The following is a 72089-nucleotide window of genomic DNA, read 5'->3' as shown; positions in this document are numbered from 1 at the left end:
CGAAATGAAGCCGAGGGGAGGCGAGGGGGATACCTGGTAAAAATTATGTCCACGCGGCTGGAGACAGGACGGAACAATGGAGCTGCATCAGCTACCTGATGTCTCCGGGGGCAGGAAAAGCGATCGATGAAAAAAGAAACAAAAAAAAAATAAAAAAAAAAATCTCCAACTTCCGTTTGACTGGTACCTATATTCATTTATATGATCGGTGCCCGGACTCGTGTATATCACGTTGTTCGATGCAGGAAAATTTCAGAAGGATTAACGTTGCACGATTTGCAGCGTAACTGCATGGCTTGACGGTACAAAGTGCAGTACGCGTGGAATACTCATCCACTGCTGCGAATCATGGGGTGCCATGTTGTTGCAACGATCGCGCTGCAGGAACAGGGTGCGAAAAACGGTTTCTATTAAACTCGAGATCCGCCAGCGGCGGCAGCGTCACGGATTAGTCGAGACGTGTGAAGTTGAAAAAAAAAAAAAAAAGAAAAGATAAAATCTCCGTTGGATCGTAGTCGGATTAAAGTTTGAAAATGGAGGCAAAGCCGTGCGATGCCTCTCGACACTTTGCCCGCGTTTACCGATCTTATTGGAATTCCAATATCAGCTAGCTGCTAATTCGGGTTATAAGTTTGCCCTCGCGAAAATACGTTTCGTGCGTTGCACGGAAAGTTTTCTAAGACCCAGTTCTGCGGGGTATATTTACTACCGGTAAGGAGAGAGAGAGAGAGAGAGAGAGAGAGAGAAGAGAGGTCGAGGAGCGAGAAAATTCGTAGTAACGGACGGAGTACGCCGACCATGTACGGCGGCGTTTCTTTGTACGAAAAAAATTTAATTAAAAACTGTGATCGAGAGAAGAACGACGCTGCGGAAAAGGGGAAGAGAATAGAATAGGGAATAAAAAAGTATGTTGTAAGAGATAAATAAAAATCCAGGCTTCCTTCCACGACTCGATTAGAGAAATTACGGACCAGCCTTAGAGGCGTCGGCGATATTGGTTCCACCGAATAGCGTTGGATTCGAAGACGAACCGCGTCGAAGGCCCCGAATTCGATGAACTATAATCGATCCCGGTTCTCGAGAGCCGGGCTCGTTCGAGGCGAACTGTTCGAGAACTTTCAGGACACGCGATAATTTACGCACGCAAAATCGGAGAAATCTCAAGGAGGCGCGGTCCTTTCTGATCTATAAAGCTGGGCGAGGAGGAGTCGCTCGGAAAGGCACAAGGCGCCCGCACCTATCCCGAGCTGCTCCCACGGGAGGGACACATCCTGTGAAGGCAGGTAGCAAAGTCAAAGAGTTTATAAGGCGTTTCACAAATATATTATCCCGAGGTCGCACCTCGGGAGTTCCTAGCTGGCCGGATCACGTTATTCAGCAGCGAGTTGTGTTGGTACACGGACGGTTTATTTTTATTTCCGTGCAAGTCGGCGCGCCTCTCCTCTCCTCTCCTCTCCTCTCCTCTCCTCTCTTCTCCGTTTTTCTTTCTTCCGTTGCAGCGACAAGCGCGGAATAGCAGACTGCAAGCGGGCAGATGCACCCGCAGGATAACGGGTAAGGGACACGGATACGAAAAATAGAGGAGGAAAGAGAGGGACGAGGGAATCTTACACGTGGTCCAGAGTCGGAGGAGCTCTGACGGACGCCGAGAGCTGATACAGCGAAGTGGTCGTAAAACGGCTATCAGAGGCAGCGATAACGGGCGATGTACGTCGACGCGACGGCGATCCGTCGAGGATTCGTCGAAAGGAAAATTGAATTCGTAAAACGCCGAGCTCTCTCGGCCCGCTTCTACTTTCCGTTTCGCACGGAATAAACGCTCGCGGCAGCTGCAACTGGCCTTAAAATTATTCTAAAATAACTCGAGTGATCGCCCATGCAGCGTACGACTTATGCATGGTATAGAGAGCAAGCGCGGAGAACGGTCACGGAAGCTTCTGCTAGTCTGATAAAAAGCGATTTCAGGTATACACCTAAACCACTCATTGAATGTGTGAGAAATTATGCGCGCAGTAATGAGAAAACTTTTTCATTTTTAACGAACTGAATTTCCAGACAAACCAAACAATTTTTTCAAACAACACGGTATATTTCGTTGCGAATACATGTAAAAATCGATTAAATAATTAATCTCAGATTGCAAAACACAACATTTTTTACTTGCGATCGATTTGTAGCTACTTTACGGAACTAATTAGCACCTTGGGAATTCGAAAAATACAGGCAGGACGGCGCAGAATCAACCGCTGCGAAAATTGAACGAATTGTCAAAAAATTTGAGCTATAATCTTCGATTTCATACGCTACATTCTTGAAATCATTTCGAAATTTTTACAACATATATTTTACTGTCCATATCTAATCTCGCAATCGAAACAGAATCTTTGGTATTATGCTGGTATACCAAAATTCTTCCCAAAATATACTAGAAAAAAATTTTATACCCGGTGCAAAATGTTTGAGTAATTTTTTTCCAGTTGCGTCGATAGAACGTTCAGCGAGTTGTATAATATTGATGCTAAAACTTACTCAAGCGGTAACACAATCTTGGTTGTAAGGACCGAACATTCCTCCTAGTGCGGATAAAACGCCGGTTGAAAATTGCTCAATTGCTCAATTGCCGAACGATCGGAATAACAGTACAGATTTTGCCATAGCTTCGGGTGAAAATACCTAGGCTGCCGTTCGGTTCCGCCACGATTCTGTGTAATTTTTACGTCTTAAAAGTCCGGGCAAATTTACTCTATCTAGCTGTATTTACTCGGTGGCCGCCCCCTTAGTGTGTTTAAACGCTTACGCGCAGGTATAAGGGAGTATATGTATAAGGTGTTCGGTCTGGATTAATTAAAGGAATGGTTAAGTGAAAACGTTACCTGTTAAAGCACCACACTGCTAATGAACTAACGATTCAAATGAAGTTTTAAACTTTATTATGCCACGGTTCGCGTCCTGCTTATTACACGTACGAAATGCTTAACCTCGTTTGTAAAATTCTTCCACACGCATGACGTTGGCATGTTTGGTTATCCTTCAAGCGTCAATCATGCGGCACGAATACAGGCTGTATCTGGAGCGATTTCGAAAACGATCGCCGCCGATAAATAACCAGAGAGATAAATAACTGGGAGAGAGAAGAGATGAAAAAAAAAAAATCGGCACAGCATTTCGCGGCTCGGAATATTCGTAATTCATCTATAATCCGAGAGTGAATATTTCGACGAAGGAATACGGTGTGATCTACGATAACCGGTGTATTATGACAAAAGTCGTAACTTAACCATCCGATCGTAAATAGTGAATTATGAATTCTTACGACCGTGTATTAATGCCGGTATATGTCTGGCGCGGTATGCATAAAACAGTCAAACCAAGGGGATTGAGGGGATTAAAATAACAGGTTAGAATTACACCGATATACTAACCAACAACGTATAAACGAGATCCGCGGAGTCGTTTAAAGTTCGCAAGCTCGTTGCCTCTCGAGTGAAACGGCGAACAGTTTAATTGGGGGGAAAAAAGGGGGGCGCAAACCGCCCACCCTGCGGAATACTACACCTTAATTGCAATTTAACGAAGTATATTTTTAGTATGCAAGTCTCGCGAACTCGTTCCCGCCGTGGATCACAGCGGTCTGGATACCTGGACTTCTTTGTTCTCTATTTTTCCACTCCGGTACAAGATTTTCCAAAACAAAATTACACTCGATTCATCTATCGTCCGCTGCAGGATAACGCGCAGCTTTCCGCAAGGACTGAGAAGATCCTGAATTGATAGCACAGGACGTGGAATTATTAACGAAAAAATCTCACACGTCTTGCCGCAGCTCTTTTTGCTACGCGGAGCCTTGGCGAATCGAAGTGCAGAAGAAAACTTGCAGCAGGCATAGCGAATGGTATTTTTCCGTAACGCTCGTTATCTCTCTCGGGCGAACGGCTCTGAGTGTGCACTTACAGGCGCAAAATGAGAATTTTAAACAACGATCCTCCCAATTTGTAGAAAAAAGAAATTGCCTTTTCTTACCTACGTTTGTTGTAATTTTCTCAGCCTCGAGGGGTTTCGTAAATTTTCTTTCGCGGTTATTTCCTTTCCGCGGTATATACTTCGGTACCTCGGAACGTGTAGCTTAAAAGTGAAGGAAAAAGTTTGCGGATTGTTCAGACGGTAGCAGGGCGAGAAACGTGAGAAATATGTAAATTGGCTAAATTCGCGGGCCAATTTGCGGCCTGAAATGATCGGGGAGAACATATAAAAAAGGCTTTTCGCCGGGAAGTTACACAGGCACGATGCAGGTCTCTTAGCTGGTGCTCGTACACAGGTGCGATTGTATACAACGCACACACGCACACACGCACACACACTCGGGCAAACCCGGAGAACAGAAGTTACGATAATATACAAGACGCAGTTACGACGAGACTTGTTGTTTGTTGGCCTAATGACGATGATGCGATTCGATCGATTATACTCACGTTGTCACGTATCGACTACCGCATAATAAACGGATTAATCAACCCCCCCGTTTCGAGAGTTTCTCCGTCGTCATTCCCAAGCCAAGCCAAGTCTTTCCTGTTCCCTTGTCGCCCCATCGAATCACCATCGCCATACCAAATCTGTCTACCCAGAAACATAACCACACGATAATAACGCTAGAATCAGCGTCCGTATAGTGCGGGAACAAAACCAGTGACTACGCTTCAGCAGCCGAAGTTCAGGCCCTAAACTACAGGCCGTTGTTCATTCATCAGGCGCAATTTGTCGGAGATCGAAACATGGGATACCTATAGCAAAGAAAATACCCCAACGCCCTGTTCGAATTCCGGCCGTCTTTCTTGTCCTCGTTTTAATTAAAACCGGAGGTCGAATCGCCCCGATCAGGTGAGGTGAGGCAGCTGAACTTCGGTAGAGCTAATCAGCCCATTAAACGGACTCTCGGAAACGTGAGAGGCTTGTCATCCAGGGAGTTGATTCGAATTAAATGTCACGCCTCGAAATAGGCACGGAGTAATACCGGCCGTAGTTTTTCCAAACGACCCTAAGTGCTTCCAGCATCGGCGGCCTCGCCAGATCTTGGTTCTAAACACGGCGCGACCAGTTTGTTTCCAAATTTTCATTTCTCCCGGCTCTCCCTCAATCTGGATACGATCAAGATCGGAAGGTACCGTGAACGATTGCTACGATTGTCGAGGAGTTATTATTAGAGCAATGCGAGACTTTCCTTGAGCGTGAAAACGGGAAATCGTTTCAGAGTACCTTGAAGTACTTCGTGAGTGGGTTGCACGCACGGAGAATTAATAGGTTCACCATGTTTCAGCATAAAACTCAATGAACCCGCGACTATAAAATTGTTTTTCTTCTTTGTAAGCGAGATACCGTAAAGCCAGTCGGTCTAATAAACCAGATCTAACGGTTACCCGAGCAATTTGAACAAACGTCTATTGTACAACATCACCGTCGGAAATCACGAAAGTTTCAACCAGTTTACTGTCGGCTCCCAGCTCTTACTTCTGAAAAGTTCACGAGTTGCAGCGGCGCGTGAGAATAGCCGGAAAACATCCCGATCGAAACGATCGGGTCGATGCATCGACCGTTGAAAAAGAGGCGGCTCGATCCGCATAGATTGCGACAATCCCCGAGGAACGAGCGGAGAGTATAAATACCACCCAACTTTCTGGCGTGAGAATTAAATGGGTCGGGCGAAACGATGCGGACGGACAGTCGGTCGACGTTGTATCGCGGATCGTTTGACCCTCGCATCCCGTGAAACGTAGTGCAGTCCAGGGGGTGTAGTATACACCGTCCGGGGGAAAATATCCGCGCCGCCAACTCTGGGGGTCAAAGTAAGTGAGTGGAGGGCGAGGCGGTGGTTTCCAAGGAATCGGCGAGGTCTCTAAGTGGAAGAGCGTGTGAAGATGGTAGAGACGCGGCGCCCGCAGGGATGGGGCGTAAAGTCAGGGGTGGAAAACGGAGCGTCGAGGGGGGCGCAGGCCCGGAGATTGGTTCGGGGATTAAAGGAGGAGCGCGGGGTGGTTGGGGGGGGGGGGGGGGGGGAATAAAAATAAGGAGCTGCGGATAGGGCCGAGCTACCTGTATCGCGGTAGCCTATCTCCGACCCTACGTGATATCCCTACATGGTGTCTTAATAACCGTATATTGGTAGATAGACGCGGGCGTCGATGATTAGCTGCAGGCGAAATTAAAGGCTGCTTATTGCGTCGGGCGGTGGTCCATGGCTTTCCAATTAGCCATTGTACCGTTATTGTTGTATATTCCCGAGTAGGGACGTAATTTATACATACACACACACACACACACACACACTCACGTGGTACGTCAGTCGTAACCAGATAATTGATACCATTTAAAATTATTCCAGCTTCTCGTATTTACCGAATTGAAAAGAGGAAAGGAAATCGCGTGGGTCGTACAATGATCGCGAGTTTTTTACATCCGCCGAAGGGTGCAGCGAGAAGAAAAGGATATCTTAATGTCCCGCGTGTGCGATTCCGCGATGCGAAGTGAATAATTTGCGAATATCCTGTTACACCGTAATCCCTCTGATCCTCGGCCCACGCGCGTTTCATTTGCTCGATTGTAACGCGCGAAGGTAATTCGAGTCTCGAATCTGACGATAAATATTCGTAGGCGACGTCCGCGATTCATCGAGCTGTAAAATCATAGACACGTTGTGCGGTCGAATTTAACCCCTCGTCCTCGCCTCTCGGCTGTGCCTTTATGATATCCTTCTCGGAGCTAGGAGACTCCTAGACGCTATTTTACGCCGCATTTTCTCTAGACCTGCGTCCCGCGGCGCCGCTCCGCGTGTCCCAACTCTTATCTTCGACTATAAATATTATGTTGATCTCCCGATTACGCTGGTCTAATTAAGGCATTACGCGATTAAGCTGCCGAGAGAGGGAACGAGGAAGGGAGAAGGAGGACCGTTACGTACGCGAAGAGAGATAACGAGAGACACTCGTTTCACGTAGATTAATTCATTTTCCTCGTGTAAAAAAAGCTCGACCCTGTAACTAGGTGGCGAATTAACAAAGTTGAAATTTTTCTTTCCTTTAATCTCCTTCCTTCCACTATCGATGTCCGTGCTGTTCCTAGCTCAGTCAAGGCATACAGCTTCGTCAATTTTCTAGACTTCAAATAAATCGTTGCAGTGCGACTATCGGCATTACACGCACCAAGAATTAATAACCGTATATGTATACGCAACATGTACACGGACTCAGCGAGTGAAGAAGGGGGAATTTTTGACGTGTAGCGTAAACCTCGATCGCGACAAGCGCTCTTATTTTATTCAGATATATCGCATCACGCACGCGGTAGTACAAAATTCCGCAAAGATATGCAATCGAGATGGAATCGAGACTCGACTGCACGTCTGCGCCCCGAGTAACAAACAATCTATATTCATATCGTCCCTGTATCCATATTCGCTGGTGTATGTATAATACACGATGTAACCAAGACCATCGCGTCCCGACTGCAGGTAGATACGTACATAAAGTGCCTGCGGGACGCGAAAGGGTGAAGAGGGTAAAAATAAAAAGGAGAGCTGATGAAAAAAGAATGCAGCGTATGAAAAATTCGGAATATGCACGTGCGTAAAGCTGCAGCAATGTCGGCATGTGCAAGCGGGAGGCGATCATCTCTATGCTACGTGTGCCGAGAGGAGTTCGATAGCAAATTTTTGCCTATCTCCCCGTGAAATGAAACTGCGGCTGGCCGGTTATCCGCCGGGATATTTTCCCCCTTCGACGCTCTTCCAGGGTCTCTCTCTCTCTTTCTCAGTCTTCCCGTTTCCCCTTCGCCCTCGGCATCGCCCTTTCTCTCTCCTTTCCTCTCAGGCATCAACCCCTCCCCACCATCCCGCTTCCACCTCGGGCAGAATACATATTTTACAGGCATTCATGATGGCCGCCGTTCCCTGCCGCCTGGTCGACCGACCGCGTGGGCCATGGTGCTCTGCTGGTGCTGGTGCTGCTGCGCTGGGTGGCGGCCATGCCCATGATGGTTGGGCCGGGAGCGGGTGGGAGGGAGAAAAAGAACAGAGGGAAAGGACAGTGAGAACGAGAGAGAGAGAGAGAGAGAGAGAGAGAGGCGGACGCTTATCCCAGCGTATAATGCGACCGAAATTACTCGAGTAATTGCGTAATAAGCCCTCTTCTTCTTGCAGCGCGCTCGCAACCTATCGGCGAAAAAGCCCCCCCATCGGATGCTCGAATCTTGCGGTTTCCTCGTCGCGGATAGATATACGTAGGTATACGTACGTATGTATGTACTCGTACGTATAACGTATACCTAATGCTCGTATTGCAAGGAAGTTACGCGCAGAGTGTGATTTGCGTTATTGAGATGATATTCCGCAATTGCTGCGATTCGGTTTACTCCCTATCTCGTGCATTAAGAAACGCGTATGACAGTCTCGGCGCTGCCAAACCCATACGATCGTTTGATATCCGAGCTGCACCGTACGTATATCTCCGATCGGTTATTACACGCGGAATCCTCGAAACCTGTTATGCAAACTTATAACGCTGCGGCATGGACCACCTGAGATACCGCCTACTTTACGCGCTGCAGCATCCCGGATCTCGTGCAGCGTTTCGATCGCTCTGTGAAATCACTTTCTGCTGCATGTTGACTTCGAACCTATTTCCTCATCGTAGAAATCTGGTAAAACGATTGCCGAAGCACAGACTACAGTGTTTCCGTACGTTTCTCCTATTATTTGCATTTTCCTTTCCTTTTGTTATTGTTGTTTTTCTTTTTTGACCCACTCTCCAGGGATAGGTACAAAAATCCGGATGTATCTATCTGTGCGAATCGCCCTTACTCGACCATGATGAAATTGAAGATATACGTAATATTATATGCCTCGTATGCATAATGGGTCAGACTCTGATCTCGTATTGATAGAATTTTCCTCGAGTATATACAGTTATGCATGACTGTACACGTATATATATACTTATGCGTGTACATGCTGCTCCATCGATGATACTAACATCATCCCTCGTCGATGGGGCGAGGTTGACAATAATTCTCTAGGTAACGTCAAGGCTTAGCGGTGGGGGAAGGGGAATGATATCGATTAAGCCCGTGGTAAAGGCGGCGGATGGATTTAAGCAGACATGATACATCGACCCTCCGATATAATAATGCAAGGATGACTAATATACGGTATCGTGTACGGATTATCGCAGTGTATTAATACGAAGTATGTCCGACAACCTGAATCATAATACGACTGTCCGTTGTGAGTTAAGGTTATACCAGTTATCTATACGCTTAGACCCGATTATTGACCCTTTCATTTTACAAAATTATAAATTGACGGCACAAATGTTGCATTTCTGGATGACTAAAAACAATTTCTAGAGGGTTATATATTACAAATTTATTAAACGGATATAAACGAAAAAGTTCAATAATTGGGACAAGACCGATTACCTTACAAAAACGGTGTGAAATTGGACTCCGAAGACCGAGACTACTTAGTTGCAGCTGTAAAAAATAAGGTATAACATTTCTCAAACTTCCCCAAGACAGTTACGAAAATTCAACTATTCTTTCTCCTAAAAGATATTTATATACTGGAACGTTTTCATCTCTTTCACAATTTTCAACTATCACGTCTGTCTAGATACATCTTCATATTTTTTTCCTCAGGATACCCGCTCGGCATGCAATAAGAAACCTACAAACGGACGGAGAGAAGGGTTTTACGGCTCGGGAAATTATTTTACAGCATTCTGAATCCACGCGTACAGTGCAAACTGAGAGGAATCGTTCGGTGACATCGTGGATATGTATCTACGTTCGTTAACAACGTGTATTACGGTAAGCCCTTGATTTTTACCAGCTATAGGTGTCTATTTATACCTCACCCTGATTATCCACCTAAGGCCAAAAACTTTTATCCCTGCTGTAATACTTAACGACATAAAATTCTATTACCAAACAATACGAACAGGTATACAGAGGCATGGAGTTATAAATGCTCGGTTTGAAATCTTCTTTAAAAAGTGGCAACAAACCGTTAAACCCTCTACTTAGGAGGGTTATAAAATACCCATCGAAGTTCACTGTCGCATTGCGGGTTAAAAGTATACGAGCCAAAGGCAAAACCGAACGTTTTCGTCTCATCTTTTTTCGGTTTTTTTTTCTTCTTTTTCTCCTGAGATGTCTATTTTCTCGACAAGGTACATCTACTCCGAACGATTGGCAGTAGTATAAAAAATACGTCGGTCACGTTCAGTCGTAAAGAAACACCATTAGAAAATCGTTACCGAGTCAAGTTTAAGTGCATGCATACATATATATACACACATGTGTAGCAACGCGTGTGTCTATACTTTTCTTACAGACAACAAGATTTCAGTAGCAAAAAAAAAAAAAATCAAAACTCTGACAACAAACATACCACTGACTGTTTCGCGCGAATTGTATCGATATAAATAGTCCAGCATTGGACTGAACGCATATTTGTCGTTTGAAAATAGAGGAGATATTGTTAATACAAAAGTTTCAAAGAAGAAAAAATAAAAAACCACACACACACACAATGCGCAAAGAAACAAGCTTTGCGAGTAGGGTGTAATGAACGATGAAAAAAAAAAAAAAAAGAGATAAGTGATAAAACGGTAACGTTTGATCAATCGTTGAGATAAAAAGTTTGACTGCACCTTAATAGTAGCGGTCCGAGGGGTAACTATGTAATGTATTCGGTGAATGTATATCTCGACTGATTATTCAGCGATTGAAAAATTTCGGGAATTTCTGACCCGTAGAAGTACATCGGTAATAAAATAGCCGTTATAAGACTATTGGCGGCGCACTTCTTTCGTTTGAAAACGATAACGACGGGCCGACGGACCGACGCACGTACACGAACGAATTACAGTCGTCGTGATTTCAAGTTTTCATTGGCCATACGCGGAGCTGGAATGCGTCCACGTGCGTTACGCCCGTCGGCGACGGTAGCTGGAGGATAGGATATGTACGGAAATTTCTCCTTCGAAAATTACTCGGATAACGAGCGACAGGGGAGCGGCCAGTCGTTCGGGCAGACCGCAACACTTTAACACTATGTTTGTCCAGGGTGCCAGCCGACGCTCCTCGACTTCTCCAAGGTTCCGAGTTCCCTCGACAGATGGCAGCATAACACGAGACGAGCTTTTTCTACACGCCTTAAGACCGACACGGACGGGAAGGCGGTGGAGGGATTGGAAAAAAATATTTAGGTGAGCCTCGGTCAGAGTGTTGATCTTACGGTCGGAGAAGCGAACGAGCTTTTCAGAGCTTGCGGTAATTTATTGGGCCTCTTGATACAATATTGATTTTTTTTGTTTTTTAAATCTTTTAGTTAACCTCTCGTTTTTCCAAATTTAAAAAAAATAGAAAAAAAAATTGTACTTTTCATTCAGAGTCGATATCATCCTTAGTCGATTCATCTTTCTTACCCGTCTTCTACGTAACTTGCTTCAGAATTAGTTCTGGGCAATTTATGAAAGCTCTTATCCACGCGACCCGTTTTAACTTAATACTGCACGATTTATCAGCCAATGCCTAAAAGTGTAATATCACGAGCCCCTTCGTACCTATGCCGCTATACTTTCACAGAAATCTATTATTAACGTCCGGAATCTCACTACTTCCGAAGGGGAGGGGATTCAGAGCCTCTTCTCAAAATCTGACGCATATATTACCTTACGTGGGGTGTTAAATATTCATTCCAATCTTGACGCCTGAATTTTTATACATACCACACCCCCGAATAATGCTCGTGGGCGTCAAATCGTCGGAAATTGTGCAGATGTAGGTATCCGGAAAACTGATAAGATTGACGAGGTTAAATTATTGAGATTCCGTATCGGTCTGAGAGAAGAAAAAAAAAAAAACGGTCAAAAAAATTTCGCGACAATTTTCAAACGAGTATAATCACTCGCCCCGGATCGCGTATACACATACACACCTATACACCTGTATAAAATCGTGGAGCATAAAATTTTCCGTTTAATTTCCGCAGGTACCTGTAAAATTAACGTTACATCCGGGTTGGAAAAACGGAAATACGTAACGACGACGTAAGCTTCCTGCGACTCGGGTGTTAAAAACGCCCCGAAGTCCGTGTCTTCGTACCCGAAGCAGTTTCGCGGATCGTGCACCCGATGGCGCCACGGACCGCCGAGAGAGCCGAATATCCTCAACGGGGTTGAAATCCGTCCCTTGTGCATGGAGTTCGGCGCGCGCATCGCACGCGTCCGTGAATCAAACCCTCCGCGCACGAAACCCCCGGATTCAGACACACGCGCGCACAAGGATGCGAAAGGAGACGACGAGGGCGTCGAGAAGGGTGGAAGGGAAGCTGGACGGACCGCCGGCCGGAGAAGGCTCGCGGTAGGGGCTGCGCGACCCTGCGCGTTGTTATCAGCCTTCCCCACCCCCACCCCCCGAAACGAACCGAGCCGCATCCCCCCGACGGCGGCGCCGAGTTCCCCGCACAATCCCTGCGTCCGCGCGCGAGTAACCCTGGCAGCCACCGCGGCAGCGATCGGAGAACCAGAAGCGATGTAACCGCGGCGGAGATCCGAGGGGCCGCATGGCGTCGGCGTCGGCGTCGACGTCCTTAGTAATCTTATACACAAACTCGTACCGTATACAACGAGCGTCCGTAGAAGTTTCCACCCGATACTATCGTAACGTAGGGATACGCGTAACGACGAGTTCTCGGTTTGTTTTCTCTTGGAATAATTTTACTCTTTACTTTTTACGATTTGCTTTTCTTTGTTTCGCGTCGATTCTTTTCTTTATTTTTATTATTTTTTTACTTTTTTACACATTTATTCTCTGGATTATTTATTTATTTGTTTGTTTTGTTTTGTTTTTTTTTTTTTCCTTCTTCTTCCTCTTTACCGCACTTGTTATTCCTCTTCTTCTTTTATCTACGCGACGTGGTGCGTCGAAGCAGCGCCGCGGCGGCGGACGTCGCCAGTTGGACGCGGGCCGCGAACCTGGAACGTTGCTCACAACCGACACACGAACCCGCGCTCAGTCACCCTTATAACCTCGAGGAAATTTGTAACCCGGCTGTCACCCGCTACGCGACACGAAACTACTACACGCACCTGTCACCCGGCAAGGTGGGGATGTCAGGGATAAACGATACGGAGCTACGCGGAGAGAAGTCGTCGAGTCGACGCAGCGACCCTCGATCGTCGGGTGTTTTCTATTATTTTTATTTTATTTTATTTGTTTCATTTATTTATTTATTTATTCTTATTTTTTTCCAAAAAGTGTCGCTAACTCGCATCTACTCACATCTTTCATCGAGCATCTACCTAATGAAAACGTAATATTTTCAGAACGTGTCGCCGACTCCGGTGGATGACGTGATCGATATTACCGAGGTCCTAAAGCTCCGGCAGTGCACGAGGAAGTCGTAAAGGACCTCTACGTCCATTCGTCGAGGATCATCGTAAGGTCAGTAGTGGCAATATTAACTGGCAATGAAGAGGGGTAGAAGAAAAAAAAATAAGAAAATCCTACGGACAGCAAAAATCGGATAAAAAAATTTTGTACAATCTTCGTGTTACAGAGGTGTTTTTTTCTTCTTTTTTTTTTTTGTTTTTGGAATCACGGACCCGTTTACTCCGGGGGATAGGCAACTGGTCAAACCTGGGAGTACAGCGGATGCACAAGTCTCATGGGGCGCCAGGCGGAACTCCCGCAAGTGTGTTACAAGTCCCACGATGGCCGCACTTCGTAATCGGATTGTGTTTTTTTTTTTTTTTATTTTTTTATTACTCGCGACGCGAAAGTTCGGCGGCAGCCCTCGCAGATCGCGAGTATCGTCATCCCCCGTCCGAAATTGTTAATCTCAATTTTTCATCTACCGCCCGTTTCATCCCTCTCCCTCCCCCCTCCCTCCCCCTCCCCCCTTTTATCGAGCCCGCTTCTCCCCTCGACAAACGCATGTTCACGGACCACACGTATCGCATGCACGTACCGATATCCGTACATATACGCGCACCGCGAAGAGCGCGCATAAACCGAGAGCCGTTGGTAATTCTAGTTTGATTTATGTTCACAGGGTGCAGATGCGGTTCTCCAGTTAACCAGGAAAGGCCAGACTCGAGAGAGAGAGAGAGAGAGAGAGAGAATGGCGTGGGCTTGCATAAATGAATATACGGAGAGCAAGGAAAACAGGACTGGGAAAATTTTTCTACTCAACGAGTCTCTCTGGTCGCGGAGGATAAGGAGGATAAGGACGATAAGGAGGAGGCATCGACTCGTTCGAGGTACCGAGGAATATCGAACCGGGAGGCTACTTGAATTTGGATAAGAGAGAGCGGGTCGTCGGGAGCACGGTGATAGGCAGTCCTTGGAAATTTATGCGTAAAGGACTTCTGCACGCAGTGCCGGACGACCTTTTGGCTTCTGCTTCTACGCCAGCTGCGATTAGTAAATTCGAAAAATAATTTCCACCCTGTTTCAACGCTTCGATGGTCTCGTTGAGGAATGTGAAACCCCCTGTACGTATACTGAATGTATCCTGAGTGTATTCCTGTCCGGTATACCTTCAGTATACGTAACAGGAGGCCACACCGATCTACGATGAAATCTCGTCTTCTTCGGTGGATCTCGTCTTCTCCGTCACGGTTAGGACCTCAACGACTACGATGTATCATCATTTGTATCAGTAGCTCGACTGGTACTGGTATTACCTTTAGGATGACTATTTGTAACGATCGGATATTTAAGTAGTGTGTGTATGGAGTATTTATATTATTATATACATATAGCCTTGGGGATAAAGTCGGATCAAGACACTAGAGATAGTGCATTTATAGTAAAGAAACAAGACTGAATAATTGTAACCGTATCATTCGATGTGAAAAGAAAATAAGACTCACGTACTTTTCAATGAATTGAATAAACGAATATTTCTTGAATAATATTAATTTCGAATTCTGTTGCTTTGTCACACGTTGTACGTTCTATTCGAATGAGGCAACTGCAGCACACAAATCGTTTCAAGAGAGCCTCCGATCGTAAATCACGATCCTTTCAACGTTATAGAGTTAAAATTAGACAGTAGAAAATTATGCCGCTAGGTAAAGCTTATGAATCTCTGATGAGGAAAGGAGCTGGAGCTGTGCTGATGGGAAATTTTTAGTGTAAGAACCAGCGCGATCGTAAAGTCTCGCTGGAACACGGCCAGAAGGAATGTCCGTAAAACTTTCTTTTAGAGGGGGAGGGGGAGTTCTTGAAGGGAATGTTGACGTTCGTAAAAAAAAAAAAATGAAAAAAGGGTTAAAAAGAAAAAATCCGAGGTGAGGTGGAGGGCCAGGAAAGAGGGGGAGGCGGGGTGGCGATTGGTAAAAGGGTTTTCGAAAGTGCAGACGCGAACAATAAGAGTGTAATAAAAATTAGAAAGCGGTGAAAAGGGTTGCGTAAAGTCAACCCTTCGGCTCGTGGGGAAGGGGAAAGAAAAATTTCACTTTTTTCAAACCGTCCCGAGCGTAAATGGTTCAGTTTTTTTTCTACTCTCAAACGCGAACCAGCTCCAGCTCTCTTCGCCAAAGTTCGAATAGTGCTTCTCGAACACTCGTTACTCTCCGAGGTAAGAGATAAGTCGATTACTTTATAGCCGGTAGTAAAATATATTACGGTTAATCTCCGGGTTATCACAACGTTCCAACATTCCGGCTCGTAAATGAAAATTTATACACACCTTCTCGGGGCTTTCCTTGAGACTTGGCATCCGCGTACTGTCGGTACATATCCTTAGAATCGTCTCCTCGAGATCCTCGATCTATGATACTTTGCTCTATTTTTATCCAAGACCTAGCTGGGAGCGTCCAGGTGACAGCTGATGGCTAATTTGAAAATATCAGTGTCCGATTAATTAATTAAAACAATTTTATCGTCCCATTGGATCGCTGTTATATTTTAATCTTCTCATTCTGTGAAAATATACGATAATATATTTGTGGCTTGAATTTGAATGGTGTATTATGAATTGGACGTTGTACAACCAGTTTATCGGTAACAGTGAATATCCATCAGCAGCACGCACTCGGTTCCTAAATATGTAATTCTCGCGGTATAATCATCGTCAAATTGACCGTGAAAATGAATTAAAAAGTAATTTGCATTAACTGTCGAGCTTACTGATTTAAGTAATCAATTGACAAGTCGTGTATAACTGTCGGATAATGATATACGTTTATTGTGGCAGAATCTGTATCCGTTAAAAAATATTACAAATCGATAAAAACCGTAGGTGAAATTATACCGAGAGAAATCGTAAATTATGTACACCTTTTACGCAGAAATTACTTCAGGTCCGATCGAATCGAGGTCGCTAAAATAAGCTGCGGGCTAAATCGTTCAATTTCGCGATTGCACTCTCAGGGCCGTAGCTCGTGCCTTGAATTAGGTACCATGCAAATTTCCATACGTGAGTTTAAGAAGACGTACGTCGGTAAATATATTGCGAAAGGACGATCAAAGGGGATCGAGGAGCATCGTGAAGGGCCGATATCCAAATCAGCGCATAAAAAAATCCTTTCAAGAAAAAATCCCGCGAGTAATACCTGTTCGTTATCACGACGTTGGCCGGTCCCCTAGATGGCTCTGAGGCGGTGCGTCAATGACACGAGAGCGAGAGAGAGGCGGACAGAGAGCGAAGGAGAGGGAACGACGAGCTTGCGAGGTGAATCGAAAAAGGTCGTGGTGAAAAAGAAAGAGAAAAACGGAGAGCGAAAGAGATATGTATGTAGAGAGAGAGAGAGAAAGAGAAAGAGAGAGTGAGGGAGCAGACATCCGGCCAATGACTGGCGAGATGCCTTCGGGTGGCCCAACCCTCGTCAAAGATGGCCGCGAGGTGGCAAAGGGAGCTTAAATATAGGGGTTAGACCGGGTGAGGCTAGGCTTACTCCCTGAGGAACGATGCTCCGGGCGTCCGAGAGAGAGAGAGAGAAAGAGAGAGAGAGGGAAGGACCGACGGAGAGAGAAAGCCGCGCAGGCGGCGGCGGCGGCCATCATGGGATGCTGCGGGAAGTGCAATCCGAGGAGAGAGAGAATGGCGTCTCCGTCGCGAGCGAGATAAGACTGCGGTGCGTATACATGCCGAGATTATCGCACCTTGCGCCTCCGAATCGTTAATAAGTATATACACGTATGTATGTGTATATAATGTAAAGTAACATCTCCGTCGGGATATAACGCTTACGCAGATTTTTCCACAACCGCGCACGCGTGACCGTAGATCGTAAAATAAATACGTATAAGGCCGGATGATGTGGAACGGGAGAGTGAACAGAGGCGAATAGCGATCTTGAGCACAGGTAACTGGATATATATACATATATATATATATATACATATACATATATATCTTTCCAATTTTTTACCCCCATTCTAAATACCCCTCGATTTATAACCCCGTTAGATATTTCGAGAATTCACTCGTCTCGCACCCTCTAATTGCACGATTATTACCTACCGCTACGCTGGGAAATTCTTCGCGACTGTTTTATATCACCGAACAGCTTGTCAGACACTTGGAATTTTGAATCGCCGCATTCTCGCGTTTCCACGATGGTTTCTACGACGCATACCGACGGTATCTCGCCTCTGCGGGTTTTCCTGTTGTGAGAAACTATCGACGGGACTAGACGTGGACCTCAAGCATCGCTTCCACGTTGCACCGAAGAGGTAAAAATTTGGAGAGTTTAAACCTAATCGTGGCATTATTCAATTGGTGGAGAAATTCGTTCTTACTGCAGATCCGTGTCCAAAAGAATCTCGATTCTCTTCGGCTTTCTCTATCTCTCCGTATGACAAAGTGCACGGAAAGAGTTGCGTTTCCGACTTGGAAGACCGTGTACCGGTGTTACGTTATATCGCAGGTTTAATACAAACTTTTTGAGAGTCGTAAGAAACCAGCAGGTTTTAATTAAACAAAGCCCCGAGTAATTAATTTGAAATTTAACGCCCAGGTGCGGATGAAAATGTATAATTAAATTATAATCCTAGTGTTTCTTATAGAATATTCAAGACGCGTGTAGGAAAAAAAAAGGGAGCGAAGGATGTATATATGTATACGTAAATGTATATATATATATATATGTATAAACGCCTACGATATAGATTTACACCTGCAAGCGGATGCTGGTTATAAATTTTTCTTCGTTTACGCTCTTCGACAATTTTCAATAAATCGCTCGAGTAAATTTAACTTGCACCACGTCAGGCCGCGATAAGATTTAACGGTTGAATCGATCGTCGATTTCTCGTTACATAAGTAATTCGAAACAAACCCTCGAAGTTTTCCAATGATGTAGATGAACGCGGAAAAAGAAATATTACATATTTTCATTGCGAGAATTTTACTTTGTGAGTTTAGTTTGTGCGTGTCAAGCGAAAGTTAGGCCGCTGGTGTTTTATACCTACGTGGCTTCCTCGATCGTCGGAAGTGTTAATCAACTAGGTATTTTTACTCTCTTCGGTAAGCCCCGTCGTAAATTCTTCACAAAAATAAGCATTTCTTCCCCCAGCTAACGTCAACAATTTGTACTTCTTTCTCCCTAATGTATTGTACTTACCACCTGTTGCACGGTAAAAGAATTTCGCATACCAATACAACCGTGCTACCAGTTATTATAGGAGATATAATTTTTCGCTACTGTACGTAAATACGATCGTATAGATCGTACGCAATTATCCCAGAATATTCAAAGTCGGAATGAACGATTTTTTACGGATTTTGGATACGCGGGCGATGATCGGGTTGAAAAAACAAATCAAAGCATCTGAAAACCTCCACCATCGGAGTTAAAGCATCTCTATATGTATACATATTTTCGTGTCATAATTATTTTTATATCGACTCACCTCTGCAAGGGATTGCGAAATCGGCGACCCGCGCTTGTGCTATTAATCTGAAACAGAGTGAAAAAAAAAAAACATCAGAAATTAATACCGTGGTTTTTGACAGCGTTTATAAGAATTTCTACAGGTGAAAGTTTCTTTTTTGCGCAGGGTTTCCGAAAAAGAGAAAACGCAACGGTTGTACATCGCACAGCTAGCTGCAGCGAAACGCGATAAAAATGAAAGGGCTGAAGCGCCGGACAAACTCGGAGAAATACAAATATATATATATCAAAACACGGTAAAAAGGATGGAAAGAAAAACGTCCGAACGGCACGCTGTACACTCGACGGGGCGGTTGTAAAAAGGGTTGGGAGAAAGTCTCTTATTTATTGCTCGCCGTAAAAGAAACTAGAAGAGGTTCGCCGAGTCGAAGCTTTTATAAACTCTTTCGAGATACGGATATGCAGGGTATCTATATATATGTATATATATATATCTGAATCTGATCTCTTCGCCGAGGATTATTCGTCGTCAATTTCCTTCTTGGGGATTCTCATCCTCAGTTTGTACACTTATTTAAAGCTGCAAAAATATTCCCACCGTTACATCCGATGAGTAAAAATTCTCAGGTCGCGTGAACTTTGAACATAATTGACGGCTTTGAGCTCGCGCATCGAACGAGAAATAATCAGCAAGTTTTCGGCTGCCAATTTTACCCTCGGCATATACATATATGTAAGCATGAGTTAGAAGACAGTCGGTAGACCTCGGTAACTTCCTGGCACTTACTGTCAATCGTACGAAGAGATGCTTGTCGGAGGCGTGCGAGTCGCCTAGTTATACACACATGACTGTTAACGATCATAATGCGCGTAACGCGCGGCCTCGCGTGGGGACATAAAACAGCTAGACAGCGACTAGACCGTAGGCATGATAGAGAAAATGACAAAGGTTTATATATTTTGTGAGCCATTCGGAGAGCGATGATTATGTCATCAGTCCGCGACGCGGCGTAAATAAGTCGGGGAAAAAGTGAGAGAGGAGCGTCGGAGAATTGCGGGACGTGAAAAAGTTGGCGGTTGAAATTTTTTTTTACGTCTATTTTCCAATCTCGCGCGATCGTTTATTTTTTTCGTCTTTTTTACTAGACGAGGTCAAAGAAATTTGCATACTTATGCCGAGGCCAGCTGGCGGGAAAAAGAAAATTACCAGGCTCAAGGAGAGAAAAGAAACGCTCCGTCGCTTGTCGTAACTACGACGTGTAAGTGCGCGGACACGTGTCAAGCTAAATTACGTCACGTCTCGCATCATGGGGGACAAATTTTTTAAACTCGAAAAAAATATATATATATATATATATATACATATTATCAGTGATTGTCAGAGCGGAGGGTGAAACTCCGCGGGCGTGATGAGTAATTGCTCGAGTCGTTTCGCGAAACTTTGCGACCCCCGGTATTATATCTGTACATTAACATATACCTACATCGAGGAAGAATAGAGTAGGGAAGAAAGGAGAGCAGCAGACTGTCACGAAGGGTATTTAAGCTTCTTCCCGCAGCGTCGGTTAGAAAAACGTACCGGAAATTATTTCGAGTCAATTACCCGAACGAAATGAACTCTTCGAGTAGAGCAGAGCAGGCCGAAACGGTTGGTCGGAGTGATCGGTGTAGGCAGAGCTTCTTATTTGCAGCAATAACAATTTAGGGGTGATGAAATTTAAGAAAGGTTAAGAAAAAAACGAAGAAAAAAAGAAACAGAGAGGAGCGAGGATAAGAAGAAGCAAAGAAAGAAAATAACGGAGAAGCATGAAGAGTAAGACAACACAGCAGCGTCAGCAGCAAGAGCTCACCTCAATCCCATCGAAATACTCAGGCTAATTGCGTAGGATCGAATCTAGCTTCGTCGACCCTGCTGCAGCGCAGCACTAAAAGAAGATCGTTCGAGGAGCGGATTTCCCCATAATTTATTACGCTCGTTCGGAGAGCACTTCGTTCCAACGAAAAAGTAACCAGCCAGAAATAAAATAAGGTGAAACAGGGAAGCACAACGGCGGCGTTGTTGACTATTTCGAACACTTCGTTATCGAAGTAAATTATCGCGAGTCCGCCGCCGCGGCGATGCGAAGGATTAATAAAAAGTGCGTAACCTGGATAATGGGCCGGAGTCTGAAGCTCGCGATTACCAAAAGTGCGCGGAATAAAGCCGGTGGAAAAAACCTAAGCCGAATAAATTACACCGGGTGGAGCTTTCGGCGGCAATTAGCCATAGAACGGAGGCTGCGAGGCCGGCTATGCTCCAGATTCGAATTATATCGGGGTGGTAAAAGGGCCCTCTTGCATATATCCGGGCGTGCAGTCGCGGACTCGGAACGCGCCTCGATCCTCTCGTACAAGATTGCGTAGGCTGAAGTATAAGGTACTCGTGAAAATTTATGCGGCCAGATTATACGAGGCAGTTAAAATAAATTAAACTCGTTTTATCGCGGTTCGTATAATTCATTTGAGTCCCTCCCAACCGTGTGTGTACATAAACACATATGGGGCCTGCGGTCTGTCCTCCGTCCACCCCGCGTATACCTCGGTTCCGACACACTCGCGTGCACGGCGATGATCCACCTTAGACCCAGCTTCCTTGTCATCCTCAACAACAGGAGCTCAGACTTTGACAAATTCATGGGTAAAATTATACCCGCAGCGACGTTCAACGATACATGTGGCAGTTAATCCGTTTGTGGAGAAGAAGATTCTTCAGTCCGGTGACAAAGAATTACCCATTCGGTGTCGGTTCAGTAACCACCGGCAGTTACAAGCGTCAAAAGCACCATTACGTGCGTAAGTCAAATACGCATCGAACCATCCACGTGTAGTGATGCAGGTAAATTCCGTGTTCAGACAATGGTAAAGCATTCTCCTTTGAACCAAGTTTGATCGAATCATAACGATGGACTTGAAACCGCTGATCGTCTGTGAAAAACGTTAGGATAGCTCACTTTGGTGTGATCGAGTCTGGGTCCTTTCTTACATCAAGAGAAACTGGCGCATCAAGAGAAACTCTCGAAAACGAAATGGAAATCCAGTCTCACCCTAGGCTAACCCAATACTGGTTACCCAGACGTTGGTACCTACGTATGCCGCGTATGCGGTCGACGGTACAAGCGAAGCGAGTTGTGCGGGGGTAAGTGAAAGTAATGGGGCTTATCAGGGTGGGTTAGGTAACGTGGCGGTAAGCGGTGGTAAGCGGCCATTTCCTAGCCATTCGACCGCCTCGGGGTGCCGTACACGAACACGTGTATGCTTGGAACACCATGACGGAGGGCACCATACCATGGCGTATACGGGGTACGCATGGCTCGCCGTATCCTGCCTACCGCCTGGTACGTTCTCGAGACCCGATTTACGCGCCTACGGCATTGTTTACGTCTAGCCGAGAGTGACGGTAGGCGATGTACGAGGTCTATGTATCTGTGTATTATATGCCTCTGCTTACAACCCTCCTTATCCCTCGTAATACCTAGGTCATGACCCGCTTCTGCTCCAATCACTGGGATACGTGTAACGCAGAGATCTTCGAGCGAGCTTGCAGACTCCCTCAATCTATTTACCCTTGCGTCGCGTCGCAACGATTCGCGCATGTTCATCCAGCGTCCACGGACCATTTCACCTCGGCGATTATTCTACCCTAAAAACGATTCGGATGATAAAACTGTTCTTGTTTCGGTGAATCGAGTGAATTGGTACCGTGCACTTGCTTTAGTATAATCTGCAGGAAAGTGTTAATTCTAGACGCAAGGCTAAATTGTCGTTTCTTGCTTTCGATACTGAATATTTATTGCAAAAACCGTTTTTCAAACTCAAGTTCTATCTTTGCAAGCGGGGTAGTAGTGTACAAAAATTCTTGTAAATATAAGCTGGGACCGTAACACTAATCCCAAATTTCCGGAATACTCTACCTTAGTTCGCGATTAAGTAATTTCTCCGCGTAGGCTTTAAGATTTCAGTTTCTTACCAAGGTACCCATGCTGAAATTAATTCTGATACGAGTAATTTTTCTCCTCAGCGAGTTACCTTGGCAGTGGAGAAAGAATTAGCTGTCTCAAAATCAATTTCCGCATGTCTACGTGCAGGACAAGAAGAATCATAAGTCATCTTGGCTGTATAATATATTGCCTTTTTTTTCTATCCACTTCGCTTCTCTTGGGTTTTTAATATCGATACATATGCATGCGAGCATCACGGAAGCGAATAAATCTTCTCGGGATATCCTTAGGTTGGACAGAGAGAAAGTGAACCTCGGAAGGAAACGGAAATAAAAAAGAAGCACGATGCACCCCGCGTACCTCTCTGCACACAGATACGTCTTAATAAATTCTCGAACGGAACATGTCGTTTTCATCTCTTTGTTTCTGACCAAAGCTTTTTTCTTTTATTTATTTATTTTTTTTTTTCTCTCTTTTTTCCTTCCCCGAGTAATCTATGCACAGGGTTCGTAAGCAAGTCTTCTCGAAGGTTTTTCCATTCGCTACTCTTTCGGCATTCCTCGATCAGTGAATATAGGTAAAAAAAAAATCGCGTATAAAGTTCAGTATAAATGTCGGAGAAAAAGAATTAGGGGTTGCTTTATGCACCGCAACAGTCCATTCGTCCCCTCTGGCGTTATGTCAATAGCATCGACATTCACCCACTACGTTATGACGATTCTGACGAAGTACCCTAAAGGTCATCGCTAAATACCCGCGAGTGTCGAAGAACGAAAATAGCCGTGGGGACCAACCCTGCAGCAATTCAGAGGTGATCAGGGTAATGACGCAGGGCTACTCAGCCTCGACTTATAACGCGTCGTACAGGTGCGGAATGGCGGGTCGTACGCGCGGACCTGAAGAGACCCTGGCAATTTGGGGGACCATCTACGTGTTTACATAATCAGGACGGCGAGGGCGGCGGTCCCCGAAGAGGAGGACGAGAAGGGGGCCGGACGAGGAACGCGCGGAACGTAATATCGTGGGTTTAACCGAGGCCAAGGCGGCGGGCTGATCGGCCATGTTCCCTGCCCCCAACCCTCAGTCACCCCAGCCGCGCAACCCCCGGGACTCGGTATCCCTGGAATAATCCAGCGTATAAATTGGATTGTCGGAGGGACATGGCCGAGACCGAGGAGCCGAGGAGGGCGCAATAAAGGAGAATAAGAGAGAGGGGCGGGGGTGGGGGAAAAGGATCGTTCCCGTCGCACATGTTCCTCGTCTGGAGCAGGATGTGCATCGAAATGCATGCTCATTTCAGACGCGGACCGTGCGCAACAATTCATAGCTAGTCTGGATCATTTCGATGAAAATTTGCACGGATTTTACCACTGAATTTCTTCAAGAATCCTGCGATCTCGTATGCGTTTGCAGAGGTATTGTTACACCGCTTTATCTGACATCGCGCGTCGCGGGTGCTTTCAGCCCTTGATACGTAATCGGTGTGGGTTAATCAATCTCGATTCTTTCCACACTTCCACGATAATTCTCACAGCTCCGGGAACCGGTCCAACAATCGTAGACGTGTTTTTGAATACCATGTAAACGGCTGCTGAAGGACTAGAATGTCGAACGGACGTTGCGGCTCAATCTTGAAACCCGTTTCTTTCCAGAAAGAATTTTTTCGACACTACCGTTAGACGGTGGTTAGACACGGAAGGATTTCAAACCTTTGGTATCCAGTCCGTACTTTTGTAGGAATCGTCTGATTTTTGTAGACTGTGATTCTAAACTCTGATAAAGATTGATATTTTGAAGAAGAGAAAAAAAAAAATAGAATCGATTACACCGTAATTTTATTTGTAGGCAAAAGTTACTACATTACTGAAAAAGTTTCGTGTTTCCAAATCAACGGACGACCGAGCGTGTTTTCTCTCGATATAAATTAAGGAATAATGAAAATAGACACAGAGTCGGATACATCGAGCAAGAGGGTGCCTAGAGATCGTGTGGATTCTAGAGGCGAGAACGAGTTTGCGGGCGGAGTGTGGGGGAGATCTGCAGGGTCTAGGGTACACAGAAATGGAAGGAGGGAAAAAGAGCCGAGTCGCTCCTGCGGGATATAAGACGGGCAAGACCCGCTCACTCAAATCTCATTACTACGGAACAAACATGCAATATGTGACAATCGTCGCGTAAACATGCCGGTCTATTGGCCCGGTATTCTCGCCAGGGTGCGAGATGAAGGAAGGAAAGAGGAGGAGTTCCGTGAGGAAAAAAACACGGCGGGTAACTCGCCGAGAATTTCCTCCTACACGGACACGCACGTCCTGGTATATATAGGTATTATTTTCTTGCCGGTCCTGCGGGATTAGGGGGACGGGGATCGGATCGGCTTCGCCCACGCCTGTGCAACTTGCTCTCTCAATTTTTGCTTCGCACTCTCTTCCTTCTCTCTGTATCTCTCTCTCTCTCTCTCTCTCTCTTTCTCCCCCTTTCGGGTTACCAGTACCTTGTATCAAGACGGAGCCTCCTCGAAGCCACACCATCGACGAAGGTCCGCACACGGCTCACCTTTCGGGAATTCACCTTCTCCTCGTCGCGGCTCACGCATCCGCCTCAATTTCCCACTCGCGTTGTTTATTCACGAGCAAAATGTCAACTTCTTTTATTCATGCGTCAATTTCGACCCGGACCATCCGCGTGCCTCCTCCGCGATACCTGCTATTTTTTTTTTTTTTTTCTTCTCTCTTATAAAGTATGAGCAATTTCATACAGGGCTCAAGTTTCCGCCGGGTTACAAGGCGGCCATGGATGGTGGGTGTAGCCGTGTCACCATTACTGGGTGGAAAGCGGGGGTGAAATTGAACGATGGAGGATAAATCGCCAGCGTTTAAAATAATGCGGTAAATTTCACCGCGGTATAAATATTATACCCCTACCTCCCGATATACCTACAGGACCGAGGTGTGAGAATCGAGGAATTAAAGCACAAGGGTATAATATTCTTCCTGTAAAGAGAAACCCCGAGCCATACTTGTTCGATGAGATATTTTTAGTACAAGAAACCACGAACATCGATAATGTCGTTGTGAAACCCCGGTACTGCCTCTGCCGAATAAACGTAATATGCAAACGCAGAACGTCACGAGGAGAATGAGAGCCGCGATAAAAATGAAAGAAACTAATAAAAATATTTCTTTTATCTCCCCCCCCCCCCCACTTTCAGGCAGTTTCGCACTGATAAATTATTCCCGATTCGCTTCTCTCCCTTCGATACATCTTTGCTTATAGAGCAAAACAACGCTCGAGTTCAGCCGGATATATAGGTCGAAGTGCCTTCCCCAGTTCGCGGGGTCCACAAATAGACACTAAACCGAGCGAGCCGTTCGTTCGCCAAAATATCTTAGATTCCCGATAATATCGGAAAAGTTTACTGTTATCGTTATACCCGCAGACATCCGAATCGCCTAATTGCTACGCCGATCGATCTGTAGATCGATCGATCGAACCCAGCCCAAATAAGTTGCAAAGAAAGCAACACCGCAGCCAAAGATAAACCCGCTAAATAATACCCCTGCGCTTCCGGTTTCCGGCGAAATAAAATAAGCCTAACCTGCAGCAGCAGCAGCAGCATCGGGACGGGGAACGAGGCGAGGTAACAAGATTGCCTCGCCAGACGGTGAAATGGTAAAAGTTCCTCCGAAGGGGTATAAGCGAAAAGCCCGAGGTCGAAGGCACAGGTCGCTGCGATCACCCCCGCCGGTTGATGCAGCCACAGCTGTGCCTCGCGTGCCCTTTCCCTCTCCCATTGCGAGACGCCCTTCATCCCCCTGCATTCCCATTTCGCCAGTCGTGTACGCGTGTCTGTGGATCCACACCCGCATGGGAAAATAAACGTCCACGTTTACCCGTGCGTATGGTGTTCGCGTCGTGTGCCTACCTACCTACCTTATACGTATTGGGCTGGGTAGAGAAATAAGGGAAGAGGTCTCGACGGCACCGAAATGGCATCGAAACTTTTCAGGGCTGTGTTCGAGCGGTCTGTGAGGGCCAGCTTGGCCTGTGTTTGTGAAACCGTGCGCTGCCCGATTCGATGCTGAAATTCGCCGACCGCCTGGTTCGCTCCGTGGCATCCCCATGGATCGATACTGCTGCCTCCGAGCTCGCACTCTCTGTGGTCGAGACACTCCCTTCGTTCTATTCTGCCTGCACTCGCGCCATCGATGCTGCAACCCCCGACTCTACGTGTCTGCTCGCCGGTGTTTTTCATAATTTTTTTCTTTGTCTGAGGTTTTTTTTTTGTCTTCTACTTCTCGAAAAATCACGCAAACTATCGAGCAGCTCGATAGCATATATATCTTATACGCGATGCGTCTGTGTCTAGCAGTAGCGAAATTGGAACTAAGATTGAAGCAAACGAACTTATCTCGAGACTTTCTTCGTCTAACTAGAAATGAAGAAGTTAAAAAAAAAAAAATTGCGAACACAGCAAGGATTTCGGATAAGTTTCGTTGCACGGTCTTTGACTAAATGACTGAAACAAAAAAATTATAGCTCCATAAGAGAATTGTACGTTATTAAATCTCTCATTCAGTGGCAGAGAAATCAACGTACGATGTTATCTGCAGCAGAGCATGAAAAACTGTCAAGTCCGTTTTGTTTTTTTTCTTATTTTTCTGTCAGATGAAATAACCATTCGAGAAGAAGAAGAATGAAAATAGTCAGAACATCAAGACGATAAGAAGAAGGGAGCAGGAAAATTTTTGGGGTGAAACAATATCGTTGTTTTAATTAGTTCGACGTTCAATTCGTCGGCAATTTACGTCTAGCCGAAGGGACCGCGAAGCGAGCTTTCCCTGCGAACTGAGATAGGTGCGTAAGACATTCCGGAATATAGTGAGCCTGGTGTATAGGTGTATAGGTGTGGGCGGCGCGTGTTCTCAACTAATTAGACTTCCTGAGAGTACCACCACCACCACCATCCAGCCGCCACAGTTATAAGGTCTTGTTCCATCCCTTATACACGTTGCGCTGCTGCCGGTGAATGAACGAAGAAGAAGGGTTGCGAGAATACCGAAAGCCCGACGCTCTCTGATAGGCGCAGGGATTTTGCGAGGCACCGGCGATATCCGGCAGCCAATTTTCTCGGCTCTCTTATACGAGGACAAAGAGACAACCCCTAACCTTCTTCCGGGTTTCGGCGATAAAAATATGCCCCTCGTGCCGCCGCGAGTTTTTACTTCTTTTAGTCACGTTGCTTCTACGGGGGTTGTTAAAGTATACGGCATACAATTGCGCTAGACTTCATCTTTTTCTTACTTCAGTTATATTATATCAGTGAAAGATAGTATTATCATCTAACCTTGATTCGCAACGCATGGATCGTAATTAAATATTTCGATTTTGTTCTACGTTGCAGGTGAAATTCGGATGCTGTGCCAGTACAGGGTGACTCAGAGGAAGGGTTAAGAGGAAGAGGGAATGAAATAGAGCCGTACTAGGAGGACTCGAAGTGAGCGAGCGAGTGAGTGAGTGGGCGCGTGCGAGAGAAAGAACGAAAGAACTTCCAAATCGACTCGTTTGTTTACCTGAATATACGAGGGCTCGCTTTTCCCTCTCTGTGGGGGACATGCCAAGCAAACATCGCCTGTAACGCTCCACCGCCTATGGATACCAAGGCCCGAGTACGCGTATCCACGTGCGAACCACAGCTTATCTACCAGATGAAGGTTCCCGGAGTGTATTTCTTCCTCATGCAGTTTTGATCCTTTACTCACTCAGCCGACATTGCGTACCCCCGTCGTTTTGTCTCGGTGAAAATGTAACGAGTTACTGGATGCAAAGGAGAGAAAACGAGGACAGGATTTAAGCTACATGAAAACCGCCGTAAGAACCTATGAAAAATATTATCCCAGCCCTATTTATGTCTGCATTATAACCAAACTACGTTAACAATTAGACTTGGACGATGCTTAAGGGACTCGGTAATGCGACGACATTTTCCACCCAATAATCCTAAACGGTCATTCAACAATTACCTACATATGGACGGGTTAAAACCCACTGGGCAGGACTCGGTCAACCGTCCAAAGATCAGGCCAGAGATATGTCGTTAGGAAAAGCAGAGACCCCGCTATTTCCTGCGTCGGGTAACCCAGCGTGAGTAGCGTACCTCGTAGGTGGTAGGTACATGCGTAAATTATACACGTACGTTGTCGGGTGGAATTAAACGCGATGCGGAGTGGCTAATAAAGTCATCAAAACGAAGCGTCAACACCGCTTGCGACAAAATTGAATCCCCAAATGTCGATGGTCAGGAACCACGCGTTACGCCGAGGAACTTCTCGTCGTACGCATAAGCATTCGTATCGAGCATCGCCGTTTTGCGTTATTAAACGACCCCACATCGATGTCGGATTACTTGGAAGTGCAGCGGTTAATATTCGCGACGCAAGATCAGAACAGACGAAGTCATTGTGCATGCTGCTCAAACTTTGTTCAACTCGCGAATTATAAACGCTCCCGGGTGGCCCAGCGTCTCTCTGCGGGACTCGGCTTCACCTCCAACGATGCATTCACTCGCCCCTAGAATTCTCTCGCGGGATTATATATCTGGGTGTAGGTAGCGTGTACACCTACACCGCCATCCAACTACGCGGGGCTTTTGTAAATTAGCTCTTTTCTCAGACAGGGCGGGGAACTGGAGGTACGAGAAAATTCAGAGCGCGACCCAGAAAGCAAATTCGACGTTTTCCAACTGGATATATCAAATCCAAGCAATTCATTCTCTTCTTCGTATCAAAATTTCTATGGCGGATTGTCGAAAACTCGGTGGATAACAATTTCTTATTAAAGTTACTGTAATTCATTCGACGCAAGTTTGAACTCTTCTGCAGACACACATTTGAAATGCCAGAATGTAGAATTCATTCGGTCCAGCTTCTCACTCGGCTCAAATGAACGAACAGGTATATTGAGTTACTTGTAAGTTTCTGTTATGTGTAAAGTGTTTGCGGCGGGGGGGGATTGATTGGGTAACACTTCCAAGCTTTCGAGGCGTTCCCAAGATCGTTGTGCAATGGACGACGGCTGAACGTCAACGGTTTGTAAATGCGCTCCCGAGAGTACCGATCCGATATCGTTATCTGAACCACTGGAAGTAAGTGCTCGAGTTGGGCAACGCATTCCACCAATCACGAATAGAGAATTTTCATTGCACACTCACGCGTCTCATGCCCGGAAATCAATTAACCCGAATAGTAATCAACGCGGCAGTTCCAACGCCGGCTGCATTCACCGATTAGAATATACGAGTGAGAAAAAAATTTTAATCGTGTTTAACGTCTCTTTCTTTCTACTTCTTTCAATTGATCTCGATCAGCATCATAGGGCGGCTCCTTTCGTTGATATGTTTATTTATTTTTTTTTTGTTTTTTTATGCTCCTTCTTTTTTATCCTATTTAAAAGTTGTGTTTCCTAATTGATAGTAACGAAAACGCAGATTGCCCGGCGTAGTAAGTCCACTTGAGATGCGATCGGTTAAAAGGATCTATGAGTCGAGTGTTGTTGAGTGGCTTACGACTGGTTGAGCGCGGGCGTTTGATTTATGACGGTTTAATGCATCGGCTAGGTGTCTTTACAGCCTCGTAAATAGGATCAGTCGTTCGTTGTCCGACGGAATTTCGCGAGGATTCGCGATGCGTGCAATGCTGGGGGTCCGTAAGTAGGATCGTTAATCCGACTATACCTGCTTAATCGTGTATAACCGCAGATGTAGAACAGGAATACAGCGAGTCCCTGATCGAATGTCAATTTTTAACGACCCGATCCGATCACCGGATGATCGTTCGATTACGTCAAGCTTACACGAATGAACAAGCGGTAATTCCGAATGAGTAAATAATAATTAATTACAGAGAAACGAATTAAACATCATTCCGTGTTTTCGACAGGCGATTGAGCGACTCCCCGGAGGATCGACGACCTTAATATCCTTGGGTTGTCACTAACGAGGAGATAAACGGAGGAGCATCGTTGAACCGAGCGTTTTGGAGGGACGACAACTCGTTTGACAAATTTATTAGTCCCTACCCCGTAATACCGATGCAGTCAACCCGTCGTCTGGCCGTCAGAGTCGACCCGAAAGCCGCCGCCTCGTTTCGTCACTTTGGCAATCCCGTTGGAAAACGATGAAACGAACGTACAAGAGAGAATTTTCTCGCCCTCCTCCTCGTCGCGTCGATTTCCCTCGCCAATAAGAAGAGTAAAATAAACATCGACGATAATTTCCGCCAACTTATTCACCGCGGAGTTGAATATTTTTCGTGCGAAAAAAAAAAAAAACAAAAAAAAGGAAGAATAAGGGATTAATTGTGTAACTCGTTAATTAGACAATTGATGATATTGACGTTGAAAAATAATTACGCACGTAGCTGCACCCTGTCATTGGCAATAAGATAAAAATTCTATATGCACCTTACAACCAGCTTCGGGATCAAAGTGCGCTGCGGTGCTGCGTGTTGTCGGTCGACAGTTTTACAGTTAATTCATTAAAACGTTATATTACGCGCGAGGCTTGGAGAGTTTACCCTGCGTGGAAAAATATTTTTGTAATATGGTCAGTGCGTATATGCTCATGGCGAGAGGGAAAGAGATAAGGAGAGGATAAAATACGGGGTAAGGTGGCGTGTACGGTGTGCAAAAGGAACGGCCTGCTTGCGGGCAGTAAACATTCGTTTTTACGGTCAATTAAGTACCTACGTACATACTCTCTGAAACCCGGTGAAAAGAGACGAAGCAGAATTTCGGTTTTTATTTATTCATTTTATTTATTTATTTATTTGTTTATTTATTTATTTTTTTTTATGTTTTTTGACAATATAGCCAATGAGGATCAGAGCCATTCCAATTCGAGGCCGAAAATATCACGTTACGCGACCATCGAGATTCTCCATAATCGCACACAATTTTCAGCAAGAACGCGCGAACGCGATTTTTACTGGTAAAAAAATCACATTCAATTACCGTGAAAACTGAAACTATACCCGCATCGGGATATACTTGTAAAAGCCGTGTGGATTAATGCCGGTAATATTTTTAACTTTATCGCTACGCTGGCGCCGCGATTACGCCTAAAAATTACTCCAAGGTTTGCATAATTCAGACCCGATTAGGCGGCCACCTATTGTTCTCGACCTTGTCATCACGTATGATGTATAATCGCGTGGGTTTGGTATTCAGCTTGTTTCATTTATACCTACGTTATAGGTGAAACGGGCGCGCGTAATTCTCAACGCCAAACAAAACGAGAAATTACATCTTTAGCACTGTAATCATCAATTTAGAAGCAATAGCGTAACATATTACGACGCGGCAAAACGACAACGTGGCGTTCGTGTCTGGCATAAATATGTATACTGCAATTTGCCTGGAGAGTCTTGTGTCGCTCTAATCACAGCATAACGTTGCGATTACACAATACAGATGTATACTTTACGTCTGTATGAAAATGCAGGAAATACCGTTTCGAAATGTCGGTAATTCGATCACGAAACAAGGCAACAGAAATTGTAAATATGTATAGTATAAGTCTATAAATACTGTGAATTGTAAATTAATAAAGATAAGTATGTGTGTTTGTCTTTTCCTGTGGTACTGATCATTCATTGACATTCCTCCGGGTTATTGATAGTCGGATAAAAATCAAAATCAGTTTATCTCACATGTAAATTGGTGGTGTAATTCTACCCAACCAACGATGTAAATGCAGCATCGAAGCCAGTGAAACTTTGCCAACGCAAAGATCTGTGAGTAAGGTCAGTACTTGTAGATGATATATCAGCTGGTGCAGAAGCATAACCGTCACGTGCAGACCGAGTCAATCACCGTTGAACTGTATGTGTGTCAGAATAACTGTATGTCAGATTTATAAGTTATAATGTGAGTTTGAACCGAATCGCGGTTGATATAAAAATTTTATTGCATGTAATATATCACGTCGTAATATTTCTATTCGTACATTTATCATGCTCCAAAGGTTAAACGAAGTTTAACAACATCCGCCTCGCTCCAAGATAATGACTCAATGCACACACCAACGTCTAATATCATGCTCATGACGAACCGCTCGAGCTAAAACGTATATAACGTATATAGATTTTGTCTCAGGGTTTTAATAGATCAGTTTAATTCGAAACAAGTGTGAAAGAACAGAGAGAATCTGAATATTTCCTCGATTTATCGTACAAGCATATTTTTCCATGTTTCGTCTAGAACGATGAGAAATAGAAGCTTCAGTCTTGGAATAAAAGTTCTGATATCGAAATTCAGCTGTGCATATAATCTGTTCGACGAGTATTAAGCTCGAGTCTCTAAAAGTAGACGAGAAAAAAATGACATCATGTGTGGCAGGGTTTTCTTCGGGGATCGAGAATTCCGTGTAAACGACTTGGCCGTTGGCCTCCTCCAGGGACTTTCTGACCCGTCGGTCAAAGGGCAAAATGAGATGTGAATTAGAAGTGGAGAAAGGGGTGGGCATCGCGAATTCCTAGGCCCCGGAAGACCGCCTGTCGACATCAGCGTGATACTTGCGTTGCAAAATTTTCAGGTAGGTACTCTTACCGTACAAGTGTTTCATTCGTGGCGGTGGAAATAAAATCGAGGAACGCGTTTCGGCGTCGTAAAGCCACGGAAGTAATTACCGTTGGGAGCATTTTAAGCCGAGTCCAGACCACCCCTGGCATCACCGAGTATCCCAGGCCACGCGGTTAGTCTAGTCGTCGTGTTTTTAAGGGGGTTCGACCGCGTTTGGATCACCCGCAGCATCTAGCGGGCAGCCGGTGAGTCGCAGAGTTCGTCAATCCGCCACGAGATGGCGCCCCGAGTCACGACAAAGATGGCCGACCGTTCGGCCTTCCCGATTGGCCAGGAGAGAGGCGGCCATTATGGATTCCTAGAATAGTTTGCATAATGATCGCCACCATGGCTGGCGCTGCGACCAATTACGTCACTCCGAGGAGGAGTTCGACCCTACGGCCAACGGCCCCGAGATACGCCCCTTTCCAACCAGACTCCACATCGCCATGCTTCGCTCCGAAATGTAGTAATATGAGCTTTCAGTTGTATGCTGCTTGTACATCGAGCTTTTGTAATCCCGATACGAAAAAGAAATATTGAATAATTGATATTGTAAAATGAACCGATCGATCTACGCATGTATTTTTATTGCTGTTCATTTCCAATTTCTGTGCGATGACTTCTAAAAAAATGTTACGTGATACGTATTGCAGATTCGACAAAAGTAAAATAAATAAAAAATAAATAAAACTGTAATTCCGGTTTCGGATCCTGTTTCGCAATTATTCGCGTCGCTCGTCACACGCGATCGTCTCACGATACCTACTTCCATTTGTATGTATCTCGAATTGATCTGTGAAGGAATGTGTAGACGATGACGAATCGTGAAAAAAATCACTAACTATCCCTTACGTCCGGAAACGATACCTTTAACGGGTTGCAATATAATCGAATAACTTGATCGGTACGTGCGAAACAAGAAAAGGGTACATCGGAGTTGACTGACTGGAGGACAGTGAACGGTACCGGGGAATAATATCTCCTCGTAAAAGATTTTATGATGAAAGCGGTAATAAAATTGCGTCATTTAAGTGGACCGTAAGGTTGAGCGAGTCGACGTGTGAGGCAACGTGACGGCACGAGGCGGAAGTCTCGGTCACTCTCACTCTCCGTTGCTTCTCTTTTTTACCTCCAGACTGGACTAGGTATCACAACTGCCCCGCGAACGGGCCGAACTGATATATGTGTACAGGAGACCTTGAAAAGGTGGAAGAGGATGAACGATGAACGATGGTTTACGAGACTCTTGATGGTCCGTTTGGTCTTACAGGTAACGTGCGGTTGTAGTCTTCGGTGGCAGAACGGATGTGGATATAGGCGCAGAAAACAACCGGCCAACACCACCGCCCATCCACCCACGCTCGCATACCCACAACAAACCGCTTCACCGCCAAGACACCAGTCGCGGCATCGACTCTCCACGTGTAAAAAAGACACTCTAACCACCAGCTACGCGTACGCCGGTTAGGTATAGGTGCGGCAGTGCCGTTGCGCTCATAAAAATGTAACGAGCCTGTAAACGGTCGTTTATATTGCCTCGCTTTTACACCCGCTTTTGCTCGCATTGAGACAGGTCGTGGTCCCCTTGGATCCGTTCGCACGTCACGTCATCACCGGTAGCCAATTTCTTCGCGTTCCTTGTTCGACGTTTCCAACATTCGCACCTGAACGTCGTCCTGAAGAGTAACGTTGTGCACTGTACATGTAGCATCGATCGACAACTGAAATAACGACGTAATTTCTCAGTACGATCGAATCTTCACACGACGATCGTGGACCGCGGTCAACGGTCCAAATTATAAGACGCAATCTCTGGGTCCACTCGTCGTTGATGAAAAGGTCCGAATGGTGGACCTGAAGCTAATATGATCACCTACGCGGTGAAGCGTTCCCGATTCGTTGTCGAAGGGTAGACCCTAGCTGGCCTTGACACTGACCTACAATAACCTGTACGGTGGCTTGACCCACTGCCGTAATACGTATGTGCAGAGCGTGTACATAAACGTGAGAGGGACTATCCTACTCGTGTTTTATGTACATCGCGTAACCCGAACGACCAACCGCTACTATACCTACCTCGTTTCATTCACTCTAAAAAGTTTATTGGCGGTCATAAAAGGCGAGAGAGCGTTTAGCTTTACTTAAAGAGAGTCAGCCGGGTGTATACGCGTTGGTATTATATATCCTTGGTAGGTATATAACAACCCACAACAACTAGGTATCGTCGTCTTCGGTGTGCTCATTCATCCCTGTCTTCATCCCCCGCAGCATCCGGAATGAATTTAAAGTGGATCACGACGGTTGTGAATTCCCCATTTTTACATTCCGCCCACTTGATGATCCGTCAAGGTTGGAAAGGGACCGTGTCACGTTGTTGTTTTTTTTTTTATTTTTCTTTCAGAAATAGATCACAGAAAGGGAACTAGTCTGTACTATTTTCAATGGTCAGTCACTTTCGAATTGTTCCAACAGATTAATCGATCGCGATAAATCCCAAGCACCGAATGTTCAGACTTCTCGACACGATGTAAAAATTGGCGATCCCTCTGAAAAAGTGACAACAATATCACTGTTGTTCGGGGTGTAGGAGCGAAGCCGGAATGAAATTGCGAGGCAGCATGGCCAACGAATTCCGAGTAACCGATCAGCGGCGGTCCCGAGTCAAGATCGGTAAAGATAACGTGTAGACTGCAGCGCATGATCCGGGGCAAGTAATGTGAAACGGAAGATTGCCACTTACTCCGAGATCCCGATGAATATCGGAGCCGGTGGGGAAGAAGGCGAGCTAAAAAGGGAATCGAGTGAGACGAACAAATGGAAAAGTTAGGTAAGTACGTGGGGGACGCTTTTGTCGGTCGAGGAATATAAGGTGTTAAAATCGGCGCGGTCCCTCGACTCTCGGCATTGTGATTCCAAGACGCGTTTATTTTTCCCGATAAACTGGATTTAAAAAACCCGGAGCCAGCTACGGCTTTGATCAAGCCTTAAAATACCCGGGTTTAAAAAACAGATATCGCCTTTTTAGCCGTCTGAAAAGTTTCATCCGAAAGTCACGGTAACGAAGAAGAATCGGAGACGTATATTCGTTTCGACTGGAAAACGTGTCTCGCGATGCCAGCGTTTCAAACCGTCTGATTCCTTCCTCCTCCTCCTCCCCTTAAATTCCCGTCCGCAAGAGTCACGTTCGCGGTAAATCTCGCTCTTGCACGTATACACGCACAACGAAGGACTGGTTTAAATATTTACTCGCTTTACTCGTTTAAACAAACATCTCGAGCTTGGCCGAAGGGTAGGTGTGCCTGGTGAACAACGCCAAGGATCACGATTCGAGCCACTTGCAGCGCTCGCTCAAGCTTACTTCGTACTCGAGTATAAGTGTTTGATGGAGTCCAATATGGCCGCCAGTCGAGAAACCCGTTCCCGTGTCTAAAGTTTAATTACACAGGCACAGGCACGCGTGACTGTGCGGGTAGATATACGATCGCTGCTAGAGAGAGAGAGAGAGGGAGAGAGATAAAGAGAGATAGCGAGAAAGAGAATTTTTTTTTTGTTGTTTTTATTCATGTCTTTACCGCTCGATCGTAAATAATAGATTTATTATAATTCCTCACGCGTCTCTAGCGGTATATACATATGCTAAACGGAGGAACGATCGAACCGATTATTATACACCGAGCGGAAGCCGCGGTTATATAGCTTGCTGAAAATAATTACCGCGCAATTATAATCTAATAAAATATTCCTCCGACGTACAACTCTGACCGCGTGTTTGTTAAACTGTAGACGTTATACCAGTCAAAGATCAATAGCGTAAGAACCAATTTGCTGCAACTTTGTACTGTTACGTGTAAATATATCATTGAAGATTGATGAAAAAATGTATACGTACATCGTAATTACCGACCATGAAAAACATCGCAAGAAACTTCAAGGCAAGAGACGATAGGTACTAGGTTAGTTGTTATTTGCTTCGGTACTTCAGTGTGTAAGCGTTGCGTGAACAGGCCAAGAAGCGAACATACAAAACGAGCAAATTACAACTTCTGGCTGATTAGTCACCAGAGTTGTCTGGTTGCACCCAAAGCTCAAAACTCTTCAGGCGCTTCTATTATAACCGAACTGCGGCCAGACGCTGGAAGGCTCAGCACGGTCTGAGTCGTCTGTTCATAAATATTCCTCGAAGTTAAACCCATAAAGAATAGCCGCAGGCAGGACCGAAGGGTTAATTTTTTGTTCAAGACATGCATATATATATATATACATATATATATAAAAGGAGAAAAAGAAGAAATGGTAGAAGACAGAACAGAATAAAGCTGCATGCTCGACTCCGCGTCAGAGTCCGAAAAAAACATGAACCAAAAAGATAAAACACCGCAGTCACGTATAAATTCGAAGAGATAAGCTGATATGCAACTTCCACAGAGACTGGAAATCGATAACTTCCACGGTTAGATTTCACTCGACGCCAAATAGTTCAGGCTATAACATCACGTATCCAGTGTTTAGTATGATGTTGCGCCACCTTATGGAGTGTCCAGTTTTACGCGAATAGCTATAATGACACCGTGCACGGCGGTGAGACAGACCGCGATAGAAGGACGCGAAGCGCAAGATGGAAAGGGTTGAGCCGACCTGCAGCTCCCGTCGGTTTTACGAGCGTTTAAACGAGACTTTACGGTCGCTCAGGGGTTGTGCTCGCTTTTCTACTCACTGGGAGTTGCTTGTGTAAAAGGGCACGTGACTGCAAAACAGGACCACAGCGATTCTTCGTTGACCAACACATTCGAAACACTTTTCTCGTCCCTGTTGTACCGAACGACCAGAGTTGCCAACGAAATGCCGCGAAGTTCGTTCGTTCCAGTTGCTCACGTGCAAATGAACTTCTGCACTTAAAGCTTGCACCGTGTCTGAATCGCGGAGGGATGGATTCGGAGCAGGTATCAGTGATGGTGTACGAATGCAAGAGAGGTGGTGGGCGTCTTCTCTTCTTTTCAAAAATAAAAAAACACTTGACGCGCATCGCGTACAAGCCAAGCGAAGTGAGGAGTAAGCCCGAAGAAGGCAATCGATGCGAGGAATTCCGGAAGGACGTTTTGGTATGCGACACGGAGGCTACAGGACCTGATGGGTAAGACGCGGGTGTCCGTGAGGTAAATGACATTTTTCAGGAGTTTGCCTGCCGAAAGAAAGAAAAAATGTGAGCGTAGAAGAGGAGTTGAAATAAAATAAAAACAAGGGAAAAAATGGGAAACATGGGACTAAAGGGTTGAAAGGAATACGACCGCTGGTAGGCCAGGTACGCGGACCGACCAGTGACAAAAATTGAAGGGTTAGACTATCCACGTGTAAAAAATCTGCGACCTTCGAGGATACTTCCCGCAACAAAACTCATTTCGAAAATTAGTACGAAGGTTGAGGAAACGCGCGACGATTCTCATTCGAAAATTGTCACGCTCGGCGTTTTTCTTTTCATATTTCTCTCGGTTTCATAGCTACACTGAACCGCGGTAATATGGAGGAACCGTTTCGATTGATCGGAGACTTTTGATAAGCAATATCAACGCGGTGTATTTCGGATGCTATGAAATTGATTTAAACCGTTCGTCATACCGGAACTCCGTGCAGGTCACCGTGAGTCACGAGCTCCCGTAATATCTACGAGGAAACCAAAATAGGTATTTCGAACGTGGAAGTAACTTCGAATTGGGGCATTAGTCCAAAATTGATGATATGCGATTTTCCACCAGTTTGTTAAACAACTTTTACCTGTATTACAATTCACAAGGACATTTCGGAAATATCATTGTAATATCGGTCAAAGTACTTTGTGAAAACTTGGAAAGATCGGGTACCAATGTATGCCACGTTTTTTTCCCACTTTTAGAATCTACTTGGTAAAAAGAATAAAAAAAAATAAAATAAAAATAAAAAGAGCTTTATCGACTTTACGCAAACATCGATAAATCGCGAAGGCGATTAAACGCCGATTCCAACGATGAAGTAAATTATTCTTCTTCGATTCCGCCGCCCTCGCATCGAGAGAATCAATACGCCTCCTCGAATTCGATACAAGCCGTAACCGATAGGAAACGATGAGAGATTTTTCAATGCATGTATAACGTAACGAATTTCGGTCGATGTTGTAACGACTCCTCACAGCTCCGGAGGCCAACGTACTCGACGTCAAGAGTGCCGGCGATGGCGGTTGGCGTCGGGAACCGCCTAATTATACCGTCGGGATGCCGAGACGATGAGACGGGGAAGAGAGTAAGATCGAGATGCTGGCCGAAGCCGGAGGCGCGGCTCTTTGTTACTGTGCGGCCATTCCAAGCCGGGCTCGAGTTAAAAGTCGGAGTCCCGAGTCCCGACAGAAGGTGGCTTCGGCCACTTCCTTTCGTTCCACATAGTAGTCTTTGTCGCAAAATTCTGATACAACTCGCCGTTTCCGTGCCAATTTTGCACGTCGCGCCGATGTCAGCGACATAATTGGATATTTCTTCTTTTTTTTTCTTCTGCCCGCACGATCCGCGATTAGGAGGATCGAACAAACACGTGCTCTGTAAGGCTGCCGGCCATTTAGCATCACAAGTGTGACGATATTTATTTGCAAAATGTATCCAGATATAATACGTCTGTTTTGTTTCCTGCGTATTCACGAGCGCTTTTTTCCCCACCCTGTTTCAATTCGACGAGAATGATAATGATCGCGATGCTGCAGCGACAGCGTTTGCCAGCATGGGTATAACGTGTAATCCGGCTTTGCACTAAAGAGCAGGAATTATCATGACCAAGAGGTATTAAGATGGGTAATTGACTGACCGCGGTATTCAAGTTTTGCAGTGCGCTAACCGGCGGTTATTTCGTTATCGCTACCGAGGTGTATCGAACTTTTTGATCGGCAGCTCGTATACGTTCTCGGTAATCTAATTAATGACTTGATTCCTACCTGCAGCTGCCGCTCGTTTGTACCTTATTGCAGTGGCGGTATGATAATAACCTTAAATTAAGCATCCACGACTGTCCGTACGTCTAGATATATGCATATATATCTACATATATATATGTATATGTATGCAGCGAACATTTGTTGCGAGAAATTTTAAAAGCTTTTTTATCTTCGTATGTTTCTCCTTATTATCGACGCAGCAGTAATGCATTCTTATCTTATTGATATACCTTTCACCTTTTCAATAATACATAATTCGATTCTATGAATCGTTATACATACAAAACGTTTTAAATTCAACTACGGTTGGACAGATGTGTGGTATATACGTGTACGGAAACCGGGAGTAAAAAAAAAAATCTATTTTTTCCCCCAAGTGCTACCGAGCGAGAATCATGAGGCATGCGGACAAATATTTTGATACGATGAATAAACGTAGGTGTGAAATGTTTATTTATAAACGTTCATCATCGCCCCCCGTCATTATACGAACGCTTAAAGAATTTCCTTAATGCCTTCGAAACGACCTGAGCACTTGAGACTGGCTGTGATATCTCAATGATTAGATGATTCTACAATATAAATATTAACATTTCTCGGCCATTTTTATGTCGAGTTGTTTCACGCTGCCGTTTATCCGATCCTCGTGGATCGGTGACGGGAAGGTTATACCTATACCTACTCCTCCTTCAAATTATCCAACCACGATCAAAGGACATTTTTTATTTTCAATTCAGAAATCAAGATTAAACTCTCTGTCGTGTGAGAATGAAAAGAAAAAATTATAATAATTTCCATGGAAAATAGCTACAAATTTTATACCGGAAATATTTCAAACCCTCCGGTTTTTTCTTTGCCAGAAATACACACGTGTATAGATACATGTAAAAACAGGTCTTACACGTGTAAGAACACCCTCTGAAACAAAATTGCTTGAAAATTGGTCAAACGGCGCGACGGGACCGGAGCTTCCTGCGTGAACGCATGAATTCCTAGCGTTCTTTTCGTTTATTTTTTTTTTTTTTGTTTTTTTCAGTGGAGCTAGAAGCCCACGAGCATAAATATGCTCGTATTCAAGCTGGATAAATGGATAGGGTGAGAAAAAAAGTTTCGTATTAAATCCATTCACACCGTATTTCTACACCCTTCGTCTACTCGTCGTGGACGGATAAACTTCTCACCCACCTGCAGGGTTGGAAATATTCGAGGCTTGGGTGTATGTACGTACAGATGCGAATAGCATGACGCAAAGCCCCTAGGCAGGAGTTGAAAATTCAATTACCCTGAGTCGCATATCAAAGTCGACTCGAAAATGGCGATACCGGAAGATACGACATCGAAAATTTCCGTGTCTTGACATTGAGGTACAATCCCCGTGAATTAATTCCCTGTAATTAGACGGGCCACGATTAAAGTGATCCGGAGATTCCTCCGGTAAGCAAAATGATTCCTCACCTTTTTCATCCCCAGTTCATCTTTCTTCGACATACGATTCGCGAAATGCTTAATTATTCGACGGTTGTAGAAAATATCAGAATTGAAGGGCAACGCGGTGTTCGAAGAAGCGAGAGAAGTGGATAACCGCGAATCAAAGTGTGCTAATATAAGTAAGACAGACGCTTCTGTTCGCGACTCCCGTTTGGAAGTATAAAAGGGTGCTTGTAAAACGGGGCGTCTGTTCCCAGGATTCTAATTCGCTCCTGACGTGCTTTCACGGTTTGTAGGGGCGAGGAAATTTAATTAGAAAAAAATATATATAGCCCGACGATTACCAACCAATTTGCTAAGTTTTCCCCGCACTATTAGGGTTACGTTATATACCTACCAAGGCAACGGAGGTTGGTTAAACAGAGAGACAGAAACGAGCGCCAACTACGCCGTGGAAAAGAAGGAGGAGAACGAGAGCTGCTGGCTCAGATGCTGCTATTCCTGCGAGGTGGTTCGTTTCACCTTCGCACACACACACATTCCCACGCTGCGAGACTCCCCCTCTGAACCTGCAGGACCATTTTCAAACGGAGTTGGCCGCAGCCCGCAGGTATGCTTAAGTGCGGCAGTCGGGCTGGCAAATTTCAGCCTCGAGCCCCGCAGCTCGGCTAATTAGAGCTTGATTGGCCCTTCCTCTCTCGTTGCAGAGCTAGGGCCGTTTTCGCGAACGCGTTACGGTCCGCCGCCGTTACCACCGCAGCTTCCGTTCGCGCTGCGCTAACCTCACCTCGATGTAAAGGAGCAGGTATATAATTCTCAATCCTCCAAGCTCCACCGCGAATTCATTTTACACCGTTAATTCGTCCCATTTCATCTGACCTCTACGTGTCTCGGCAGGAAAATTCCTTCAACCGTTTCAACCACGCGAAATTATATGTAAGGCCGGTGGATTTTCTCCTCTCTCAAGTCCCGAAAATCCTGCGGCAAAGAACGATTGAATAAAACAGATACATGTACAGACAATTTTCATGAGAGTCGACGTCGCTGAAACACTTTGCAAATTGCAAGTATTCGTTACACGGTTAGAATTCTCCTGATTCTTATTCACGAGTGTCTGCTGCACAGACGTATTTTGCACAAGTTGAACGTTGTTTTCCCCGACTAGAATATACAGAACATACTGTATGAGACGATTTGCGAAATTTCGTCGCAGGCCGTTGTCACGTAATCGGTTAAAGCACGTTGACGAGGAATTAGGGCAATTATCGTTGTGGATAAACAGGGACAGAGTGCTCCTGTATTTCCATCTAAAGACGTCAAATGTGGTAAAATTGGGGGATGAACTCTCACCCCGGTGACGGAAGTATCCTCAGAGACGTCGGTGTACACAGCTTGTTATTACTGCGGGGTCGATGACGCCGAGTTGTAATATTTTGAGTAACGGACCGAGCCGTCGTCCAGGATCCCCGAGATCCCAAGTTTAACTACACGCTGCTGACATCCGACATATATGCGGCGGACACGACACCTTCGACAAGCGCACACGAGACAGTTCACTACGTATAATCATTATTGTCGTCCCGATTACCATCGTCGTTGTTATTGCCGTTACCGTTGGTGGCAACATTCCGCATGCAACCACGGGTATAACGAAATACCGTAACGAGTTACTGGAATCCCTGAGGTAAGCTCCCCACAGAAGCTAGTATGTGTACCTTGAATCATCTCGCGTCTAAATCGGTAGACAAAAAAAATCCTCGTAAATATCGACGATGCAACTGTGGTATAATTTTTCAATTCAATACTAATGCCCTTCGAGCCGATCGATCGTTGAATTAGGTGCACGAGTTTGAAAGTGCAATTGAAAATTTTGTCCAATCTGTAATCTAGCGAGTGCAGGATTGCTCGAGATTAATAACTGATCCGAAAATCGGATGCATCGTGTTCGTTATTGAATAACGTAAATAACCGTACATCAAATAATGCCACTTGACCGATTCTCGAGTTATACAGACACGATGTTCTCGAGTCACGGTGGATTTGGTGCAGCGGTGCGGGGGCGAGAATTATGGATGAATAAAGCATGTGCTCAAAACAGTATATACGAACGTTTACCGTGCTTCGCGGCGAAGCAGGACAAGATTTACGAGGCTACTCTCGAACACACGTGATATAAACAGCTAGGTTAAATATGTCGAGACGTGTATGTATAGGTTTACAGGCAGTATAAACGGCGAGCGAAGCAAACCCCTGTCTGCGGCTTCCGAGACGAGACGAATGTCTGGCCCGATGCACCCGGGAAGCTTTTGTCTACCCACTGACCCATCGCCGAGTTATCTTCGACCCAGGATATTTAGCGACGAACAAACGACCGCGACCGCGACGATTGCGCAAAGGTACGCACTCCTCGTAATTGGGTTCGTGAAACTTGACATGTTGTCAAGTGCTTCATGTATCCGGGATACGCGAGGGGCGGGTAAAGCTGTTTAACCGCGTCGTCTCAAACACTTTGCAAGATCCCTGCACGTGCAAGCACGTGATGATGTAAGTTTCGCAAGACGTCGAAAAGTGTTTTCAGGCAAATAGTACCCGAGCACGAATTTGATATCTTCATCGTGCGGAGAGACGTTTGGAAATTGTTTTTGTCCGGTGATCGTTGCGAATTAATTACGGGCAAGACACTTGAAATTACCCCTTCATGAACGATGAATTTAAATGAAGAATATAAAACTGAATTCAATGATCGTTGAAGACGAGTGAAAATCCCCTCGTGGTTTATGGTGAGATCGAATGTTGCGTAAGGCGTGCAGTGATATACTGCCCAAAATCATGTAAAGAGTATACCTGCGCATGGAAGAGTGAACGTATGGGAATACGGTATGGCGAAGGTGAATAAGGTATATTACGTACCTAGTAAAATCGTGCAATAGGTACGAGGAATCGCGACAGCGGCGACGACGGCGGCCCCTTTATCGCGATTGCATTAAAACTTTTCTCATCTCTCGCTAATCTTGAAAAATGGTCTCATCCGCGAAGGTATATGGAGAAGACGGAGGGCGTTGAGTGGGTATAGTCGGTAGATATATGTGCGCTAGTCACGGTCTGGCACGTGGAAAAAAGAAAAAAATTACAACAGAAAAAAAAAAAAAAATCAAACGACAGAGAGAAAAGAATATGATAAAAGGAAAGAAAAGAAAAACTCTCAGAGCCACGCGGCGCTGGGATAAATGGAAGGGGTAATTACCCTCCCGGGTGTTCCTCGGTGTTCCCTGGAGTTCTCTGGAAGAATCTCGATTCCTCCTTATCCCACACACGGAATGATTCTCCTCCCCATCGCGCCCTCTCCGGACTCGTATATTATACGTTACGTCGAAACGGAAAGTTGGCTCCAGAAATCAAGAAAACGTGAACAAATCATCGGGGTGACTAAAACTTTTTATCCCAGATCTGGAAAAGTTGGCGTAATTTTACCCGCACCTGGGATTTTTTTCTAATGAAAGCCTGCAGCGAGAGGCGAGAGGCGAGTACCGAGTGTAATCAGCCATTTGTAACTCGGAGCGTTCCCGACAAAGTGCATTCGCCCGACGAAGGGGGTCTCCCATGCACCCCCGTGGCCGGGTCGGCGAGGCCAAGAGGTCCCCACATAGGCTGGGTCGTATGGACCGGAGTCTGGAGCGAGTATTGAACAGATGCGCGCGCATCCCCGTCTCGCCATCCGTCGGAAGGATCGCCATGGATGCATTAAGTTTCCATGGTGACACGCAGGGAGGCTGCATTCGGATGCAATTTCTCCCCAAGGTCATCTTCGGTTTTTCTTTCTCGTCCCCCTGACCTCAGCCGGCGAATTTCACCCTCTTCAAAAAAAATTCCCAACCCGATCGCGGGCGGGAGATAACCGGAGACTGCGTTCACGATTGAAACACTTCACGCTCCCCCTTTTTTCCCATTGTCATTTTCCGACGATGTGTAGGCATGTATAAAAACAACGGAAACACCGACGTTTTTTTGTTTTTATACACAGAGATTTTATCGAGGGCAGTGGCGTGCCGGGTGACCAGCAGGTGGAACGGCTCACTTTTTCCCTCCCCGATTTTCACCTCCCTGCGGTGGTATAATATTTTTACCACCCGATAGATAATACCGGAATTGAATACCTGTACGAATTGAATTATTAATTATTTGCTTCGTTTTTTTAATTTTGTATATTCAAAGTCGGATAAATTATCGTTAAATTTTATCGTTCGATTGTGTAGAAAAGGTTTGATCCAAGTGTTTGAAAAAATCTTGTAAAGCGAACCCTGGACGATAATTTACGGCAAACATTTTACATATACGCGTGCGATTTATACATGAAACGTGTATGCGCGGATGAAAAATCTAACTTTTATCGCAATAGATGTTATAAACATAAGATCTAGTTGTAGAGAGGATACGTGTTTCTGCAACACTTGTTCGAGAGTCCTTCGATACATTGTTTGAAAAACGTTGGAGTATTTATCGCTGTTCTTGTGCGTTGCGGAATATATAAACAGAAGCACGAAGAGCATCGCGTGAAGACTGTTTTATTTTCTAATTCACCGATCCTTACGTGAAATCGACTGACCTGATCCGTATAAGCAAAAGGCAATCTTCCGCAGCGCAGAATGCAACCCCGTATAATTTTCGTTATACCGAGTCGTTACGATCAACTTGAATGAACGAACGTATACAGGACGAAACGTAGGTTTATGAAGATACGGGGCGTTTGCCGCGGTGGCCATCCGGCGAAGCCGGTAACTCTTGGGGCTAAGGATATGCAAATTGAAAAAGCGGAGGTTGTCCAGCGAGGCGAGTTGGATATTTGCATTTGCAGATTTCTTCCAGCAAGATCCCGCGAGTCTGCGATTCACTTGTTATTGGCTCGCGTGCGGAAGGGAAGGTTCGCAATATGCTCCGGTATTCCAGTCGAATTTCAGGGATTCAAACAACGGACGCAAAGTCACCGGAACAACAAATTGATATTCGTTGTTTACCCACCCGTCGAGGCCAGCCCCTCTGATTATTCCCGTTTAACCGGCACGAGGGAAGGGAGTTGCGTTGTTTACAAGAAAATGATTCGAAAGAACGGGGGAGGAAAAAAAAATTGAAAGTAAAAAAACATATAACGGTGAAACCCGAGTCACGTCTGAGCGCGCGAAAATGAGAGAACGTAAGAAATGATTGTATACGATATACGTGAATAAACTGGTAGGTGGTTTGTGTCAAAGTTATACTGAATTTCACCGCGTTTCGACTCCCCTGCAACAGACTGCGGACGAGCTTGACTGCAGGACGACTGTTTCCGCAGGGCGTAGGGTAAAAAAAAAAAAAGACAAGGAAGAGGAGACAAGAAAAAATGTGAAACGGTCAAGAAATCCGGGGTCCTCATAACCTCGCCATATATAACCCCCAAAGATCGTGAACCCTTTTTTTATAACCCTTTTCCGAAGTCGTAGCTCCGTCGGTAATTGTGTTTACCTGTCGTCTGAGTCCTGTAAAAGGACACATCTCGTCATGCACCTTGGTATAATAAAACATGCGAAAAAAGGCTTAAGGTCTTGCCGAGTCCCCGGCGGTGTCATAAACCGATTGAAACGCTCAAAAGGTGAAAGAATCAACGTCCAAGGTACCGTCCAGGGCGTTAAAAAGGGTTTACAGAGTCCGTGGAAAGGGGTAAGTAAAGAGTTGGAGACCGTTTTACCGTTATCGTCTCAGCAAATAGGAAATGTCCTCGAGGTAAACGAGAGGGAGAGAAAAGAAGATAGAGACTAAAGGGGAAAAAAAACCGCAGGAGAACCTGCAGCAGGTGAGAAGACCTCGGACTTAGTCGAGGTCAGCCGTCCTAGCTGAAAGCGATCCTCCGCGAGTGTCTAGAAAATTCAAGGTTGCAGGATGTGTTTTTCTCGTTCAACGACACGATCTTCCAAGGCCGCAAAATTCTCAGCCAAGCTGCGCGTTCCACGTGTGTCCTCATCTCATGTCAGACAAGGTAAGGTTAAAATTGCTTCCAACCCACGTACCGATCCTCTTCCGCTGTGCCGTGCTTTCGAACTATAGCCGCTCGTGCAGGTGGGTGGAATGAAACTCGATATGTATACACGCGAGACAGGGAGATGAAAACGATGTCATTGATACCCGCGTGCACACGCCGTCAACCCCCGTCTCCTCTCCCGTCCACTTTCGAACCGTCCTCTTGGCTCCACCGGATAGTATATTGAAATTGTACCGAACGGGTGGTAAGTGCGAACTCACGTAGAACCCGCTGGTACTACATGTCCACCCACGATCTGATCACGTCCAGACGGCGTCCGTACCTTGGGGAGAGTAACTTATGCTCGAGTTATACGTGGGTGTCACCGTCCTGCAAGCTAAGAACCCGCGTCTCGGCGTGACTGTCACACTTTAGTGTTTGCGCTCGATCGTAGTACTTGTATACTTGCAAAACAGTAATGAGACCGGAGGATTGATTCGTTGATGGGTTTATCAAGTCGTTCTTTTACCGATCATTGTACCTAATCACGTTGACCGGTCAACTTACGATCGGAGCTACAATTTGAAAATAGCACCGGTGGTATCGGAAGATACATGTTCGAATGTTTCTAACTTTCGGTTGGTTCCGACCCAGCATCTGTAGGTGGATTTAAACGCCGTTTTTGGGAGGGAGGATTTTAACGCGAGTGGTAGACTGAGCGCTCGGTATTTGGTGAATTTGCGAACCATACAAAGTTGGAAAGAATTTTGTGCGAGGGAGTTCGTACGTGCAGGGGCGTATATAACAGAGTTCTACACGGACCTTATAGCCGTACGTAATACACACAGCCAGGTGAGGGGGGGGGTTCCTATTATCCGCGACAGACAAAAATTGCGAAAACTCCGAAGCATGGGGCGTATCAGACAAGATATTTCCACGGCAGAGAGATGAAATAAAATAACAGAAGGTACTACGGAGAATATACGGCATGGAGACAGAGAGGGAGAGACAGAGAGGGAGAAAGAGAGAACGATAGGGAGGGGAGTGGAAGAGGCTGGAACAACAAAAGTTCAATTTCGAGGAATGACGAGGAAAATCTTTGCCCCATATGGGTAGGAGGAGGGTAGAATGATCCGTGCCCACACCTCCGAACCAGCTTAGTTTTTCGCCGGTTGGTTATTCGCGCGTAGTTGGGTGAGATGGGCACACCTTTATGTATATTAGTTTTTCGCTCATACGATGCTGCACAGGATCTACATCCGAGATTCACGAGGTTGCATGAATAGGCGTAGAATATTCCACGCAACATACGGAACAAGAAGCCGCATCTGCACCAGCTTATATTCAGAGGTCAAACCGGGGTCGAAAGAGGTTTCAGATCCAGCCAGTGTCTGCTCTACCTACTCGATCCATGGTGCATGTACATACGCTCGCTGATGCATGCATACACTTGTACATGCCGGCTCTGGGAATGAGAGAGAAGAGGCGATCCCCAGAGTCTCGGTATGTGGCGGTAGAGGTTAGAGTACGGATGCAAAGAGCATGGTACTACCACTGACGGGACGGTGCAACGGCAAAAATACCCTGGAGACTAATTCGGCGTCCTGGCATCCGAGCCAAGATAGGAGAAGCTCAGACGTCTTTTCATCCCGACGCAAACTACACGACACGACTGTAATACAAGGTATAAGGTACATCGTAGGTAGAATACCTGCATAGGTGTGTATAGAACCCGGACATGTATACTTCCTTTTCCAACGTAAAGATGGATGGATGTTGCCGGGAAGTCGAGCGTTCGTGATTTTAGCGCTAGTTGGAATAAGAAGGGTTGTAGGGGGGGAGGGTAGGGGGGAGGAGCGAGGTGGATGCCTCATCGCACGGTGAAACTTACCTCCTGATATATTCCCGGAAATCCCCTCAACGAACGCTATATGCGTTGGCTTGTCGGATATCCATGACTTGGGTGAAAATCGTCGACTTAAAATTTTTCCCCAAATTTTTTCTTCCTTTCTTTCTCCCTCCCTTCTTCCTCGATTTCAGCCTCTTAGTTCAAACGGAGAACAAAATTGTTAGCCTCGACACTTTCTGGCCCGGTATCGATAGCAATTTTTTCAACCACATTCATCCGCCTATATATATATATATATATATATATATACGTGTATATATATATATACACGTTTGACCAGAAACGCCAAAATGAAACAGGGTTACGAAATATCGGAGATCGCGGCCGCAGATGCGATCAAAGTATTCCCCGTCCCACCGAATGGCTGTATCGTGTATATGTTTGAGCGGCGAAAATTTTGTTGGAAAATCTTTTGGCTCGCCTAGCTGCTCGATGAAGTACCTATATCTGCGGAGTAATGTACACGAGTATACTCAACCAGCAGCTGGGGCAGAGCCAAGGAACATCAGTTATGCGCAACTCGTTTTCAGCCAAGAGGCTTTGGAGGTTCATGTTTCTTTTTCTTTGCATTTTTCATTTATTTTTAGTTCCTCGTGTTTTTTTTTTTCTTCCCCTCACTCCTTCCCCTCCCCCTGTCTCTCTCTTAGCTACTCTCTAGATTTCTTTCCTACTTTTTTACCAGAAATAGACGAGTTTCGCAAACTTTTTCGCAACCAAGGTTTCCTACCAGGTATTCCAGCAGCTTCAACCCATGATCCTCAGCCTGAATTCGTAACGCTATGGGTGAACTTTTTAATTCAAAACGAATGACTCCTTTTCCGGCGGCATTCCGCGTTACCTGCGGTATCATTTGCACGGTGTTTTTCAAAATTGATACGGTACGATTTTTATCGAGGGATCGACCCCGTCCATTGACTTTTGGATACGCGAAGCAGTCGGGTAAAAGAAACGATTATCAACGGTGTGCTGACAGCCGATTAGTTTATCGTTCTTACCCGTTGTCCTATAGTCGTAAATATGATGCTGCAGAGTTGAAGTGAGTCTAATTTATGCGCATCGTCCTCTTACACACCGTCGTATCGTATCTTTCCGTTTGAACCGAGACAGGCCACGATACACAGGTTCCTCCTCCTCCTCCTCCTCCTCCTCCTCCTCCGTCTTCTTCTTCTTCTTCTCTTTATTATCGCGTGAGTCGTTCCGATATCTTCGAGTATACCCACATCTTTTATCGACGTTCTGTACTGCGGCTTGGCGTGTGACAAGAAAACTTATTCCTAAAAAAGGAGGAAGAGAAAAAAGAGAGAGGACAACCATACTTGAGAGGCTGCCAGCCACTTCTTCCCAACACTCGTTTAACCTAATCAGCAGAAATTTTTTTCAACAATATTCATCATCATCATAATCTCTGAGAAAATTGTCAACCTCTTCCGAACCCAACGGTTATCCGCAGCACACGAGTTTCGATTCCGTGTGTTTTGAGCAGAGTATAAATTTGATGCTTGCCTCGTGGCGTCGCCGAGTGTGGAAGGACGTTGTTTTTGAGAGTACTCTTAGGTACCCAAGGTATAAATACATCTCCTTACTCTCTCTCTCTCCGCTTCTCCCCCACGTCCCCAGTTAAAATAAACGAGAAATACGTTTTTGGTGAGAGAGGAGAGTGGCCGGTGGATGGATGGCAGTGCCCGGGCATTGGTGTACACGCAAAGTCCGTGGCCATACTAGACGATGCGATGTTTGCCGACGGCAAGTGAGCGGCGAGAGTTGGCTGTACGGTTGATTCGATGAGAACAGAGCCATTCACGAGGCCGGTCTGTCGATGGCGCCATCTCTGGTACGTGGCCAAAGCTCTTGGATGTAAAGTCCATGCCACATGATGTTGGACGCGTTAAGTACGCCCACTCCACATCTCCGTCGTCGGACCCCGACACGGTCCTATCAACAATTATTATTACACCTCACGCAAGCTTTACGACGTCCTTGCTCCGCTTTTTGACCACGCATTTACTTAGTGCCGGCCAAGCCAATCGACCAACATTATACGCACCATCGTATTTTTGTTTTATTTCATTCTCTCGCCATTACCGCGTTAGCTTTTTATGCGAGAAATAGTTTCAAGGCAACATCGCGGTCTTCGCGGTTCACACTTGCTCACTTATGCAATCAAACTTCCGTCAACATTCAGCAACATTGGTTTTAAAACTCGGTTTCTTCGCTTTCGCTCAAGTCCTGATGACAGAATTAATTTTCCAGTGGCTTGTACGGTATGGATATAAATTTTGAACATCTCTCTGTCCGGTACAGGCAAAATTCAGTTTTTAAATATCACTAAGTCAAATAGTTTCATACAGCCGTCGTCATTTTTCGTCACCAGGTATTGCAGCCGAGATTCGACATCTCAAATTATTTAACAGAAAAGACGAATAGATACAAAACTCTAGAGAAAAACCAAAATGTCAAATTTTTCAACTTGTAAATACATCTGATACGACAGAAGTTCGTCTTTGGTAATCAAATTTATTCACCTATACTCACACACGTCACACAAGCACGAGACGTTAACCTTCCTCTCAGTCTTCATTATTCATCGTCAATTCAATCAGCATATCGATTCGCGTTGCAATTAATCCTGATCTTTGAACGTAGAATAAATTTATACTAACTGGTTAAAAAAGAAGAACCATACACGGTATCGCAGGTCGATTTATCTCAACGAAATACGACCGAGCACAAAAAAAAAAAAAAAACTAAAAATCGCAATACACGTACATGATATGTTATTTACAAAATTCTCGTCCGACAAAAATCGACGTGACTCGTAAAATCAACGCGTCACTGGAGCGGAGTAAAATATTTTCACGGTCAGGGTATCGAGCCGCAGAAATATTCCTTGGTCAGTTCGTACAGTCCAAGATAAAAAGGAACGTTCGGGTCCGTTTCGGCGGTCCGAACATTACGGAGTGTATCTACTTGCCCGAGTACATAGGATCTGTTGTGTACGAAACGAAGGAACGCCTATATATCCCACGATACGGATAAATGGCCAGGTAGTGGAGGAGTCGCCTAAAGCAGAGGCTAGAAGTCCGCTGCGGTCCCTCAGGTAGAACCTCGCCACCTGCATGGGCGAAGGTATCCGTGCCCTTTTGCCTCTGTGTCTGTGAACGAGAGAGCCCCGGCATCGTGTAACGTTTCCTTTGGGTCGATACGCCGAAACGACCCCCAATGGACAACCCCTACCTCTCGAGTCTCGGCTCGGCTCCGACGTTGGTGGGTGGAGGGGTTGGGCAAAGACGACTCGTCCTCTCCCTCACCCCCTGGACCACCCACGACTGCCCTCGATCCCGACCCCCGCCACCGCCCCCGCCCTCCGGCAACTCGGAGCGAGTAAATCGAGTTGAACCTTTACTCAGAGATGGCGCCACCGAATCCTCGCATCTTCAACCACGACCAATCAATAGAATTCCTCCGCTGCTTTTTATTTTTCATCTGCCGCACCGTATCTCCTCCATCTTTTACCCACCACGATTAGGCAACCTAAGCTTAGGTGCTTTTATTTATTATTTGTACAATCAGATTTTATGTGCCATAATATACACACACATGGGAATTAGACGTAATGTAAGGGGATAGCTACTGAAAGAAAAAAAAATACTCTCACTATCGTTGACGATTTATTTCTGCTGTTGAATCACCGGGCGGTGCATCGAATTGCTCGTGGAATCCGGTACATCGATGCCTGTTTTTAATTGTTCTGAAAATTTAAAGGACTTTCGAAATTCTTCGTATACCGAAAAGAATATTTTTCTTCTTCATATAATTTCTCGGCATATTTTCCTCGCGTGTATTATATCCTCTTATTCATCTTCGGTAGTGTGAGGTTTCGAATTGTATGTGGGAAAGAAGACCTCGGATACACGTAGGGTTAACGACCCGGGAATGATCGCTCCTGTATCGGAGCTTCTTCGTATCGTTACGAAGTGTATATTTCCATTAGACCGGAAGAGCCTTGCTCTTACCTTTGGTGATTCGTGAAGTATGGGGGAGGGGAGAGAAGTGCATGCGCCAGCACGGTAGCTCCCAAGTACGGAGAATTTTTAAACGTGTGTAATAAAATATGCGTGACATCACAGTAGTGACAATCGTTGAACGATCTCTTTTTTATGATCTAAATCGAGACGTAAAGAAACGATTGCACTCTTCGCTATTTCTCGTCAACTATAGTATCGAATTGATCAATTAATTATGTCGAGTAATTCTATCCCGTATAATAACGCGTAATGCAGACACGCATTTTCCATTACTCACAACGTGCAGCGTACAAGTAGCCACTCCGAGTAACTTGAGTGTATACATATAACGAGGAATATAAAGTTCGGTCTGTTTAATTCGAGTACCTCTTCACTGGCGCGCACTAAATCACATGAGATTAGGAATAAACCATAATTTCTTAAAACGCAACTTTCCTGTATCTACTTGAAAAATTCTTAAAATATCATCACCATAAAAGCTACGTGTGCACAAGTACCGATCTCGTTACTCTCGGGTGAAAGAAGCATCGAGTAATTAGCGTGAGAAAAATTGCATGTTAAAATCAAAGATTAACCACAATCGTCACAATACGTACGATATTATGTGAGCATATTTTAATCGCGGAAAAATCAATGAGGAATTTTTTTTCCACTCAGACTACGGCTAATGATAAACTACTCTATACACTATCGATATAGTTTCAGCTGAGTGCCCGAAGGAGAAAAAAAAGAACAAAAAACTCGACATTATCCGTATAACCGGTACCGAGTTACCAATAACCGTATAAAATACGCGGAAGATAGTGATCGATACTTATCACAAGTCTCGGCTAAAGAGAAGAAATAGTAAATTGGGGTGGCGGAGCCAGGCATGCATAACGACGAGATAAAATAAGCCGATTACAGAAGAAACAAAGAGCGCCGACGAGCAGTCTTCCTGATTAGCATACCTACGCCTTAGGTAATACTTAAAATACACGTAAACGTCGGTAATGCGAATAACCGTCGATGTGCACAGGTATATGTATACCTTTACACACCAACGCACACTGTACAACGTACATGTATTCGCGACGAAGCCACGACTCGAGGAAATTGCCAGAGCTTCGAGCTAGCCGAAGATGTTCAACCAGTTAATCGTGCCTCGCTATTATACCCGATCCGCCTGTTTCTCTTCCAGGCAAACGAACACTAGAACCTACGTATATATACGTAAAGAAAATAAATCGTTGGATGTACAGAGTCACGGAATTAAAGAGACCACGCTGAAGCAAGAAAAAGGAGAAGATCTGCGCGAAATTTGCTGAAAGACGCTGAGATACGCCCAATAAAAAACCGCAGGAAACTCGTCGACTAATTCCGCGTCGAGGAAAATTAACCAATATATATATATACGCGATACTGGTTACACGAGGGAAGGAAAGAAACCGTGACGTTTGAAAGGGTTCGTTCCAAGGTACGAGTGATTGGGGGATGATGTGCGCGTCTCTTCTCACCCCCGACAAAATCAGTGGCGCGCGACGATCCGTCGAAACAAGATTTTGTCTCGTTGTACGGATTTCGCGTAAGTTGCAAAGAGATACGATATTTTTCTTTGCATCCGTCTCTATCCGGTGCACCGTACGTATACCAACCTCTGTTTCGGCCGTCCGATCTTTCGGAGAGTCTGTGCAGGATACGGGGAAACGGGGCGAAGTAAGGGATGAAGAAAAAAAAAATGAGAACCCAGAATCGCGAGGGCCAATCGGAGCCCAGCTTTTCTCCGACGCGGTCGATCAATGCGGAGCTCTCTGTACCGACATGCACCGCATACGGAAGTTCCGACCCAACCCAACCCAACCCAACCATCGTGATCCACGAGTCGCACCCGACGGAAGAAGAACGCGCGCCTGTCTTTTACCGACTCCATCAAGTCTCACGCTTTTTAATTGAGCTTGGATCTTTTTAAAATTGTCCAAGTCTCATCTACACTGAGTAAAATTTCATTTGTTAGAGTAACTAGAAAAATTCAGTAAAACAGATATCGTTAAAAACACTGTTCGAACATTGTTGGAATTGCGAAAAACGAGGTACACCGCAATCATTTTCCGCTATTGTCGATCCTTTTTTGGTAATTGCAACGCAAAATCAGTTTGTGAGGTTTAATCTACATTTTTAGTTAAACAAGGCTTTAACGTCAATTTATCATTGCACGAGCATTAAATTTTCGCAAGAGTTACAAGAAAATATAGTAACCGTGATCGTAATGAGAAAGAACAGTAACGGATACTAGACTTTCTGGTAACAACTAGAAAACTAATTTTCATTCTCCACCTAGAACTATATTTTTCGGTTGTGGTAAAACTGAATATAGTTAAGGAACGAGCGGTAACCGAAACTAAAAATTTCTCTGAGTGTAGTTCCGTCGTTGAAACATTTTTGTGCATCTATACCCAAGTTGTAACTAAACAATCGACGCAAATTTCGATCCAATGAGACGACTGAAAATCACGAGAAAAATCTAAAAATTTTCTACAATCCTGCGATCCAATTGCAGCTAACGATTGATCATGGATAAAATGATATTTCTTTAATTTCAATTCTTCGTGCATGGATAATAAACTGATATCGATACTTTCGGGCAAAAAGCCCAAGTCGGATCGCACGTAGGCGAGTCGAGAGGTTCGAGAGTAATGGATTTTCATTAAGGTTAAATTAATCCTACAGGCAGGTAACCATCAAGGTCGAATTTCGGGCGGAGAGTGGCACGTTTTATAAAGGGCGGGTTATATAGAGGCCGAGAGGGCCTGAGGGGTTGGGAATTACCGGTAGGTATAAGATGTCTCTGGAGTTTCATTCTTCATTTTGTGAACTCCATCGAGAAGAGTGGCTCCTTCCATTCGGGCTTCCGAAGGGTTCTTCGCTTCCCTTTGATTGTCCCTTAGGTCGGGTGGGCCGAACCCCAAGACACGAACCGTGAGAGTCGGGGTTGGGTTTCAGCCGAGCTTTCGGTATGCCTTTACGGATACAGAGAACGATTCGTCGTCCGCACGTCGCGTCGAGCCGATCACGATAATCGGATTAATTAATCCGAAAGGAGAATATCGCCCGTAAGTCGCGTCTCCTCCTCGTCGGGCTCATCTCCATTTTCCTTTCGTCTGTACTCTTCCTTAATTCGCCCCTTCGTCTTCTTACCTTCGAGTACGGTATAAAAGCGTCCACGAACCAGAGTGCGAAGAAGCGATGTTCAAAATTTACTCCCGCCGCGTTCCCGTTTCAGCCTCGAAAGAGAGCGAGAGAATAGCGAGCGTTAAAAGCAAATTAAATTAAGATACGGATCTGTGTCGGTCGTCTCTTCCAGACGTTTTAGAGCAGAGGCAGTGTTTCTCCGCTCATCCCCCGTATCTTTCCTCACCCCTCCCTTCCCCTACTATTCATCCTCTCTTCCGTCCAATTACTCCGCGCGTACACTCGAACCTCTCTCTTTCGTTGTTTCGACCCTGTACCAAAGTCCCCGACGATTTTGGCGGCGGCCACCTTACATGCGAAGGGTATAAATCCACCTGCCGGAAACCCTCAGCACGAACCACCCCAAAACTATGGGAAATATCATGGCGTACCGCGGTTAAGGCGTCGAAAAATCAAGACTGAGACGAACTCTTTCCTCCTCAATTGGTAGCTCCAATTTACCACAACTTCCAATCGTCGAACGGGAGAAGTCAGTTCCACTTAATTACAATCGCGTAGTATAAAATATTCGTCCCGCGGTATTTTGAATCTCTTAAAAACGAAGTGAATCGTAAGGAAAAACATTTTCCTCCGGCACGATTATAGTCACAACGAATAGATGTTGTATGGATTTTCGCCGTCAATATGTTATACGGTGACGTCCGGTGTACGGGTTCATCTCGGAGTCCCGTAAAAATTTTGCAGCTTCGGAAACTTGTTAGCAGTTTGAAAGAAGGGGATACGGTACGTACACACCGATGTATCGATGTACACACGGAAAGTTAAAAGCGTCGGAAGTTTTACGCGTATCGGATGAAACTCGACTGTAGTATAGGTACATACATATATACCCACCCTACAGTTTGCAGTTTGAAGTTTTCACTCAATTTCTTTAGCAGCCCTTGCCCCCCTCCCCCAGCTTCTTTGTCCTACTTTCATAAACTTTGATGTCCATTTGTCATACGTGTGTGTCTGCTTGTCAGTTTCTGTCGTGCGATTGGCGAGAAATGAAGGTAGGCAGGAAGATGATTCGCAGAAGAATTTTGTCACGGCGTTAAGTTACCGTGGGAATTGGTAAAGCTTCATTCGCAATACATCGACTGCATGTAATATTTTTGATTGGTACAATTAGACCGCGGCCTAGACTTCTGGCAATTAATAAGACTAGAGATAGACGGTTTTAATTACATCGACGCCAAGAGCGTACCAATTAACGCTCAAATTTTCACACACTACTAGGGCCAAGTAATTTCGGCAAATTTCGGCCCAATATAGAAGGTACCATCGGCTCCTCCGGAGCGCAGAAAATCTCGAGACGAATACGAATGGTAGACAAAAGTGAGGCGAAACAGTGGAGGAATTGAAGTAATTGAAGTAGCTGTAAGGAATTGTCACTCACCCAAGGAGCGACGGGCCGCCGTTGCGCCTTCTTCCGCATCTGTAATACAAGAAGATAAATTAAAACAGGTAAAACAATCTGCGGTGTGTGGTACATAAGAAAAGTATAACGATAAATGAACAGCAAAGAAACGAGGTACATCAAAGGGGCCAAGATTCGATAAAGACTCTGAAAAAGGCTGAAGGAGAAGCTTCGCTCGGTTGTTCTCAGCACAGCCGATAAGGCTTATCGGCTCTTGGCCGCCTCGAGCAATGAAACTGCCGTGCTGAATAAAAGGAGACCGTGACTGCAGAGGGATAAATTATGATTTTATGAAATACGGAACGAATTCATGGTGCGCGTGACGGATTCGAAGCATGAGCGACGCTGCACGGTCATTTTCTCTCTCTCTCTCTCTCTCTCTCTCTCTCTCTTTCTCTCTTAACGGAGATTGGATGATTGGCGGAACTTTTAATCGCAAAATCTACTCGCTTCACACGCATACGCAAGAACGTGAATTAACAGTTAGACACTGCATAACGGGTGGACAAAATTGTACCCCTTGTTCGGCTCTGATACGAGCCGCCAACTGTAAGCCATTCCAGCTCCTCGTTGAGGCCCATTAATTTTCTCATTACCTGGAGAGATAATCGCTCGACGCAAAAGTAACACTCAAGACTTCCCTCGCCTTTTCTTGACGATTTTACCAGTGAAAATCCAACGAAAACCGGATTGCACTGATCAGGAGAACGTCGACAAATGCAAAAGGATCGTACAGTTTCCCGAAGCGCTACACGTTACGTATTTAGAATCGTGAATCATGGTCGTAGAGTCGATAAAAACATTTTCAAACGATTAGTTATTCCTCAAGTTTCTTGTTTATAATGTAACTAATGTAAATCACGCGTTAAGTGATGGACCAATTCAGATTCGTTTAATTAGAAAACGATCTGATTAAGTCAACCCAGAAAAAGTCGTCCCCGTTTCCAGCTGTGGAAGGTGAAGAAACTTGACGGGGTAACCGGGTGACCTAACCGCGCTGGCGAAATATCAGCAGGTTGATGCAACGCATTGGTTACAGAAAAATTTCGCTGCGATACATGCGGAGATAGTTCCGATGGGTACAATATGTGGCATCGGCACCGAGTGAAGAGGTATTATGGGTACAGAGGTATACGAATGCCGGATATATACGAGCAAGGCAAGCAGGATTTTATGCGGTTCTTTGCCTAGGGCAGTGGATACACACGATACCTCATAGGTACATATCGGTATGTGTATGTATGTACACAACGGTGAGCATACAGATCCATGTGCGTATATTGGTGGCGGAAGAGCGCCCGAACGTATTTACCGGAACGATTTGATTTTCGCGATTTGCAATCTAACCCGACTATTTCCATCCCTCGAATTTAGCCGAGGGTCGAGCTCGGAATTTTGGATGAACGGAAGGATGGATGGATGCGTGTAGGTTGTAGATCAGCGGCGAGAGGCCTCGAACGACTTTTTCACCGGATTAGGGATATTCCGTGATTTTCATCTATTCGATTTTCATCCAAGGCAAATGACTTCGGACTGGCTCGACGCATACTCGGGTTTGATGGTGTAAGTATAGGTAGTCTTCACTCGCGATCCCGTTTCCCGTTAGAAAAACTCAAGAGGGAATCTCTGGAAAACGGTTCACGACACTTTACCGAACGGTATCAGTTACGGCTAGTTTTTTCAACACTCTACGCTTTCGAGCATCCTGACGATTTATCCACAAAGCAACGGTAACACGGTACGAAAAACTTTACGGCGGATTTAAATCCGTCGCATTTTCAAAAACTGAAAATAATTTGCGCAGTGAAAAGTACTTGGCATCCTTTAGTTACTGATATGAAATATACTGATAAGGGAAGAAAAATTCACGACATCGTATTGCTGCTAAGAGTTCTAGGAAAATCAAAACTGACATTGGGTTTCCCGAGCTGCGACGCGGCGTAAAAATACCAGCGTATAACCGAGGAAAATACACACGGTTTACACAAGCGGTCTGCAGCTCGACGCCCTGTTTTCCTTATTTTCCAGGCGCCGCCCAGTTCCAATCGGTTCTACCTGCTGCACCAGCCTTAAAAATCTGGTCGTCGATACTACACTGAGAGAAATTTTTAGTTCCGGTTACCACTCGATCCTAAACTATTTTCATTTTTTATTTTTCATTTTTAGTTACTGCAACAAATTAAATTTTTCTCAGTGTACATGCGTACAAATAGACGAATCACGTTACCCGGAAAGTGTGAATAAGTAAAAGTTTTCACATATTTCGCACGAATACTAGTAAGAAAAATATTTGTAAGTATAAGAAAATTCCTGAGTTGAAATTGTGCAGTGTACAGGATCGAAGAGGCAGAGAGAAAGTCTCGGATGGCGTGTCGCGCTTCTATTTCGCAACTTATTGCACAAATATAATGCCTCCCTGTATCTTTATTCCAATGTGTAATAATTTCGCAATTTGCAGACACACTAATTGCAGCCCGTTGAATTGCCTAAGTGTGCACAAATTCACCTCGATGGACAAAAATTAATAGAGATTTTTCTCTGTAAGCATGATTTTACGTTCAATAACTTGTCATCGTGCATTCTCTGCACAATATATGTACACCTTTATACCTCTTCGATTACTGTCAAGGTCCGGTTATCAACGTATCGATTTATTCCAAAAATATCGTGGCATATATTCAAATAATACCAAGATTTACGTCCAGGTTACGTGGCTCTGCGATGTCTAGAACCTTGATAGGATCGGTTAAGCGCACATATGTAGGTAAATAAAGATAATATTACACACGCACGGTTTGAACTTCTTCCCGCGGCTTTCTGCGGACAGCAAAAATATGCAGTTTCGATTCACGATCTGTCGTCGGTAAACAACACGATATACGTGGCGAATGCATAAATGTGTAAATGACGAGGTAGATCAAAGATCCCGCAAAGATCGGTTACTCTAAAATAGCGAAAGGCCAACATCGCCTGTTGAGGTTTATTACGCTGAGCGATATTAAACACATTCGTAGAAAATAATCCGTTGTACGCAACAGACGATGATGCGGGTGTAAAACACGAATGACGAAACGTACCTGAAATTACACTCGACATAACCTTCAGACAGCATTGCGATTGCTTTGGTAAGAATTGATGACCACGGAGGCGATAATTATATCGATAATTATGGTCAATCATTCGAGAGGAAGCGAAGAAGAAGAGACTAAAAAAAATATGGAACAATTTTCTTCCCCGGAAGATAACGAACATCGTTCGAGTTCCTTAGGCTGGATAAAGGGCGAGGGGGAAGGGAAAATTTGTACAAGAAAATGGAGGGAAAGATAGAGACGCGTGTCTGGTCCACGATGTGGTTTTATGTGGACACCGGCACCGACCCAGCAGCTGGCTGTGCGTCTCTCGCAGACGATGGGAAGAAGCGTATTATACGTGTATGGCAATGCCGCGTAAGACGGGTGTTGTCTGCCGAGATGAAATCACATCCCGTGAGATGAACGGCCTACCTAGGATCAAATCCCGACCTCCTGGAGCCGTGACTCTAACCCAGTCTCGGTGAGATGGGAGAGCCGTTCTCGCTCTGCGGCCGTGTCATCCCCTGCAGTATCACCTTCATTACACACCTTATGGCGCCACCGCAAGCCTCCTCGTACACTCCCCCAAGTATAGAAAATGGAATAGACCCTACCTACACGTGTTTCATCTCGGGCAAAGAACGATCCCCCAATCCGGTCGTATATACCGCGAAAAAATGAAATAAAACCAAAGACACGAGAGAGCTTGCAGTGGTGCAGCATCGATGGTAAAACGTCTCTCTGATTCGATCCACGCTCAAAATACGACGAAAGAGAAGAATCCTCAGAGCGAACGATATATTCTCGAAATTAAGTTCCTTGATTTTCAACACGCCCCGGAAGCTTGCCTTCGAGAAGCTCTTTGTACCTCTTCGTGGGAGAGCCGTAAAATCCAACCTCTGCTCGATTTTCGTGTATGTGGAATCTGGCACACATCAAAGTAACGCGAAACTACCGATAATTCAGATATCGAAATTCCATCGAAATTACACGGCACTCGGTGAATTGTGCAAAGATGGATGAAATATTCCTATTGTGAAATGCGAAAAAACTGCAGACATACAGCGCTTGTATCAAACGTGTATGGCAATTTATTCTCGAGCAGATAAATAAGGGTCCGCGGTCTCATGTTCGTCGTTATTCGTATGGGCGGTACCGAAACGAATATACCCACCCGCATTCGGTATTTCTCTTTATCCGTACCCCGTTCTCATTCTTCGTAAGGTATATGTAGCGAAGCTTCGGCCGTGGTTTCTGTCTTTACACTGATCACTCTCGACCTCTCTATCGGACGAGTAGAGGTTCCTTTATTCGCCTTTTAGCTTACCGCAGTGGCTCCTAAGTATATAATAAGACTTGAAAACGTATCCTCAGCTACTTTTACGAGCAAATCCTACGGGCTGAGCAGCTGGTTGATAAAGAGAAACAGGGGGAAAAAAAAAATTATCGATCGTTGATTTTGAGGTATACGAGTAGAAAAAATAAAAACAAAAAACAAAAAAAAACAGAGTTTCAAATTTACAATTCAATGTGAGATGGGAAATTGAACGAATGGAAAATAGTCCCTTCGATTTCCCAAGAATATTGCGATACCTATATAGAGCCAAACGGGTTTCCAACACTTGGTCGAAATGTAAGATCCGCAGCTGCGCGAACAATTTCGGAAAAATACCTTCGGAGAGAACCGAGCGGCATAACCAACCCCGTTCGAAAAGGTGCAGTTGACCGTTCGGAAAAAGGATCAGCGTCGAAAATGGAGCAAAAAATCGTCAGAGGCGTAGAACCGCATCGTCAGAGGTCCGTAAGCCACAATGCGTCCGGTAGCATCCCTTTCTTTTTTTCTTTTTTTTTTTTTATGCCCATAAACCATCGGGCAAGTCTCGATGCGTGTACCGTTAGGTCACGAAGGACTGGACACGACTGAGTCGACTGACCAGTCTAATTGTCGAAAGGCTCTAACTGGGACAAAAGAGAGCAAGGTAGAGAGATGGAAAAAAAAGGTGAAAATATATATGCCGCCAGCACGCACCTCCAGAGCCGAGCTCAAGAGAGAAGAAGATAAGATTCCAGGCAAAGATAGGAGATGTATATATATATATATATATATGGTCGGTGTAATAGTATAATACAACAGTTCGGAGCTGATCTTCGTTCGACTTACCCCTGCAGAGGTGAGACGATTTATAAGGTCTGGGAATCCGGGAAAATAGACGATTCCCGGTATAGTCGAGAGCGGACGGAAGTTCAGAACTAACTGCGAGAACTCAGGGTCGAGTTGGAGTTCTTATATGCAGTTATGGTGGCAGGTAAACTAATCGAGTAACGTGTGTGCCTAAGTCTTATTGGTAACGCATACGCCGTTTACAAACTCGTATAGGTTCTTATCGTACAAAGAGGAGAGAGAGAAAGAGAGAGAGAGAGAGAGAGAGAGAGTTACCCTACAACCGCTTTGTTTCCTTGGCCTGTTCTTATTTTCATTTCCTCTTCCCCCTATTCCCTTGCCTTCTTACCTCCCAAGAAACGTCCGACTCGATAAACCGTTTGCAAGTAAACCGTGGAAAGTATCCATTGTGAGCAGAGATTGAATTAAAATAAACAATCGAATGAGGGGCCGCCGATATCTGACCGGGATAATTAATCCATGCCCCCTTATTGGTCCCCGCTCGTTACGTTACTCCGATCGCGATCCGGAGCCAGGCAGTCGCAAGTATGAACATCGTGTTCGAAGGGAGTTGGAAACGAATTAGGGTATTGATAAAACTTTTTCACCTTATCTAATCTGTCGTAGAAAAATGTTATACGCGAAGGTATAAGTATACACAGCGATTCTCTGAGATGAGAGAAAGTTTCGCGCAAATACAGGGAAAAACAAAAACAGCAGAAACATCATCGGGACTTTATGCGACGGGGAATGAATTCTTATTATTATTTTATTTTCTTCCATTTTTCCATGATTGTTTTCACGGACAGGCGAAAACTCCGATAGTCTGAGACCGAAGCCTGTAGCCAAGGCACCGATATCGAACCGATAACGGGATCGGGTGGACCATGGAATGACACGCGGTGTGTAAGTCCAATATCGATTGCTGATCGGCGCGAAGGCTAGTGCTAATACCTGTAAAACCACCTCGAGCGGCACGAGCGATGATTGAAAAGTAATTTCTTGCCGCATCGAAAAGGCAATTTAATTAGATTCGACTTACACCGCGGCAAGAGCTGCGCACCGTAAACCTAGTTTCAGATTTTTCTCGCACTGCGTAGTGACCGTTATTGCACCGCACGTTATTCGTTCGTTTCTTCGATTCCCCGTTCGGGTTTATACCAATGACCCATTGACCTAAGTCGAATATTGGCCCGACGCGACGGTGCGCAATGTCGTCCAAAAGGGTTGTAACACCGGCGCTGATTAACTGTCGCCGTTTACTTTGCGGCTCGAAGTGGATTCGATCACCTGCCGACAAAAATAAGCTCACGTTGATCGATGGAGAGGAGTGACTTTTTATTGCCACTTCTTTTTAATCCTCTTCCTCCGATGAAGCGATAAATCAACAACGAATAAAACCCGTCCGCATTCGTCGTCGCGGACAGCTGACTGGGAGGATCAACTGACCTACGCCAACCAGCGACCGTATCTACTTCATTTTTCCTCTCTAAATCTCAAAATTTTTCAACGATCACTGTTTCATCGCAGAGCTGAAAGTGGTTTGAAATATACGTCGTCAGATGTGAATAACGAGAAATCCGACGGTTTAAGTGTCGAATAGTAGTTTCGATGAAATTCTATGCCCCAGATTACGATGAACCTACACATTTAATAACAAATCGCGGTAATTATGATTAAATTAAAGTGGAATCGTTTGTTTGGTAAAAAAATAAAAAGCGATGACATCAGAATGTGGATAACACACTTTTCTGCATATATTAATACGTCGAAACTTGTATTGTCGTAGAACTTGTATTTGAATAAAACTGATTACAGATCTCTGATAGAAGAAACGAGAGTGTCCGTGCAGGACTAAAAGACAAACAGAAGCAGCCTGGCAACCAATCGAGTCGGGAAGGGAGAAAAGTGGGCGGAGAGTGAGGGAGAGACCCGAAAACGTGTCGAGCTAATCTTGGACCAGTGTGTACGAAGGAAAACACAGAGTGCATGAGATCAGCGGTTCCAATACGCCGGACTAACAGCTAAGACTCGGTACTTCGATAACACCTTGGTTCTAAAATTCACCGATCATTACCGCGAAGCAACAAAAATGGAAAAACTTGTAACGCTGACATAATTCATATACACGATGCGAAGGAATCTGTATTCCGAAAAGTTAGCGAATACATAGAAATACGTAATTAATGTTGTTCCAGGCTAATGTTCCGCTGCTCGTAATTATCGCAGGTGATAACGGAAGCCGTGGAGAAATTCTGTGCCGAGTCCATTCGGAGGCAGAATATAACAAGTACGTTCATTCCGCGGAGAGAATGCTGGTTGACGATGGCTATTCGTCTCCGCAAACCTCCACCTCATCCTCCACGTTTCACCGATGCGTAATGCCGGCGCAGGTTTCCGGCTCCTGGACGTTACGCCGTCGAGCCACGCTTGCAACGTATCCTCATCTGCACCGTATCAGCTCGGCAGCTTTTGTCCCTCGGGAAATACGGAGTGATATGATATTGGCGGAGGAGGAAGAGGAGGATGTTGCCTGCACGTTGGTTCGCCCGTATAAATTGTACCTCTGCAGTCAGTATACTGCGCAACGCGACTTGGGTACATGTACGTCGTACACCTTTTCATCCACCTAGGTACCATCGTAGGGTGAAATGTACCAACCAGCGTGGATTTCCGTAACGTTTGCCGCGACACGAGGAACGTTGAAGCTCAATTTTTTATCACTATGCTTCTGCACCTGTGCTCGGTGAAGAAAAGATGCGTCTATCGACACACGCATGAATTCTTCATCCATTTTCTCCGTCTTCTTTTTCTCTCTTTTTTTTTCTTCTTCCTCTTGAAAACCTTACGGAGAACTGGAATTTTTTCAGCCTCACAGGCTCAATGCATAAAGCATGACGTAAGAGCGAGTGAACCTAAATTTCTTTTTTTTTTTTCCTTCATACTCCTTCACCGTTTTTGCAAAAGTAGGCCTAGGCAAACCGAATATATATGAGGGGTGCAGATGCGTACGTATAGCTGAAACAAATTTCGCAGACAAGTCGTGGTCGTTTTCGGCACGGAAAGGAGGGTGGATCCGGGCAGGATGGAGACGAGTAAAAACGGCGTGCACACATCGCGCCAGGATATACAGTGTGGACGTATCTCGTCTCGGTTAAGACCGAGACCCTGGCGCCGAGCGAAGGCCGCGACAAAAAAGATAGGAAGACGCCGTTCAGCCTCTACTTTGTAAGAGGTAAGCGCACTTGGTTGCATATCTGGACTCCGAAAAATACCGAGGAAACTTGTCCTCTCCTTCCCGCGGGAATTTTCCATGATACGCGTTTAGGACTATCCTGGATCCACGATAACCAAGCGGTGGAAAAATCTCACGGACAGTACGTCCGGGCAGGTAAACGACCGAATCGTTAGTGGAACACACAACGATACGTAGGCTGATCCCCTCGGCGCAGCACCTTCGTGTGCTACCTTTCCTTTTAGGTCTTCAGACCCGGCGAGACGTGACCGAAGGAAGGAAGGAAGGAAGGAAGGAAGGAAGGAAGGAAGGAAGGAAGAACGTAAGGAACGGGGCCGAGGGACCGAATAGAAGGGCTCGAAGGTGGTGGTTTCTGGTCTTTCGTTGCTCGGGGAGGATATCGGAGTCAGCAGGGTTTTCGTGACGCCATTTTATCCATACGTGATCTCTACCAAATACGAAAATTTCTACGTGACTACTGACGCGAGGGTGAATCCAGGGTGAATCCGGGATGGGTGGGTACCTACGCCGAGGCAACCGTGTAGGTACTACCCATTTACCTTATTTTCTACTCCTACGTAAGGAGTTCTCGCGCAAGAAGCATGCGGACATGAAGACGATGGTATCTGCGCCAAGGACACCGAAATGTGGCTGGTGGTGCGCCTCAAGGTGGGACTCATATAAAGTTCGAGTCACGCGTCGCGTTGCCTACCAACTGCTTTTCAACTCAACTCAATCGATAGTACAGATGCAGCTGCCGCTTGATGCACCGCGGCTACGCTTTGTTCCTTTCTCTATTTTTCACAGTTTCTTTTACTCCCTTGTAACTATTTTCCATTTTTTTTGATACGTGAAAATCATGCCGAGAGGAAATCGAGGCGGGACCGTAAGAACTTCGACTCTGAATATCGTCGCAACGGCGCTTCGGCAGCATTTTGAATGTCGGGAACGAGACTGAGGATATAATTATTACCGCGCTAATAGCACCGGCCGAATGTTACGCCCGGGTTACAGCCTTGACTGCCGTAAAAACACTAACCGTCGTAATTTCAGTAGCCGCACTTAAATACGTGCTAAAGCTACCGCAGTTAGGTATGTACATATATTTATACAATACAGTAGTTGATTTCATTCGGATAACTAATTTAATGTGATAGAAAAAAAAGAATAAAAATTTACGTTACTCTAAAAACCTACTCGACTAAATTGTGACATAAATTGGTTCCAAGATGTAGAAAAAAAAAAGAGTAAATTTGTCGTCGAGAATATCGTTAGAGCGAGATTGACAATGAGACATTCTTTATAGACTTCGAAGGAAACGCGTTGCGGTGTCTGAAAACTAATGAATGGGCGTCCGGTTTCAAAGAGGCAAATAACGTATTAACGCAGTGCGGTTTGTAGAATGCCGCGGACAAATTTTTCCATTTTTTTTCCGTTCGTTCTTCATTAGTTTTGGGAAAAAGAAACAAATTAGTCGTCAACACGGAGCGGAAACCAACAAATAATACGATGTCACCGTCGCTCGTCGAAGCAACAGCCGATTTGTGAGTCCGAACTCAGCCTTTTCCTGACGCGTAGCACAAGCTAGAGCTTCAAGCTGGGAATAAGTTATGGGATTTTCTTTCGCACGGTAGGTGTACAAAGTTCACGCATCGTGCTTTTTTCCACGAGGTTTCAAATTAATGCATCGAACTTTCCCGAGCTGTAAGACGACGGTTCGTAAAATCTGGCAAGAATTCAACCGTTTAAACTTCGTTACGCTCTGAAATTAGAATAACTCACCATATTTCTCGCTGAGAGGATTAGTAGCAAACAGAGAGAAAGAGAGACAGAGAGAGAGAAAAAACAAAACAAGCCAAAAGAATCGATAAATATATCGCATCTCGTACATTAACAGGGAATAAAATCTTTACGCACGTGTATAACAGCTGCCGTAAACTAATCGACAACGCTGCACGAGCTGCAACTACAGGTACACAAATTAATCTTTTTCTATCCACATTTTTTACAGATCCAGAATATTTTGTGAGAAACGAAAAATCTTCCAGAGATGTTCGAACACCTGACAACGAAAGCAGCATGTTTGAAAATACCAGACTGTTAAATGGTATTAAACATTTGTAATACGAAATAAATCATCATCTATCTCTGATCAAAATCCATATTTTTGAATCCTTGGTACCGAGCACTTGTCGCCCAAGAATAATCGGTAGTGAAAATCATGCGAGAGATGGATAAATTTTTTAGTAGTTAATACACGATGGTATAAAATTGTTGGAGTGTAATTAAAATGGTGTAAATTGTTAAACAACGAATAAAACGTGTAGTTATAGCACCTGGCAAAATCTGACAATTAAAACGTCGTATGTAGGAAGGACGAGCAAAGTGGTAGATAAGCGTTTTCGTGCCCAACAATTAGCGCATGACAGACAACCGGCAGTAAACCAATGATCGTGTTTTACGACCCGCTATATATCACCGACGTGCGGGGCAGCCGCAAATCGGCCAATCGCTGACATCGGTCTGATCCTGGTTACAAACCATCGTACAGCTACAGCCGATGCGGTACGTCCTGAAACTTATCGTCCAAGGATCTGCCGCGTGGTGTTCTTAACTCTATCGTAAAAATAATGCCTGCCTAATTCTGATGATCCGCAGATCGGAGCTTTCAATCATCTCGATTGACTGGCGTATTCGTTGAAATTCTGTCGAGAATTGGAAACCCTATCGGAATAACTTTACCGTTTTTTCGTTGACTTTTTTCGCGACATTCGAAACGAGTAACGAACCCGGTTCACCCGCTCTTTTTATATATATATATATATATGTATACCAAGTCTGCAGTTTAGAGTTTGTTTGGGGCGGTAATGGCCTCCGGCGTTTAGATTAGCCCCGGCGGCCAATGGTGTTTGACACCTGACACTCTTTCTTTCTCTCTAGGTATCGGACAAAAAACCTCCCAAAGCCCTGCCCAACGACAGTCATGGCCACCGCTGGCTAGCCGGCTGGCTATGGCTCCGAGAGGAAATCGGACAACGAACCCCCCTGGGTCCTGTAACGCCCCCCTCCCCCCTCCCGGCCCCATCGACGAACTCCCGTGCTAAGCCATGGTGCGGGAGCCATTTCGATCCCTGCCTCACAATTTCATATACCGGTTCAGACGTCGGGAAAAAAAAAGGGGAAAGAAAGAAAGAGAGGAGGCGAGAAAAAGGTTGGATCGAAAGGAAGAAGACGTAAAAAGGAGAAAGGAATTCTATCCGTGATGAAAATTTAAATATCTTAATCAACGCGTCGTCTCTGATAGATGAGCGGACGTAGCTACGTCTTCGAAGATTCACTTCTGAAATCAATCCTTCAATCTTCGTCTTTCAAAATTGAATCACTGATTATCTATTTACCTTCACTTGTTTCACAGAATCAATTATTATTCGTCACAGTACGAATTGTTCACTTTATAATAAATACGATAGAAATTAATGAACGGATAATATATATTCTGTGGTCTATCATATTATGCTCCGTGTATTGAAGTCAATTTGTTTTAAATTGGGGAATGAGAAGAAAAAAAAAAAAAAAAACGGCTTAATTGGTCAAGGTCTTGTAACAGTGCGAAATAACGTATGATAAATATATAATTACATTTTACACTATTATTATACGCTTATTTTTCTTCTCCACGTGTTATGTTCTTCAATTTAAAACGTGACTCGAGCCTTCTGGTGTATAATATTCGTTGAATCGTGCTCCCCTCGAAAATAACGCGGTCTCGCAAACAATGTACTTGATTTTTATGCCAATTTTAGCACGACCCAGATCCTTATTATTTCGCAATTCCGCACGCTTCAATTCTGGCGTTGGACGGAATTGTTGGAAATAGTAATCGTCGACTCATTATGGCATAATAAAAAATACTTCTAGGCCTAAAAATTTTTTACCTAAAAATACCTCCCCTTCCCCCTCCCAAGAAACAAAATAAAAAAAAAAAAACAATGTTACAGTCAGCGAGTAAAGATATTCCGAGTGTCGAGATTAGCGTTCAACTGTAATTATAGCGCAGGTCAAGTTTGTCAGGAAATAATGTTTCCAGACTACGAGCTACACGATAAAAAAATGTACTATTTATCGGAAAGACGCAAGCCGCCGTTATAACCAATAGAGACACCGCCTTCCGGTTGATCGCTACGCGACAGGACTGCAAAAGCAAAGGACCCGAGGCTGCAGCCGGAGATAAGATAAAAATGAATAAATACATGTCGGTATGTATAACTGAGTAGAAAATCCACTCACGGAGGAGACGAAAGGAAAGCGCCGGTAAGTCTTACGACGAAAGGTGGGCGCGTATAGGCGAGTACCCGGCGTCGTGACATCCATGAAACATTTTCAGGGCGAAATGTATCGGGAGCAGAAATCGTGCAGGTTTTAGTGATAACGTACACCCGGAGAACGGTGCGGAAGGTCTGTGTAAGTCGCCATTTTAGGAGCAACAGCGGAGGTGATGCGCCCTCGTCTTCTTCCCCAAGGCGCAATGTCGTTCCAGGCGTTCCCGACCGTTTGGAAATCAGGAACAGTTCCGCGTATCGAGATCCTCCCTACGCGAGAAGAAAGCCTTCGAGGCGATGCCAAGTATATACGGTAAATTCCTGCCGACATCGGAGGCTCTGCATTGCAACGCAAAAATGCAAATGCAATTGAAATTAATGGCAAAAACACACGAATCCATTTTTGCGTTCGTGATCCGTGGACTTGGATACTTGAAGATATCTACCCTTACGTCAAATTCGAGTATAGCATCCCCTTGATAAACGTGGAGGAGCCTCAAGCTAAAGTCGAAAGGAAAGGGAAAGGAGACGGAATGTTCTAGACTCCAGACTCTGTACTTGGGGACCTGAGTACACATCGGCGCAAACATGACTCGGAGTAATACCCGTTCCCATACCATTCCAACCTCCCCCTGTTCCCCCTAGAAAATAATAAAACTCAGTGATATTTATGGAATTGGAAGAGCACGGAGGACGACCGCGTCGCGACGCCTCCTCATATATACCCGGGAGCCGGTGCTCAGGTTCGAAAACTTTGTGGCCACATTGTGATCTGTAATAATATAAATTCCCACTCTACCGCAGAAAATTCATTCCCAACTCGCGGCGGAAGCTTTCCGTCTCCCTCAAATCTAGTCTCTCTCTCTCTCTCTTTCTCTCTCTTACC

The 72089-nt window shown here is 45.0% G+C and overlaps 2 long non-coding RNA genes across 3 annotated transcripts; one reads left to right on the top strand and one right to left on the bottom strand.

The window, feature by feature from the left end:
- Nucleotides 1-18830: 18830 nt before the first annotated feature.
- On the bottom strand, nt 18831-63796 carry LOC124293309. Its single transcript, XR_006903232.1, has 3 exons — nt 63650-63796; nt 58397-58435; nt 18831-18962 (listed from the first exon to the last, which is right to left on the bottom strand). It is a non-coding gene; the product is annotated as an uncharacterized LOC124293309 (long non-coding RNA).
- A 947-nt stretch (nt 63797-64743) lies between these two features.
- On the top strand, nt 64744-69138 carry LOC107224288. 2 transcript variants are annotated; one of them, XR_006904955.1, is made up of 7 exons: nt 64744-65315; nt 65468-65683; nt 65879-66253; nt 66686-66884; nt 67102-67976; nt 68191-68514; nt 68896-69138. It is a non-coding gene; the product is annotated as an uncharacterized LOC107224288 (long non-coding RNA). The 2 variants fall into 2 exon arrangements; XR_006904956.1 differs by having other exon boundaries at nt 66686-67040.
- The last annotated feature ends 2951 nt before the right edge of the window (nt 69139-72089 follow it).

Source organism: Neodiprion lecontei, chromosome 1, assembly GCF_021901455.1.
Source record: "Neodiprion lecontei isolate iyNeoLeco1 chromosome 1, iyNeoLeco1.1, whole genome shotgun sequence".
Classification (NCBI taxonomy): Eukaryota; Metazoa; Arthropoda; class Insecta; order Hymenoptera; family Diprionidae; genus Neodiprion; species Neodiprion lecontei.
This window is presented reverse-complemented; position numbering and strand designations above follow the sequence as displayed.